At 40.8% G+C, this 59,466-nt stretch overlaps 1 protein-coding gene, 2 long non-coding RNA genes and 1 other non-coding gene across 5 annotated transcripts; 2 read left to right on the top strand and 2 right to left on the bottom strand.

The window, feature by feature from the left end:
• The first annotated feature begins 25,338 nt into the window (after nucleotides 1-25,338).
• Nucleotides 25,339-29,368, top strand: IL6 (interleukin 6). Of its 2 annotated transcripts, XM_026105121.2 has the most exons (5): nucleotides 25,339-25,598; nucleotides 25,690-25,910; nucleotides 26,006-26,119; nucleotides 26,283-26,429; nucleotides 28,781-29,368. In XM_026105121.2, exons 1-5 carry the CDS (start codon nucleotides 25,580-25,582, stop codon nucleotides 28,970-28,972), a joined length of 693 nt encoding a protein of 230 aa, XP_025960906.2. In that variant the 5' UTR covers nucleotides 25,339-25,579; the 3' UTR covers nucleotides 28,973-29,368. The 2 variants fall into 2 exon arrangements, with proteins under 2 accessions (XP_025960906.2, XP_064362393.1); XM_064506323.1 differs by having other exon boundaries at nucleotides 25,690-26,119.
• LOC135327473 (uncharacterized) lies at nucleotides 26,511-27,217 on the bottom strand. The gene is made up of 2 exons (XR_010387636.1): nucleotides 27,139-27,217; nucleotides 26,511-26,825 (listed from the first exon to the last, which is right to left on the bottom strand). It is a non-coding gene; the product is annotated as an uncharacterized LOC135327473 (long non-coding RNA).
• Nucleotides 29,369-31,714: 2,346 nt separating the features above from the next.
• Nucleotides 31,715-39,113, bottom strand: LOC135327472 (uncharacterized). The gene is made up of 2 exons (XR_010387635.1): nucleotides 38,763-39,113; nucleotides 31,715-35,700 (listed from the first exon to the last, which is right to left on the bottom strand). It is a non-coding gene; the product is annotated as an uncharacterized LOC135327472 (long non-coding RNA).
• A 10,802-nt stretch (nucleotides 39,114-49,915) lies between these two features.
• Nucleotides 49,916-50,003, top strand: LOC112986076 (small nucleolar RNA SNORD93). Its single transcript, XR_003259920.1, has one exon. It is a non-coding gene; the product is annotated as a small nucleolar RNA SNORD93 (small nucleolar RNA).
• The last annotated feature ends 9,463 nt before the right edge of the window (nucleotides 50,004-59,466 follow it).

The raw sequence follows: 59,466 nt of genomic DNA, 5'->3' as shown, positions 1-59,466 counted from the left end.
TTCCAGACACGTAATGGACAGGGAAGTGATCAGGAGTAGTCATCATGGATTTATGAAGGGGAAATCGTGCTTAACCAGCCTGACAGCCTTTTATGATGGAATGACTGTCTGGATAGATGAGGGGAGAGTGGTGGATGTTCTCCACTTTGACTTCAGTAAGGCTTTTGACACTGTCTCCCATAGCATCCTCATGGACAAACTGCTGAAGTACAGGCTAGGTAAGTGGACAGTGAGGTGGACTGAAAACTAGGAGAACTGCCCGGCTCAGATGATTGTGATCAGTGGCACAAAGTCCAGCTGGAGGCCAGTCACTAGTGGTGTATCCCAGGGGGCAATACTGGGGCCAGTGCTGTTTAACATCTTCATTAATGACCTTGATGATGACATAGAGTGCACCCTCAGCAAGTTCACAGACAATACCAAACTGAGAGGCGTGGCTGATACACCAGAGGGTTGCACTGCCATTCAGAGGGACCTCAACAGGCTGGAGAAATGGGCAGGGAGGAACCCCATGGAGTTCAACAGCAGGCAGTGCAAAGTCCTGCCCCTGGAGAATAATAACCCCATGCACCAGCACATGCTGGGGCCTAACCAGCTGGAGAGCAGCTTTGCAAAGAAGGCCCTCCCTGGGGATCCTGGTGGGCAACACGAGCCAGCAGTGCGCCCTTATGGCAAAGAAGGCCAAAAGGCCAACAGCCTCCCAGGCTCTGTTAGGCAGGGTGTCTCCAGCAGGTTGAGGGAAGTGATCCTTCCCCTCTGTTCAGCACTGGGGAGGCCACATCTGGAGTGCTATGTCCAGGTCTGGGCTCCCCAGTACAAGAGAGACTTGGACCCACTATTACAAGTGGAGCAAAGAGCCACAAAGATGACGGAGGGATTGGAGCCTCTCTCATACGAGGAGAGGCTGAGAGAGCTGGACCTGGTTAGCCTGGAGAGGAGAAGGCTTGTGGGGATCTTATCAATCTGTGTATATATATCTGATGGGAGGGTATAAAGGAGATGGAGCCAGGCACTTCTCAGTGGTGCCCACTGACAGGACAAGAGTCAATGGGCACAAAATCAAACACAAGGAATTCTGTTTGAACATAAGTTTTATTGTGAGGTGGCTGAGCACTGGAACAGGTTTCCCAGAGTGTTTGTGGAGTCACCATCCTTGGAGATATTCAAAACCCCACTGGGCATGGTCCTGGGCAACCTGCTGTAGGTGACTCTGCTTTGAGCAAGGGGTTTGAACTAGAAGATCTCCATGGTCCCTTCCAACCTCAACTGTTCTGTGATTCTGTGATTCTTCTTGCATGTACCTTTATCAGGCTTGGTATTATATTGACTAGCCACAGCTCTCATGAGGCACTGAACACCTTCAGGTTAACCTTCAGGTCAGTTATTCAGTAAGTTGTCTTACACCTGTGTAAAATTAGATAACAGAGCTTAGAAAATTGGAAAGACAGATAAGGTGATGATGTTCCCTTTTCCCTTCTCACTGGCTTCCCTGGAAATATGGTAAGCACCTCTAGTATTTCAGCCACCTGCAGAGCTTGTGTGTGGCTTTTTCGTTTCATTTTCAGCAGGTACATATGGTTTCTAGTCAAGGAAAGGCACTTTCTATTCTCCTTTTCCTTCAGAATGAAACAAACCATAGACATCTGCGAAGTAAAAAGAACGAAACTACTTCATTCACTTTCAGGCAGACTGAAAGAGGCTTCCTGAAATGTAACAGGATGTGAAAACAGCAGCACTTTGCTCAGTGCTCCACTGAGTGTTTGCTGTGGAGGCATAGCTTGCTGCAATGCCATGCAGCCCAGGGACTTCTGGTCATTCAACATTCCTCTTCTAATGACATCTTACATTAATTCATTGCTTTGATGTTATTGCCTCTGACGTCCAATGTTTGGCAAGGATGGTCTAATCTGAAAAAAAAAATCAAAAAATCAAATACATTTCTTCTTCTGTCCATGTTTAGGATATTTGGGAATTTCACAACAATTGCTAAATATCATTCATATCCACCTCCCCCCACCACCACCTTCCTGGTGAGTTAACTTTACTCAGGACCTCAAGTACAGTAGGTCTGTCCTCATGCCCAGACAACTGCTCATCCTCAAATTCTGTTTGCATAAATGTTGTGACAGCTGTTCAGGACTGGCAGGCTAGAGAGAAAGTGGGCAAATGAAATAAATATAACAAAAGCTGTTGTGACACCAGCTTCGTATGAAGGAAATTAGTGACTGTGTTTCAAGTACAGCTAAATTGTGAGGACTCGCCAATGTTTTTTTTTCAACAGCAGTATCACCTTCTACATGTCCCATTCGGGGGTTTTTTCTAAGTTTTAATCAGTTAATGGCTGCAAATGTCTAATAGAAACTAACTTTGCCTTAGTTTCTGAAGTAAAAAGTGACAACATCTTCCTTCCACAAACACCGACTTCCAGGCTTAAATGTTTGGCTGAGCTGTGGAGCCTTCAGGGGCCGGAAGCAAGCTGACATGCAGCATTAGTTATGTTATCTTATTCTGTGTAATCTCACAGACTTTACAGGATAGGTTTTTTACAGACTTTTAGCAAAAAAAATTTTCTCTTTAAAACATGTGATAAGTAGGAAAAAAATCACTGCCTGATATTGACACCTGGATTATTAAAAGCAGGATTTGAGCCTCGTGGGTTTTTTTGAATCCGAGTTACTTCAGCACTGCTTGATATAGCTGAAAATATGTGCCTCTTGCTTTGTGCTCTAGTAGCTAGGTGTATTCTTCAACGTTCTTGCTCTATAGGTGAAGTAAGGTCAGGTCAGAGACCTCATGAGTCCTAACTGTTCATAATACCAGAGGGAGAAAACCCAAATCAGAACTGTATTCCTGCGGCAGCCCTGTCAGTGCTGGGTTGCAGATTCTGGAAAGCTTATCCGTTGATGTCAAGAGTGATTTAACATGTGACTGTGCGTGGAAACATGCTGTTCAAGCTATTGCAACATACAGTAAGAGCAACGAAAGCAGCAGGAATACTATAAGCACTTTGCCACAACACCAGTTCATGCTGAAGAAAGTCTCCACAGAAAGCACATATTGCTCTTCTCTGGAAGAGAGGAGATGGATAACTGGAGGCTCCCTAAGGCAGCTGTGGCAGTTCCCATATTCCACAGATAATGCTGGGACATGAGCAGAAATCAAGAAGCAGGAGGCGATATAAATTGGAGCAGAATCCATATTTTTTTATGACCTAGGCAGTTTACCCAGGGTAGAAGAGAACAGAAGTCATACGCACACTTGCCATTTCTTCTCTCAGTTAAAAAAGGGATTAATCACAGAGGGAAAACGCCTTGTTGTGACTCAGCAGAAAAATTATTTGCTTGCAAGTAACTGGAGAACACAACTGGGACTCAGCAATGAATCAGGGAAACCTGGAACTTACAATGCTGGCTTCACCCTTTCTTTTAGTCCTCATTTAATGATCAGAGCATATGGTAATAGAGTGGTCACTTATAGAGATAAAGAGGTATCTCCTGTTGTCTTGCGTGGTCAGCATGGACTCAGACTGTGCAGTATAAATAGAAATATAGATGACATCATTGTTCCCCTTTTTTTGAATTGCTTTTTGGCACTGATCATCCTGTGGAAGCTCCTGTGGCATCGTCCCAGAAAAGCAGGACTGAACCATCCTTGGATGGGCCTTGTAGCTCATACAGTAGTATAAATTCATATTAATACAGACCCGGATCACCTGCTTTTCCACAGGAAAAAAAAAAACGTGATCCCATCACAGGATGGGAAAGCCATGAAGCTTTTCTCAAACCTGTTAGATGCCCTAGTGACATAAAGATCCTGGGAGATCCTTCAAGGATTTCCATAAAGACACTCAGCTTTCAGCTCAGTCTGCTTTAGTAGCATAGCATTGACAGGTTTTGGCTACCAGAATCTCCTCTAACAGTCCTATACGGAGGGTATTTTTAGGGGAAGATCTCTCAGAAAAGAGGGTATGTCTTCTGCTAAATCCTGTGTTAACTCTTCTGAGAACCTCCACAAAGGTATTGGAGCAATGAAGAGAGTTTCCAACATGGTCACCTTACTTGACCTTTCATCTCATGGAGTCAAAAGAAGATAGGAATAAGTCTCATCTGCAGGAAAGCCATTGAAAGGGTAGGATCCAAGCCAAAATCTCTCTCCCCTTTGATTCATTTAAGCAATGCTACAGAGTAATTTATGGGATCTCTAAAAACAGCTTTGTTCATGTCACTTAACCAGGTTACTTAAGATTTTTTAGAATAATAATTGAGAACATAACTTATATCACTTTACAGCAGTACTGCTAGGTGTCTGCATAAAGGTCCAGCCCTTTGCGAGAGAGGACCTTGTTTGGTTCCCAGGTCCTCGTTCTTAGACCCTATTCCCAGTTGGCTGGCGCCGGCACTGTTTGGGCGGAAAAATTAGACTTTCAGACTTATAGGCTGTCCTGCTCTCCTTGTAGGAAATGTTACATCTCCCTAAACCCTTCAGATGGGTCTATATAGTGTTTCTCTTGTCATCATTTTATGTCAAAAGTCAGTCTGGAGACCCCAAACAGAATTAAATCTCATGGTAATAGGCAATATATGAATCACATGGAAGCTGACTTTTCACCAGAGATTTTATAATCTGACATACAGACAATTAGCAGCTGGCAAATATAGAGACAAGAGGAAAGGTGATGTAAGGTAACAGTGAAGGCAGATGTGATGAGGTGACCTAGCCACCACAGAGGTCTGGGTAGTTATAAGATGTTTCTAGATGGTTTGCTTGGTAGCCAGCACAAAAAAGTAGGATTTGGAGAAGATAAAATAACATTTCCCTGAATTTTGCCATAGTGCCATATGCAAAACCACAACTCCAGGGTTTTACTACAAATCCATGAAACACGGGCTGGGATCTGCAATGTTATTTTTATCAGTCATATGATTAATAATCACTCTTTCCTTATTACCCTTATGCTAACTCTGTTAAGCCGCATTGCTTAGCACTGTGGCATATTCCAGAAGACTAAAATGAGCAACACTGGTTTTTTTTTTTCCCCTAAATTTCTGCTGACAAATGCTGGCAACGCGGGAGAATACACTATTGGTTCTGGGTGACGGCCAAAGTCTTAGTCAAGAAGCAGGCTGCAGGAAGCATCAGAAGCAGAGCCTTTGCACCAGACCTTACAGCTGGAATTACAGGAGTGAGTTAAATTCCACACTGCAATCGTTCGACATGACTGCATATTCACAGATGCAGCCAGGTCCAGCTGCTGGCTCCAGCACAGATTTCTGTCCTGCCTGAGCAGCATAGTTTCTAACAGAGGCTGCAGGAGGTCATCCAAGGACCAGCATCCAAAGTTTTTTGGTCCAAAGTTACCACATTGCTCCCAATACCTCAAGATGAACTGCAAGAAAATACTGTGGAGACATAACAAAACTTAACATCTCTATGCAGAGTTTCATTTCTTATGAAGCTAAAAAAAAGTAGAAATTCATATCCCTGAAGTAGTTCCTCCCTGCCACCCAGGGACAGTGTATGTAATATATCATTCACAGGCTCACTGATGAAAATAGTTGTTCGTAAACAACATCCGCAGTCCACACTCCCCCGCCGGATGTAATTAAGACCCTTTATAAGAGGCAAGTTACTATAAAGAGCACATGTCAGCAGCCACGTTTAGGGAATCAGAACTGTTGTAGTGCAACATTTCCTCTACTGTTACATGAATCTGAGAAAGCCCCCTCTGCTTAAAAAAAGTTCATGTGCATCACTGAATTTTTGGAGGATATCCAAGCTTGACTAAGGAGAATACGTGCTATTACTCAGGAGAATTCATTATGCTTGGAGTCCATTGACTCCATTGTCAAACCTTTAGGTAAAAGCTGTATTTTTATTTACATAAGAACAGATTACCTGGAGGAAAAGAAAAATACAAGCTATAGGAGCATCTCAAGAGCAGTTTTGGCTCAGGCTATATATGCCTTATTCACTAGCAAGCTTGCTCCACTGTCCTTTCTTTCCTGATAGATCTTCAATTTTTATGAGCTGAGAATTTAATTTCAATTATTGGCACTCACATGGTATGGGTTCTCTGGGGGCTGAGATATACATGTGGGAAAATGATACCCTAGGAATACTAACACTAGTTTTAGTTGTATCTTCTTTCACCTTTCAGGTTTTCAGTGATCAGCAGTGAGGGAATCACTCCGCTTCTCAGGAAAGAGCTCTTTCTGCAGTGTGGCATGCTGAAAAATGTGCCAGGCTGCAGGCTGGAAGAAAAGACTGACAAACCAACCCAGAGGCTGGAAAGGGGAGCCAAAGACCTGAAGTTATACAGGAAGTCCCAACCAGCTCTAGTCATTTATTTCACAATTTAATGTGAAGCTCAGTCCTTTGAGGTCCTTCCTAACCGCAGTGCATGGAGGATGATTTCGTGGCCCAGCAAGGGAAGGCCATAAGCAGATGGAGTAACAGAGCAAAGAAGCAAGCCCTAATGCTCAGGCGTAAGCAGGACAAAGCCTGGTGAGTTTAGCAGTTAGTTTTGTCATGGTAGGGCAGTCTCCATGGCACAGGCCTTTCTTCAAACACACTCCCTGGCATTTAGTGCCCACTCTGCATCAGACAAAGCCCAGAGGGTGGCACCGACTCAGTCCCATGGGAGCCGGCAGTGTGAACCCGCGGGCTAAACCATGCAGAGGAAATACCCGCTGACTTGCCAGGGCAGAGCTCAGCCTGGCCAAAGATGTCTCCCACCTACCTGACATGCCAAAAGTGGCTGACCTTCAAGTCCCTGCACTGCTTGCGGGACACGAGTGCATGCGGGTGGCAGAGCAGGACTGGGCAGGCAGAGCCCGGGGGTGACCTGGCTGGAAAATGCCCTTCTCCAAAGGAGTAGGCTGCAGGGCAGCACCCCTCATGCACCAGCGCTGTGCGGGTGCAGGAGGAGGAGCCAGGGGAGAGCCTGCCCCAGCGTCTCCAGAGCCCTGCAGTCCAGGGCTAGGGCGGTCTGCAGCATGCGGTGGGAGCTGGGCCCTGGCAGCAGAATTGAGGCTGGCGCCGGCAATCCCCTCCACCCTCTATTCCCTCCTTTTCAGCCCGCTGTGTTTCCAGTACTGCAGCTCCTTATGTTCTCATGGTTGACCAGTAAGACTCAGGCCACTGGGTCTTCACTGTTTCTGCCGCAGCTCCTGGTCTCCAGTCTGGGAAAATATAGGGCCCTGGGCACCCCCCGGCCAGCCCTGCGGGGCGGAGGTCGCCCATGATCTCGGGCAAGTCTCTGGTCTCCTGCTGCCTCATCAGTGAGATTTATGAGGTTGTGCCAAGGTAAGCGGCTTAAGGAGACCAGAGCTCTCAGCACCAGCACCGTAAGACCGATCTGGTCAGCCACCCAGAGAAGGGCAAAGGAGGCAACCTGGCTTCTGAAATTCAACCCAGTGCAAACAGAGGAACACAGGCGACATTGCTGAATGAGCTCGTTCTGTGTTTGATCACTTTTTTCTGTCATGTGGTGTATTTAAGTGTGTGTATTCATATGTGCTCATATAAGGAAATCAGATGCAGTTATACATCAGGAGAGTAAAGCCTGTGTTTGGGGAAAAGATACTAACAGCAGTTAAAAAACAAATTGTAAATTGCAGGAAAGGCACTTAAAACTTGTGTTTCTCCCTTCATCTATGCAATGATCGGAAAGATTTTTCATTGTGAAAACTAGATTAAAAGAAGATGTCTATAAAATCTGAAATGGGCAAATCTGTATTTTCTGGGATGTATTTCTTTTAAATAACTTGAAATTTAAAGAAGCTTTTTGCCCAACAGCCCTAAGAGCAGCTGTAACTCCCATGGGAGATGGACCCATCACTGTTATTTATTCTTTTGAAAATCTCTTCCTTCTCATTTACTAATTCCCAAATATACTTGTAACATTAGCAAATGCAGAATCCCAGACCCATCGCACAGCAGAAGACTGTAAATGCAGTTGATAAGCAGAACTATCCTTTCCTTGAGATGATTATAAAATTTCATTAATCTTTACCATGATGAGTATGGCAGAAAGCGAAAAGAAACATCTGAGATTTTATGGAGCAAAAACCCAGTCGTACTAGACCTGAAGTCAGCAAAGATGTTTCTTCAGCGGAAGGGTAACTTGAAGTCCTTATGCTTGCTTGAGAGGTTGTTTAACTGCTATGCCAGTAATTTTCCCTGCATGTTACATGATGAAATAATTTAGCATATTTGGTTGTCTCATACTTTCCTGCTTATGCAATTTACCTTCAGGGAGGATGACTACAGGCATGCTCGTGGCAAACATTTCTTTACAGTTTCACTCAATTTACAGCCTCACGAAATCCCAATACTTCAGTACTGCAGTACAGTTGATACTATCCTCAGAGGACTGAAGATGCACCGGACTTTCACATATAATAATTGTAATTATAATAATAACGCAATTGTCAAGGCCTGTGATGACAGAGAGAAGTTTAAAAAGCAACTAAATATGGCCCTGAAGCTCAACCCAATAAAACAAATGTAGGAAGAAACCAGCATTTATTGTATACTTAGACTCTTGCTGTCTGGGATTCTTGCTTAGTGACTGGTGTGCTAGGCTGGCAGCACGGCTGCTGTATCCCCCGATAGGATTTACACTATGAAACCACCAGCAATACCGACCAAAAGCAGACAAGCAGGATTAACTAAATGAGTTCACTGCTTTCAGGGGCCGGGAAATACACAGAGTAGAAAAAGGCGGCTGGGATCGGACAAGAACACTTGCGTGCAGGGAGAGGGGATAAGACGTGCGGCTCCTCTTCCTCGTCCCATGGGTGCAGAGCCACCGCACTGCAGCCCCGCACGCGGCCCCGCACGGCACCAGGCCCCAGGCTCGTGCAGCAGCTCCCCTCCTCCGCCATGCACCGCCATTTTCTGACGTGGGGTGGAGAGGGTATTTTTATCCCTTTTGGAGAAGCAGTAAAAAGGGTATTTCCTTAGCTGACTGGCACTGCGGCTCCTGTATGTTATTTGCACCACTGTGTCCAAAAGAGAATACAATAAAAGGGGTCATCAAGGTAAGGTCCACTGAATTCACTGTAGGAAGCGGGTCTTTCGGGGGTTGGGGGGTGAAGGTGGAGGAATGTGCTGCTAATAACGCTAAGAAAGTCCAGGAAATGGTTCGTGCAAGCTTGTCTGAAACAAAGCTCAAATGGAAGAAGGATAAAAAGTTTGAAAATGGGAAACTTGTAAAAACTCTAGCTTCTTCACTTGCCAGATTCTTCTCTTCTGAAACTATGTAAGCAGACAACCAAAATGAGCAAAGGGTTTGTTTGAATTCTTTGGAAGTTTTTATCTTTCCTTTAGTTCTATTTTAAAATTATGCATTAACTTATATTTCTAGATAAAGTGGAAAGAAAATAAGCAAAGCTTGTTTTCTAAAAATGCACATGTAAAATACAAGTGACTGGGTTTTTTGCTTTTCTAGGACTGGGGCCTGAAATTGCATTTTCTTTTCTCAGAAGACTTAAAAACTAATTCACATTCCAAAAGCAATTACCAGTTACAGCTTCTACTGTATGAAACTACTACTATATGAAAAATACATTTTTAAAAGGCTGATATTATTCATTAATATTAACCTTCTAATTGCCAAACAAGGCCATATTCTAGTAACACAGTTGTGACATCTGCTAAAACAAAAAGACATCATGGAAAATTAAATATTAGGTGGCTCATTTAGCTTACAGCTGTTCTGCATTCTTTTCAAGGGGTTTTCTATGTCAAAGAATGACAGTTTTAATTTCCTTTGCTGAATGTTCTGTTTAGATCACTTTGACGCAGATTATTGCTTTTACAAGAAGCTAGTCCAGCTGGAGGGCAAACATCTCTCCTAATAATTTTTCTTCAATTTTTTTTTCCTGTTGTTCCTTAACTACATGTAGCAGAGCTGTAAAGTCAAATTTTAAACTTGGGTGTGTAATCCTTCTTTTGCTATTTTAGGCATTCAGGTATAAAATCTGGTCAGGTGTAAAATTACAGGGCTGTAATTCTAGCATAGTCTGCTGAGAATGATTTCATGAGGTAATAAATGAAGTGGTGCCTGGACTAAGCAGATGCCCTACCAACAAGCATCCCTGATCAAGACAACATTTAAAGCATGGATTCAGTTTCAATGGATCTTAGTTATATATTTCAACCTCTATGTACATTTAACTTGTCTTGAATAGAGTTTAACTTAAGCACAAACTTTCCTGAGCTGGAGACAGAAGTCTTTGCTTACAACACAAATAGTTATACTGAAGCTACTGGTGCTTCTTTTATAATGCTTATCATCTACAAATCAATGTCACAGAGTCTGCCCGGGAAGTGGCAACATGCATTCAAGCTTCCACACCTGGCAGCAGATCCCCGACTGGCCATCGTATTCCCTCTCACCAGGGGATTTTGGTAAAGGTATTGTTCTCTATGTGTGCCCCCATGCCAAACCAGGCTCCCTCAAAATGATTCTGGGCAGCCAGTTGCTCTCCAGGTTTCGAGCTTCACACCTTCACCTGCCTGCATGTGCAGGGAAACTGTACTGCTCCCATCCTCACTGGCTGGTCCTCGCTGGAAAGAGAAAAGGGCCAACCTGCCACGGACTGCTGGTGCTTTTCCAGCAATGCTAACGGAGACCCTGGCTCCACAAATGATTCCCTCTCCAATGTAGGCACCAGAGGAGGTGACAGAGGACACATCTGCCACATTAGGTGATGCGACTGGGTCTCTATGGGGTTGCATGAGAAGGAAAGGGCCCAGCGCTGGGCTGCAAACAAGGACTGTGCCTTCAAGTCATGCCCCTAGAATATGAGACCTTGCTACAGAGCATCCTCTGGCTGCTGTGAAATGCCACAGCTGTACTTGGCACACGGCATCAAAGAAAGGGAGAGGGGCTATGGCAGTGCACGGCAAAGGTGGCACGGCCTGGCTCAGGGTGATTACAAAGTAGGAGCCAAGCAAGTAAGTTATCCATCAAAGATCAGCTCAATGATTTCATGCTCAGGCTTTCCCATTTCTTAGGCAGTTTGGCTAGGATTTGTCTAATTTAGGTGCCAGGAGCTTTTTCAAACATCTAACATTATACCTTTGCTAGCAAATTAGGTGCGACTAAAACCATTCCCAGGCACCAAGTCCTACATCCGTATTATTAAACCATCTCACTTTCTGAAACAGGATGTATGGTCACATACTGCCAATGGCTGATTGGTCCTAACCCCCAAACCATGCCTGAAAATTGTTTTGGAGACTGATAATTTGCCTTTGTCTGAAGTAAGGCCGGGTATATTCTGATACTTTAATAACATACAGATCTGAGTCTCTATGCCCAGGAACACCCTCTGGCATCCTCGCTAGAAGAGATGTAGCTTGTCATTGATTCGTTTCATTCATTCTTCTCCTTCACTTAGTATTCACAACAGCTACATTAGTAAGCAACTACATTCAGACATCTTAAGGTCTCTCAGTACATCCACTCTGAAAACTTAGATACTTACTCTACATCAAAGTCCTTTCTGATGTAATTTCTAAATATATGTATTTAAATCCTGCCCTTGATGTCTACAAAGCCATCACTTTTAGTTGCATCCAGATCATCCATCTGTGTGAGCCGCCTGGAGCTTGGCTTGGTCCTGAAGCTGTATCAAAGCTTATCAATATTAAACACTGATCCCACACATGCTGCCGCCATTTCTTGTGTATCATTTATTTCACTGTTTCCCTTGAGGTGCAATTGGACAACATCACCCAGAAAATCATAGCCATCAGCTCCTTTCAATCTGTGGCCAAACAATCACCCAGTATCAAACCAAAGTTGTGGAAACTCTCTGCAAGTACCTCTAGAAATTAATTAATTTCCAGGGGAAAATAGGGGCACATACACTTGCCACCCCTGCACTATTCTTACCAAAGTGTTTGGCTGTAGACAGCACCATCCTGAGCATTTGGCAAGTCTCCTCTTCCTGAAGCAATGCTGGCTTTTTCTGACAGTGAATGTACACCACAAATACAGCTACCATCTGTAGTAATTATCTCTGCTTGTTAGGTATGTATGAAGTTCACGAGATCCATCCACCACGCAGCCCACATGGGTCTAGTGACACTGGTAATGTCTGCCTCCTTATATAGCACTTGGACAAAACCTCCTCCCATCCCTGTAAGCACACTTCTTACCTGATGCCCAGACACCAGCTCCTCTTTGCTGCCTCCGTTCACGCTGGACTCGAGCTAAGCACCCTGCTCTCTTTTTCTCTCCACAGAGGACCATGCTCCAGTCGTGACCCTTACCTCTTGAAATGGCACGAGCCTTTGCAAGGAAGTGGTACAATCAGGTCCAGCACAGGATTCAAGCCCTTAGAGAGGCATCCTTGTCATCCTGAAGTTAGTACAGCTCCACTTGCACTGCTTTTGGGGTGTGCTGCAGCAGCAGCATCTTTGAGATACATTATATCCTCCATTAAAACAGACTTGCCACAGCCAGTGAGCTCGGGAGAGGGAGAAGGACAGCCAGTCCACCTGGGGAAGGTGGAACGGGTAGGTGGCAAAGGTCTTTGGGATCCAAAGCAGGAGATAGATCCAGGGTCCAGACTGATCCACTTGTAACTGAGAGCTCTGAAAGCTGAAAGAAGATATTGAAAGGGGCAGTAGCAAGGACGTATTTAAGAGGTGATCCTCAAAGACCGATGGCTTCAGAAGAGTTTGACAAAGAAAAATTTCAGCCATTCAGAGGCGTATCAATCCCATTACCTAAAACTGTGATGAGAAAGACACCACATTCTGCCAGGAAATATGTGCAATGTAAAGGCATCAGCAGAGTCGAACATCTGCAGGTGCGTGAGGTTATTGCTTAAGAAACAACTACTGTGTTGGCCATAGTGGAAGTGGGAAACAAGCGTGTGATGGAGTTAGAAGAAAGCATTTTAGAATCACTCTCCTGTACTAGCACAGATACTTTCGGGTTTTCACTTGGCCCGTCATCCAGCGCCAGCTGGGGTGCTGCTGTACTTCCCTATTGCTGTGTCCTCTAGTGTCCTCAAGTCCTCAAAAATACCTGTTTTAGAAATGGTCGCTGTCTCGGTCACCTTTTTTCCCACCTTCTTAACTATAGGACGCAGGTTTGCGTTTCTTCAGACATATATTATTGTCCTCACTTGAGAGGTTTGAAACTGAAAATACTTGCTACCCAGGGCTGTGATTCCATGTTCCAATCCCTTCAAAATTCAAAGACATACTTTATCCCAGAATAATCCATGAGTTTTCTGGAAAAGTGCCAGAGTTTCTATATCTTGAACTCTAGGTAGATGGGACAGAAAAAGAGTGACAGATCTGTGATCCAAAATGAGTCACTTGCACATATAATCACCTCAAAAGCGTGCAAGAAAAGACAACCTAGTTGAGTAATAGCCTGCAGTATGTTCATAGCTAACTTCTTTGGGTGTCCCTCTCTGCAAATTGCTATGGGGCAGCCAGAATAACTGATGCTCCACCAATCATTCTGAAGTGGGTGAGAAGCTAAGAGTGCTATCCACACACTATCAGTGTATAGAAATAAGGGCTGGGACTCGCTAGCACAGAGGCAAATGGCTTTCATGGTGGTGATCACCAAACGTATGCCTTTGCCTGCCAGAGCTTGCACCCTCTCCTGCATCACTGTAGCAGGTCAGCAGAAGTGAGCATGTGCCCACACATATGTCACTCCAGTCCCCAGCCTGGCCCAGTGGCACCAGCCACATCCTTGGCAGCTTAGGCTCATCTACTGCCGGTGGGGTAAGCAGACAATTTTTTGGAGGAGGCAGCAATTTTTTACACTGTGCCACAAGTATGTATTGTCAGAGTTCATCTGTTAGGTGCACAAGGACCTAAAATGCCATCATAGCTCTACAGTTTTGTTTATGGAATAACTAACAGGGAAAGCAGTGAGGAGAGGTGAAATCATGGATGAAGAGTTAGCTCTTGTCACTCACGATTTCAATTTCCTTCTAAATCTCTTTCTTTATGGAGAGGTTTCTGTCTGTCTCATTTGGATTTTCTCTTTCAATAAACATTCCTTGCAAAACAGTTACCAGCACTGCAGTTATAGTATCCGTAGCTAAAAAGGTTTTGCAATATGGGGAAAATCAACAAGATGGATTTTATTGGCCTCCTTCCAATCTTCCTGAATTCAGTGGCAAAAATCTTGCCAGTACAAGAAAATCTCTTTTTCTGTAATCTATGAGAAATCTATACAGAGAAGCAGATTTTAAAACCATTTTCAATGAGATACTCCTTATTTAATAAGTTTCGTTTTGTGAGTTCCAAATAGGATTTTTCAATAGAATCTCTGCATCCCAAGCTCAAAGCGTACTGTAAACATCCTACCCCATGCCATGTGGAAATTCTGAGATTTCTTCCTAGCAATTTAAACCAGACCAACTCTTTCATTTGCTCAATCCCTTACAAAACCATCTTGAAAAAAAACCAAATCACAACAGAACAAAAACACACAAACAACAATAACCCTAACCTTCTGTTGTAGCTCAAAAACACACAAACAACAATAACCCTAACCTTCTGTTGTAGCTCAAGGATAAAACACTAAGCTTAAAAACTAAATCGTGAGGGCACTGCTGTTTAGTAAGGAAAAATGGTATGTGGTATGAATTGTTAAAAAAGAGATTTCACAGTACAGTAAGCTAACTGTAATGATTAAAATGCAGAAGACTGGAGAATTAGAAATTGATGGTGAGAAATGACGCAAGCCGTAAGAATGTGAATGCTTATTTGCAATGGGATCAGACTACAGTATTTATGTAAAACGTTTACTATGCTTTAGAATGATTTTTATGCCAGGGTACCACGTCTTTCTCTCCTGGTGCTCTCTAGCTCAGGCTTTTGCAAAGATTTCATTTGTTTTGGGGAAACATTTAACATATTCCTGCCATGTTGCATAAAATTCTGCCTCAGAGGAAGGTATTTACATCTGCCTGTTCAGTGTACGCTGAGAAACTCATGTCAAAACTAAAGGTTTCAGACAACATACCTTTGGTACACGGAGAAAACTTTGTTGTAGCAGAGCCCTTGACCTGCAGACACCCTCATATGTTTCACTGTTAGATGGGCATAGCACCATCAGCATCAACAGGACTACTCAGAAACATGGAGTTAAGCACTTACTTGCAGATACAGTCTTCCACATCGAAGACAGTATTGTGAAAGAAGCTGAGAAATGGAAATCAAATATCTCAAGTTAGCATTTAAAATGTGATCCCTTGGTGCACATTTAAGAACAATTCCCGGCCAGGTGAACTGCCCCCAGGCCCATCACATGGCTTGTAGCAGAGCCAAGACAAAAATTCACATTAGCGACATATCCCTGTACAAGCGTTTTTCCACTACAAAGTGGAGTGTGGTAGTATTCACTCTGTCTCAGGGCGGAGAGAGGAGCTGATCTCTCTCTGTTCTGAATCTGTGAAATGCCACGTGGAGTTTTAGCCACCTTTGCCAGGAGTCAGCTCCAGGGAGCTTGGGCCCGAGAGGGGTGACAAAGACGCCAGGACGGGTAACCAGCTCCCCGTGCACTTCACTCCCGCGGGGATGGCTACTGACACTATCATACTGTGGTTCAAGAAACTATGTTCCTCTTCTGCATCAGGAAGAGGACAGCTACCTCACTGAGGACAGTGCTCAAGGTGACAGGAGCTGTGGTTCAGATAAAGACTGTCGGTGTGGCTCGGTAATTATTTGCTTTGTGGAGGTGCTCAGGGACGAATCAGGCTCTGTGGCATTGTACAGGCAGGCCACATGGGCATTTCTGGCATTTATGGCTGAGGTGTGATATTACCAGCAGAGCATTGCTACCATGTTCCAGAGGGAGGGACATCGTGAGCTGATGGTCCGCTGTAAAGATTGGGTACATGTCGCCCAACACACAAATAAGCTTCTAAACAGGCACCTCTGCAATGGTACTCACTTTGAGCAAAAAACATTCAAGACTGTAGTTTCTAATTCACTTTCTGACTGAAATGAGAGAGCTGAGCAGCTATTGCAGCTGCCCTGCAGGTAATTTGAAGACACCAGGAAGCATCCATGATGTTTTAGAGCATTCCCAGCTGAAGAATAATATTTCCAATTTCATGTAAATTACCTCCGGTTTACAAAGACCATACCAGAACCCTAGAGGGAAGAAAATGAAGGTGACCCAAAACTGTCACCGATATTTCTTTTGCAAGGCTGCCCAGAAGCCTTCCTTACTGTAGTGTAACATAAAGATGCTTTTCATGTGACCTCTTTGTCCCTACTCTTGCTTGACAATAGTCGTTTCGAAGTGCTAAAGCAAGAGGCAAAAGAAAAAAAAAGAAAATAGGAAAGAGCAAGGGTAAAACAACTACCTACACAAGCAGCTCCAAAGAACTTCACTACTCCTTTACGAAGAAAAAAAATTATCTGATGCTGCCCAAGGAAATATCATCTCATGGCCTTTTCTATCCCATTCGAAGTTACGGCTACCTGAAACGGGCTATGCTTTATAGAGCAATGTTGCATTAACACTGGAAGGGAACCTACCGCACGTGCACAGAGAAAAGTCCCAGGCAAAAGATGATCTGGGGGAAAGAGACACAGGTTGCCTAAAAAGAACCCAAGTGCAGAGGTTTTTTTGAGGATACAGAAACTATATATATCGGCAGGGAATTAACAGCAAACTTCAAGACTACCAAGAGAATTTCAACTGTGGAATCACAGACCCTTTTTCAACAATTAGTTTTTAATCAAAAAAATCACCTATGTCAAAATCAAATTGTTTTGCAAAAATGTATTGCTTCTCACAAATTTCCACAGAAAGTTTATTTCAAAACAAAAAGCTCATCACTCCAGAACACCTGGGATTTCATTTTGGAATTAGGAAATGTCAAGCTCCCATTGCATAGTTTGTGGGTTTTTGTGATTACATTCTTCTTGTTGTTAGTCCAGGTCATGTCAAGATTATTAGTGCATAACAGGCAAATTGAAAGGAAGAGGTGGCAGAACAGGCAGACGGACTTTGTCCTCTGGCAATGAAGTATTCAGTGTCATCGGCAAGCAAAGGATTTCAAGCAGATGTCAGAGACCAGTAGTTTCGCCTTTTCTGATATCTGATTGGTTTTCTTCCTTGCAATAGCCCAGCGAATGATACACGTTTCTTATTGTGCTAGCCTTTGTTCTAATGGCACTACTTTTAGAAGAGTTTTCTAAAAAGCGTAATGAGAGGCTAAGAAGAGAATGAACAAATTGTACTGAAAGGAGACGGGTGGTAGAAGCTACTTTACCCACACTTCTGTCACTCCTTTCACGTACAAGACACAGTCAGGTTCATAACGAATTCAACAGGAATGTTTCCACTCAGTTCAGAGGGAACAAAAATCCATACATTTAGAGTAATTTTACCACATACTGACGAGGTTTAAAAGCAGCTTTCCCTCTGTGTGACACTGATCTTTCACCTTTGCAAAAAAACAAATAAATAAAACAATTATTTAATTATCCCAGTGTCTGGCTCCCTAAAACAATGCACAGAATTTGCTCAATATGTACGTCATAAGAAAGCTATGAAACATGAAACAAAAAGCAAAGGAGTTCTAGAGAAGTTAAATGACCCTCCCACATGTTTATTCTCAGGGTAAGAAGCCAGAAAACATCAACTTTGTTCTGCCAGTTCTTTAAAGGCTTTCGCTTCTGGAGAGGCTTTTGGTAGACCAAAGAGTATTGAAGTTTTAGAGATATATCCATATGCCAAAGCCCATTTCTAAAGCTCTGACTTCCAGAAGATAGGATTCAATCTGGTGAAATTTGCAGTCTAAGGGGCCTTGCAACCCCATCAAATTGTTGAATATAAAAAATTGTCAGCTGTGGACTTACCTACTCAATGTTTCTCTTCCACAGGCATCAGGCAAGGGGAGCCCTGTCAAAACCAGTGGAGTTACAACAATATAAGACATGTAATGGCTTTCTGTGGGCGAGTGGGAAACACCGGCCCAAAAAGGAATAGCATTCAGAGAACAGCAGTTTTGTCCATAAAACAACTGCGAGCTGAAAACAGGTAGCGAGCTGAAAGTCCTCACAAATTCAAGTTGAATTTAGATAATAATTTTGTCTGTTAAAAAAAAGTTTTAAGAAGTTGAAGTGTTACTCACTTTTCATATCTGGTGTCAAGAGTATGTGCTACTTTGGAGCTGCATATGAGATGTGAGAGTTGAATGTTATTTTGAGATGGGGTAAAACCTTTCTTATGTTCCACGCCAAGGCCCACTCTTTCGTGTTGTTTGTTATTTGTGCAGTCTGGGGAGTCAGGCCTTCCATCGTCTCCATCGTACTGACACAAGCACTTGGGCAGACATGCAGTGAGCCAGATCATGGAACAAATCTTGCTGAAAAATGTTTTTATTAGGTTTTTTTTGGATGGGTTAGTTTCCAACTAGATCCTCTCTCCAGTCTGACACAGTTGCTCGAATGCCAGCACTGACACATGGGAGGTGGCGAGAACAAGCAGCTGGTGGCAGAAGTCAGACTACAGGCTGGCAGCGTCATTCCTTTTGGTAGCATCTTTCCCACTTTGATACCAGCTCACAACAGTCGTGAAACCACATGCTAAATGTCACACAGAAAGCAGCAGCTTTCACTAAATATACACATGAGACCCCAGCTAAATGGCACACATGGATAGCACATAGAAGATAACTACATAGCAGTCTCCAAGGAATGTCCTCTATAGACTAAAAAAAAGTCTTAAAAAATTTAATTGAAATTACAATTTTAGAAAGTAGCAATTTTACAAAAAGTATAAAACATGCAATTTCACACCAGAAGTTTTGCAAAAGATATTGCAAACACCAAATGAAAATATGGTGGAACCAAACACAAAAGTTTAATTTATCCTTTCTCAGAAGTGTCTACAATTCTGACCAAAGTCTTTGCTCTCTGTTCATTTTGTCAATGTTTATTGTATTTACATAGAACAAAGAGAATCTGCTGCTTTGCTGTCAAACATTTAAAAAATCTGAACACTTCATTCTGACAAGTCCGGACAAGCAGCACTGATGTGATACCGGAAAAAAAATAGACCACAGAAATCCCAAGATTTGAAAAATCAAACAATGAAGAAGATCAAAGCCAGAGCAGGAGGGATGTGATGCTTGATGCTGTACCACTGCATTACAAACGCAGGGAGATACCCAATATATTCCCACTTCACACCAGAATTGCCATTGTCGTATGTAGCTTCAGGCGTAGGGGAAAGTTGGGGTTTTTCGGATTAGAGGGTTTTTTCCTTTTCTGGTTCCGTTTTTTTTTTTTTTTCTTTCTTTCTTTTGGTTTCATATGTATTTTTAAAATCAGTGGGCAAATCAGAGAAGATCCTGCATCTGGCACCAGAGATGCATGGGGAACTTCACATCGAGCAGCACCTAATTCAGAGCAGGCAGAGCCGCTGCCCCCAGGGACGTTTCTGCGTTCACTTCACAAGGCGAGGGCAGACCCGTGCCGAGAAAGGGGATACAGAAGAGCCGGGAGGTCGACTGAGGAACCCCGGTGGTGTGAGCCCCACAGAGGAGCACGCCCGACGCTGCTGCCCCCTTGGGAAAGCAGGCATCTGCCCCGGGTGGCCGGAGGTGTCTCTCTCCCGGGAGGATCCAGGCTCGACCTCTCCTGGGTTTTGGTGTAGATATGGGCTCTTCCTCCCAAAACACAGCCTGCAGAGGAAGTAAGGTTGATCCTGGAGGCCTTCAGCCCGCCCCAGCCTTACCCAACAGCTCTGAGGTCAGCACGTGCCCTGGGAATCACTTTCTATTTCTGTCCAAGCGCCTAATTTCTTATAGTAACTGTTTGGCCAAACACAGCCTATAATCCAGATCTCTCCACCGATTCAGCACATGTCCTAACCTCTAGGCTAAAGAGTGAGGAGTCCTGATTTCTCTTTCTGATGAAAGATGGTTCACTTTAAGAAGGGGGATTGGAAAACCTCTTGGCCCAGGTTATATTAGGAGCTGGGGGACTTTTCTGTAAAGTAGTAAATGTGGGTTCATAATCCCTTTCAATAGTGAAGGGCTATGATTGAATGTCTCCCACGTCCTGGTTGAGTAATCTAAATTTAAAGCACCAGGCCATCTAATTGGCTGACTGAAGGAAATGCCTAGCTGAACCTAGACCACCACAGTGCTCTGGTGATGGGGTCAAAGTCCTTAAAGCTTGCCCTGGCCTCCCATGATACTTTTGCTCCAAGAATAGCAATGCAGGAAGAGTGAAGATTACGGATCCAGTAAAAGTTATTAATCCCTACGATTATATTTGGAGGTGTGACCATGAAGGGCTTCCGCTGTAGCGAGTAGGTTCTCTTTACCAAGTTCAGGTCAGAGCAATAAAGGAGCTTGCTAGAACCCGCCAAGAAGGGAAGGAAGACTGAAACACCCCAACACTTATGACATAGTCTCTGAGCGGTGACTCAGGTTTCTCAACAAAACTGTAAGGCCAAATGTATGACAATGATGGCAAATCCCACAGTAGCTCCTTTACTGCTGCATCACTACAGGATCCTTGAATGATAAGGCCATTATGGAACTGCATAAAAGCCATTGCAGGTGCATAGTGTCTTTTGTTTTTCTGGTTGTCTGTCTCCTAAGAAAAAATTCCAATCTATGTATGCTGCTAGTGAAGTATTATCTCCCAAAAGTAATGTGCTGAAGGCTTGCATCTGACTGGCAATGGAGCTAGAGGACTGACCCCTGTGACTCGTTACTGCTGTTCTGTAAAGCAGCACTACCACTTCATAGCATATGTAAAAGATAATCCTCCAGGCAAAGAGTCTGTGTGTCTCACTGTACTCAAATGGGATTTAAATTACACCTACCTGCACTCCAGCCATCTTTCCATAGTCTAAGCTCTGACAGAGAAATAAAGGTTTCAGAAGCATAAGAAATCATCTCTCTTGCATTATTTTGGGTACAGCAGTGAAAAAAAACCACTGATACAATACAGCTTCTGTTGTTAGTGCAGAGAGAAACTTCTGCTTTCCAGGAAAAAACACAAAACAAGAATTAAATGTCTTGGGTGATGCGTTGGTAATTTACAACATTGCAGAAAGGCAGTGACTAGCAAAAGCAGAAGGAGGAGGCATGGCCAGAGGTGACACTACACGAGAGAATAGGCCGATAAAAAGATTACCCACATTCATGGGTAACCACATTTAGAGCCACAGGTGTCTCATTAAGTAACACACAAAACTTTTGCTGAACTTCTACTTTTTACCTTTAGTGAAATGGATTCTATGGTTATCCCACTACAACAGACTTGGTATGCATTCAGAAGCGTGATTATTTTGTAGAAAGAGACACACAAACAGCCTGTTCTTTTCCTCCGGCTTTGAGTAACCTCCTCAGGCAGAACACTTGTCTTTTCGAATGTTTTGTAAAATGCAATTTACCTCTAATGTACTATATAAAAAATAACAAACAGTAAAAATAGCAAACAAATTATACCACTCTGTACCTCCCACATACTCGAACTGCTCCATGTGTTCTCCTTTCAGTTTCACCATCTTCCCCAATTACTGAAAAAAAAAAATCTCCCTCTTCTCCTTTGTCATACAACTTCTTCAGAAGTTTGATCTTTCATGCTTAGAGGAGCTGAGAGGGAACCAGCAGTTCCTTAAACACAAGTGGAATTTACAGAGACTATATTTTTAAAAGGGCCCAGAGACTTTCTTAGAAACTCAGCCCAACAACAATTTAAAGTGCAAAACTCATGAAGTGGGGTCTCTGTCGAAACTGTGGGTTGACTGAGGGAGTGACGACCACAAAGAAGCCAAATGCGATTAGTATGCAGGTTTCATGCTTGTGAAAGTTGGAAGACCACCAGGGTATTTTTAATTTGATCAGTCCGCTGAAGTGGTGCACGAAGCAGCCCTGCATCTTGGAGAGGGTGCCCAGCGCCAGGCCTGCTACATCGGCACGAAGGGGAAGCGAGAGCTGCTTCGCTGCCGCCAGAAAGGCCCGTCACCGCGTCCCAGGTGCTGCCCACCTGATGTCCATGGCAAGGGTTAAGTTATTCCCATTCCAGACCTAAAATGACTGATTGAAAACACTTTGCATCAAAAAGGTGTATGAGAGGGTGTCTGCCCATGATCGTTTGATTTGACAGGAACATGCCTATTTAGAGCGAGCTATGGCATTCGGATATTCCCAAGAACAATTATCTCCAGGGCATCTTTCACCTAGCCTGGAAGCTGACCAGAAAAGATCATAGCATGATCTTGCTTCTCAAGATTAAGCAGATAAAGCTGAAAACCAGAAGAACATAGCTGAAAGCCAACTACAGGTTTTTCCTCTAAACCTCTAATGTAGTCTAAGGCAGGGAAATTCGCAGTATTTGCATATGATATGCTCAAGGAGAAAGTTAAAGTCTATTACTACGTATCTTAGTCTTACTTACAAATGATGCAAGTCTGCCTTTAGGGAAGAAAAATGAGCAATCCCCAGTGCATTTCTCACAAAAATCCCCAAATACCTCTGCAGTTCCCTGCTGGCAAACAACCATCAGGGAACCAAAGAGCCTGCAATGCAGCCAAAGTCGAGGGCTGACAGTCAAGTGCAGAAGTGCTCTTTGGTATCATGTGCAGAGTCTCAAAAAAATGTTTTATTATGAGAAATATGAATACAGAGCCTGTTCACTTTAAATACTGTACAGGGCACCTTGGTCTAATACCTTGGTCTAATATTGTTTCAAACTCTTAGCAGAACCAGTGGAGAATATTCACTTGGAAACACACAGGTCAAAAAAACTTTCCAATTTTTGAAGCGTGGGTTTTTTGATGGCAGCTATTCAAGGTGATACTATTAATGCCTTGTACCATGGAAATAAAAGAAACAGTGCAGAACGTAGCCATCTGTTTTACAGTATAAATGTCAACAGAAAAAGGATTTTACCTACACAGTAACATGCAGAACAACAGCAATAAAAGGCTACAAGAACAGTGAGCTGCAGTATTGCAAAGCTACTGTATATAAACAAACAAATGCATCTGTGTCTACAAATTGTGCCTTATAATCTTAATAAAATTACTTACACATTCAAAGTACCAACAGCCAGGTCTCATGACTTGTAACAACCAACTGGTTGTCAAGTGTTGTTATTTCATGGCTTATTACTTTCTGAACAGTGTGACTACTCATGAAACAGTGCAGCTATGTGTAGCATAATACAGGCTAACTAACCTCCTTTAAAACCTCCCCAACCTTTTAACATTATTATAGACAGATCAGTGCAAATAATTCTTTTCATCTGCAGCACCAGTTAAAAAAGTGGTTTGCCCTAAGAAATTGCATAAAATAATAGCAAAAATTCAAGTTTGTCTTTCCCTTGAATGTTAGGCTTTGTTCTGGATTATCAAACTGAGTTATAAGGCATTAATGAGCAACTTCCACTGCAGCATAAGTGTACTTTATACTTTCAAAGAGTCACACAGACACTTATATTAAAAGAATAAACAACAAATGAAAAGGTAAAAGGAGACAAGTATGACCAAAGGCTTAGAAGCTTTTAGATGATGCACAATAAATGAAATTTGTCTTTATTTCATTTTGAAGACATAAATACATACGTCAGCAAGAATGACCTCTATAAAGTAGTGATCAGCACAAAAAGGGTTCTTTGGAAACTGCTAGGAAGCAAACATTTCCACAACACAAGGAGAAAAGGCCAGCTCACAAAACATTACAAAATTAGACATCACAGAGCTCCAAACAAGACTACCTACCTTATGGAATGCCTGTGAAAAAGATATTATGAAGGAAATGTAGTGTTATAAAGTTTACGGAATTACGGGAATAGTCAGAGTATCTTCAGTTCTGTCAAGTAAAGGAGAACAAAAGGAAAAGTTCAGCTGTCATGCAGTGACCAACATGAATTGTCTGAATTAGAAGGAAATACCCCTTAGACATGTACATCTATGTGCTCTCGTGAGCGTAAAGAGTGCGAGGTTAGAGTTCGTCGCTGCAGTATCTGACCCTGATGATTTGCCCAAAAGGCAAATACCAGACTTGTCTGGACCATTGAGCTGATCTGCTCCGGTTGTTTTAATCCTTTGGTAGCTTGCAATCAGATCACTGAATTTGATACTAGTCAAACATATAGTTAGTTGTATGCTTTATTCTTATGGCTAGGACTGTACAAACTTGGTATGAGAGAGCAACTGTTACAGAAGGTTATTGCTGCAGCTTCCCTCTGCTAAGCTCAGGAGAAGTGGCTGAGATGGACTGCTGCTGTCGGAAATCACTCTGTCATACCTGCATTTTAGTGCTAGCATCTCTCCACACCGGGCATAATTACTACAGTCACCTCTCCACTGCAACAGAGGCTCTCTTCCTGAGGCTCTCTATCCAGGCTATTCTTAGAAAATTCATTAGCTGGATCTGATTTTTTAAAAAAGTAGAGTCCAAATGAAGATAGGCAAGTTCAGTCACCATATCATCTCACTTATGCCCCATCTCTCTGCTCCCTCTCCTGCCATCCAGGATTAGAGTCAGCTCTTTCTCCAGTCCTGCCGACATGAGAAAATGGCACCAATCTCGTAAAAAGCAAGCCAATTTTGCTCCAATCAGTTCAAGGCTTTTCAGAATTTAAGGAACAGCATGCCTTAAGCGGTTTGACTCAACGCGTGCTCTGTGTGATTTAGTTAAATGGGCACACTTGCCCTGGGTGAAGAATCCCGATGTGTAACGTTAAAATTCCCACCACACCTTCCGCCTCGGCAGTGACAGATAACGCACCTGTGTGGCATTTCCTGCAGCCATCAGCTCTGCTGAACTGCCGGGGCCGAGTTTTGTCCGTTCCCTGTACGTATAACACGTACGAATACGACAGAATACATGATGTCCTACTCCTTTACGTAACTCACGGAGAGGTGCATTGTGTTGAGAAAATCCTAAGACGTGATGAACGGGCTGTTGAAACCTGCGACAACTTACACAGATGTAGCGCGTCTGAACATGCCTCTCTCTATATATACATATATGTGTGTGTGTGTGTGTATATATACATATATGTATGCCCATATCCATATATATATGTGTGTGTGTGTGTGTATGGATATCATAAATGTGTATGCGTGTGCATACGTCTGCAGGCGTGCACGTATGCATGCGGGTGTGCATGCCCCCACAGACCGGCTCGCCGGTGGGTGCCCGGGCCGGGCGGGGGGCTCCGGGGAGCTCCGGCGGGGCCAGGTGAGCGGGCGGCGGCGGCGGGCGCCGGCCCGCAGGGGGTTACGGCGGAGGAAAATGACTTCATGCTTCTGCTCGGGCTCGGCCCGGCTCGCCCCCCCGCCCCGTTTCACAATCGCGCGGCTCTGCGAAGGGGCGAGCACGGCACCACAAGCCCGGCCAGCCCGCACACACACGCACAGCCCCCCCGGCCCCCCGGCCCCCGTGTTCTCATGCTGGATTTTCCCAGGCCATGAATAATCTCGAAGCCCCCTCGATAAAAACACGTCCAGGGATGCCCGGAGCTCACTCAACCCGCCAGCCTCGCCGACGACAAACGGGCACGGGCCGGAGCCGAGGAGCCGCGCCGCCGCACCATGAAGTTTTTGGGGGGCTGTAAGTGGGCCGGACCGGGCCGGGGCCGGGGCCGGGGCCGGGGCCGGGGCCGGGCCGCCGCTCCGCTCACGCCGCGTCTCTCTCCCCGCAGGCTGGGGCCGCGCCGCGGCCGCCCTGACGCCGCCGCTGCTGCTGCTGCTGCTGCTGCTGCCGCTGCTGCCGCCGCCGGCCGCCGCCGCGGCGCTGCCCGGCGACTCGTCCGGGGAGGCCGAGCTGGAGGAGGCGCCGGCGGCGGCGCGGCGGGCGGCGCTGCCCGACTGCGAGGCGCTGGCCTGGCTGCTGCACACCCGGGCGGCGCGGCTCCAGGAGGAGGTGGGTACGGGCCGGGGCCCGGGGCGCGCACCGACACACGGGCAGGCACGCACGGCCGGCAAGGTGCGCTGAAACCTCCCGCCGTCTCTCCCCAGATGTGCGAGAAGTTTACCGTCTGCGAGAACAGCATGGAAATGCTCGTCCAGAACAACCTCAACCTCCCCAAGGTGACGGAGGAAGATGGGTGTCTCCTCTCCGGCTTCAACGAGGCAAGGGCTCAGCACCCCCTCCCCGGCCGCTCGCTCCCCGACGAGCCCCAGCGGCAGGTTACGGCCGCAGCCAGAACCGCACGAGGCGGCGGAAAGACGCGCGGCGGCTCCGTGCGGGCCCGGGGGCGCCGAGGGTGACGCTCTCCCCCTTCTCTCGTTTTAGGAGAGGTGCTTGAGGAAGCTCTCCAGCGGGCTTTTCACGTTTCAGACCTACCTTGAGTACGTGCAAGAAACTTTTACTAGTGAAAGGCAAAAAGTTGAATCGCTCTGCTATAGCACGAAGCATCTGGCAACTACCATAAGACAGATGGTGAGTTTTTTTCTTCCTGATTTACTCAGATAACTCTTACAACTTAGCATTGCTATATAGTCAGAGAAATAGCATGCTATGTAAAGTTGAACACTTCCCGCTTTTATTTCTTTCAGTAGGAACGGGTTGATGTCTGCATAACTCCTTATGCTCAAATATTTACCTTTATGACTAATTTATGGATTTTACAAGCTTTTTTAAAGAAATTATTCTTCTTCCTACTTTCTATTGTTATTTCTAATTTGCAAACCAACTCCGACAATTAAATGCATCATATTGTTTTAAGAACAAATACACCAATGCTGCCTGGCTGATAAAAAGAAGAAAGATTTCTCCTAAGTTTGTTCATAATTGCAGAAATGCAGTTCAGTCCTAATCTTCTAAAGTTGCAAACACCTAAAAAGTAAAAATAAGTATTTTTTAAAACAAATAATAACAAATACAATTTTAAATAATTATTAATCTTTAAAACTCTCAAAAACTAACTTTAAGCCGAAGCTATATGTTATGTTGAAACATCAATAGCTTAAAAAACAATGAAAGCAGTTACATTCAGAATTAGGTTAATAAATTGACTAAGTAAGAGGTGCTGCATATTGAAAAAGCATATTTCTTGCTTGCAATCATCATAGAAAAAAATCTTACTGCTTTACAAACACCTGGTTCTTTTTTGGTTCTTTTTTGGTTCAGTAAACTAAATGATACTTACTTCTGATAGTTGTTTTCTATGTTTTGGAGTGCTTTGAAAATTCACTTCATTCCTTGAGTGCTTACTCATGCAAATAGTTTCACTGATGAAAAAGACAGTATTTGTGTTAAGGGTTATTAACATGAAGGAGAACCACCCAGGTGAGTAAGGACTGCAGAATTAAGAAAGGCGGAAATTTGCTACAAGGTGTTTTTCAGCATTTGAAAAGCCCATTGTGTGTTTATAATACCTTTTCTAACATATGTACCTTCACCATTGTTTAAGTGAAAGGGAGCTGAACAGCTTTTTCACACTTTAATAGCTTAGAATAATAGTCTTGTCATCAGAAGACAACTGACTGACTTCAAACATATATAAGTTTCTAGAAAGTTTGTTTTATAACTGAGCGGGACTAGCCTCTTTGAAAATAATAAAAAAAGATTGATTAGTTAGAACAAGCAAAATTAAACGTAATGAATCTAATGAAAAGCTCAATAGCAAAACTTAGATTTGTAGAAACTATAGAGATTTTAACAAGTAGAAAAGTCTTGATTTCCAGGTTGGAAATAAGACATTACAACAATAAAAGAAGTTTGTCTGCTCTTTAAGGCAAGGAGAAGCTAGTGGACAGACCCTGTCACTTACCTGCCATTAATTTGTGGTCAGGTAGGCCCATTAGCAAGGTGTCTGTCTGGATATCGAGCAGACACACTTTTCCAGCATGTAGCAAGGAGTCAGAACCACCAGTGACTGAATGTGTGATCAGAACACTTCTTCAGGTAGTTTGAACATAAAAAGTGTGCATATTTTATTTAATTTCCACAAGAAATATGTCTGAGAAGGAGGTACACATGCTTTTGTCATTTGTTAAAGGATAGTGGAGATCCTACAAACAGGATGAAGCAGCTACTTTGTTCATTGTTAGACTTCTAGAACTCAAATTAGATTGTCTAAAACAGCTCAGCAATTTTGGGGAGTAATTGCTATTTTCAAAGGTCATGTGGACACTTCATAGGAGAGGTTCTTAAAAGGCATTTGGGCATCCAGCTGCTGCCACTGTCAGTCAGAATTAGGTACCCGATTCGTTTTACACATCTTGCTGTTAGGATCCCACACATCAGTGAAAGTTGGTAAGACTTAGTTATTCTTTCCAGGCATTTAGGCTCTCAGGAGACTAAGCAGCTAAACCTGCTTGGCATCTTTGGAAACTGTAATCTGCTACAAAATGTGAGAGAAGGGGAACATCATCCAAATAATTTATGATTCAAGACGTAGTAGCCATTACAGACTGGGACAAACTGCGTTCAGCATCATCCCAACTAATCATGCTGTTAGCAGGTACCAAGAAAAGATGCATCAACCTATTCAGTGCAGTGTATTTGCCAGAAATGCAAGAAGTTATGTTCAAAACGGAATGTATTTTATAGATAAAAGAACATCCTTTGATTCTTCAGCAGCAGTGACACCAGATATAAACGTACCTCAAATCACATAGCGGAAGTGGGGCTATACACAAGCGCATGTCCCACGGAGGTCCATCAGAACCAGTAGGGACAGGGTGCATATTCAGCTGGTTGGACACATGTTCTACACAAACTGATGCTTTCTGACAAGACCGATTATAATGTTCTAACAATTACACCTTTATTGTCTTTTTTTGTAGGTGATAAATCCTGATGAAGTGATCATCCCAGACTCAGCTACCCAGAAGTCCCTTCTTGCAAAGCTGAAGTCAGATAAGACCTGGATAGAGAAGATCACCACACACCTTATCCTCCGAGACTTTACTTCGTTTATGGAGAAAACTGTGAGGGCTGTTCGCTATTTGAAAAACACCAGGAGTATCAGTGTTTGAATGTTTTAATTCAGGCACAATCCTTTGTTACAAATTTGTCATGTGGCAGATGACAGTGTTGTTCTGTTTTAAGAACCAGAAATAGTAACAATGATTTGCATTTATATATATTCTCATTTCCTTCTAGGAACCTATTTATTATATTTAAAATATTTATTCATTTCTAATGTTGCCTATTTATATTTTCAATATTTAGTAAATAACTTAAACAGAAGACATTTTATTTCATTTCTAACAGTATATTCATAATATCAAATGATTTAATACATATTAAACAAAAAATTAATTTTGAAAGTTAAAAATATTGTTGTATAACTTATGCTTTTGAAGTATTTGAGAGATTGTATTTATGATCTATTTATATTTTTAGAAGAAATAAAAGCTGATTAAAAAACTGTATAACCTGTCTGAATTTTAAATAAGACCAAGGAACTCCGATGTACCCGATTTTAATACTTACAATTATCAAATAACCATTTTCAAGAATTTTTAAATTCTATCTGCATCACAGATAAACAGTTCTCTGCATACAGTATCTCCCTCTCTCTCATATGTATATATATATGTACACACACACACAAACTAGATCAATATGAAATTACTAAAATGGCATATAAAGGAAACAGATGAACTGAACACAGGTAGCCCTTCAGAATAAACATGATCAGGATAAAATATCATTGCTCTTGAGAAACAAATTGAGAATGAGTCCCCACTATTTCACACAGACCACTCTATAAAATTGTGATCGTTTTTAAGTAGATAGTTACAAATTATGCAATCTATTCTAAACAGTAACAAAAAAAATGGCCAGATACCAAATTAACAGAGTTGATACTGAACCATTGCCTGATTATTGCTGTCATCCAAACAAATTTTCCAAGCTTCATTAGACATCCTTCCTTCCTTCCTCCCTCAGGAAGTGGAGAAAATATCAGGCCTTTTCCTTAGGTGGTATAAATCAATGGATCTTTGCTAAGATGTTGACAACCTAATCCATTTGTCTTTTATCATTTATAGTCCATGGAGCAGTCGCATAACAAATTGAATGTAAATTGCTGAGCACTGTATAGAAAAAAGTCGTTAGCTTGAATACCAAATCACTGATACGTTACTTAGCTGTATCATCTGTTTCCTTGTGGCTGTGCACATATCTCATACCCAGGCTCAGAGGGACTTTAGCTCCTAGCATATACAAAAGGAGTTCCTAGCGCTTCCTCCCTACAGCGTAAGTGGTGGACCATTAACTACCACCTCTCCCAGGCACAGTACTGCAGAGGAGAAGAAAGGGATGTCATGGAACGGGGAAAAGGACGTCGCTAAATTCTGCTTTTCCCCTGAGCGATTGTCTGCAAACACCCTGCTCCTGAGGATGCCAGAACAGTGACCAGCCTGCTGTGCTGCTGATCCAAGTGGTCATTTTAAAGATATCTGTGGTGAATGGTTTTTCTTGCCAACACAGAAGATACTGCTTTAGCTCTTCTGGCATGTGCTCTGGGAGACACAGGAAAATCCGCTTTGGCTTTTTCAGAGCTTACTGTTACAGAGATTTTCTCAGCGACCATTTGGTTAGAAAACCATTCTGGCCCTTGGTATGTCTATAACAGCTGTGGGGGAGCCATGAGGATTACCTAAATCATTTTGTCCTGTCAAGTAAAATGCAATAATCCATTATACATCCACTGGGTCTCTGCCTTGTATGGATGCAGCTTTGAGAAGGAAATAAGGTACATCAATCTATTGGTCTGGATGAAACTCCAGAACACCTACCATAAGAATTCAGTATGAACTCTTAAAAAAAACTGTCTGACTGAGACCATGTATTACCATTGACATTTGTATCTCCTCCATTCTCTCACTTGAGATAGCAGGTATCAAAAATACATCCTCTGCTGACAAGAAAAGTATGGATCATACTGTATGTGCTTCAAACAGGAGACCCAAACGACCTAAAAGAAATTAGTCCTCACAGCAGGATCAAATTTTTTTCCCCATGTCGATCCAAAGTTGGACCCTTTAAGAACTTTCTTACTCTGTGACAAGAAACTTAACCAGCTCCTGGCCTCACCTCTCCCAGTATCAGGTGTTTGGCTGAGGTCACCATCTGCCACTACATACACTTCAGCTAACTGAAGTTGTGCTGAGCTCCTCCTTGTGTCCCAGAAGGCAATATAGGACACCAGGGCTGGAGTCTCACACAGGAGCTGGATCCATGTCTCCACTTCCCACTGGTATCTCAGGCCCTTCAGCTGGTGGCCACCCCAGTTTGCTGCCATTCTAGTAATGACGCACATGTTACCATATGTCAGGATGAGCAACGATCACTGTTTGCTGGAGCATGGGGGGAAACTTGCTAAGGAGGTGGTAGAGGTCACCTTCAAGTCCTTCATGGAGCAAAGGGCATCACTGACCTTGCACCGAGCTACTGTCACGGTCACTGCAGCCACCTGCCATGCTCAGGGGAAGCTGGGCACCTAAATGCAGCAGTTGCCTCGTTTACCACAGTTCTGCTGTCATCATGTCAACTTCAGGAAATATGTCCCCAGGGTAAGTACTGTTTGCCAAAACTTACACAAATTGGTTTCTGTGGCACAGGAACACTCACAGTGAAGCACTCATATGGAAATCCGAGGAGAATTAAACACTGTTGAGCATGTTATGGAACCTCTCGCTGACTCACTTAATTTCCTTTTTTTCCAATTTGCTGAGTATATCACTACATAAAGTACTTACAATAAGCAATGAACGTACACAGACATTTATTAGTTGTCAGACCAGTGCGAACACATACAGAACTAGAACAGTAAAAATGAGCGTTCCAAACTCTAACAATCAATCCCTGAAAAATAACTATACTATTTTTAGCAACAAATACCTTAACATTTCTATTAAATAGAGCTTCTCACAACTGACAGCTAACTCATTAATACCAAGCAAAGCAAAAAAGAAAAAAAAAAACAAAAAACAAAAAAAACCCCACACAATTGCTAATAATTGCCTATGAAAACCAGGAAACTAAACTGCCCAGTACTGTCTCTTTTGGCTGCTGATGTACAGGACTAGCATCTTCATGACATATTCTGAATCCAGCTAGCATTCCTCTCTGTTTGCACTGAATCTCTTCTGCTCATTAACTTTACACAGAATTTTTCAAATGCTCCACAGATTACAGATTCCCTTTATCTTGAATTAGCTTTCCCAATGCAGGAAGACGGTAGGGAAAGGTAAGTTAAAAAGCATGTGTAAAATCCACAGTATGCGACAAAAAGCCCATAGGACTGAGACAGTGTCAAAGGAGCAAGAGAGAGAAAACATGCCCCAATGCTGTGAACACACCACTAAATGTTCGGGGCGGGGTGGAAACCTTTGAAAGGACAAAATACAACCTAATACTTGGGTATATAAAAAAAAAAGTAAGAAAAAATACCAGTCCTGATCTACTTCCCAGTCTGCAGTATCATTCCCTGCCCAGTTAGCCTACATACTGATGTAAAGATCTAATTTTGGCAGAAAGAACAAGAGACACTTGAAAAAAACTCTCCATTTTTGGCACCTTCACTGATTTCAGTAATGATCAATGGTTACTGAGATTAGCAAGACAGACCTGATGCTACAGAGAGGGAAGACTTACACCATGTGCAAAGCAAGGGAAGCAGGATCACTTCTCTCAGCAGTAGTGTGCCGTCAGATTGGCTTAGTTATATTGTGCAACATCACCCCAAAGTTTGCAACTGTTACTTGTGACTAATATTTGTTCAGTATCCAATTTAAAAGATAAAACAGAGCAAAGGTAAATATACAACAGCATATACCAAAGTCAGATCCTAATGATCTAAAAGTGTTGCCAAACATGTATTGTTATAAGCCTGTGATATTTGGTGGGGAATTTTCTTAAAAATCTAGCTTCTGAGGTCAAATGATCAGATAACAATTTCAGATTCTGAGTGAATTTCTGTCTTCTTCCTGGTAATAAGGGGAAAAATGCAAACTTCGCAGGCTCCAACTCCAATCATCTCCCCCCAGCTCTTAACCAAATTAGTGAATTTCTGTAGTCTCTTTGTATTTAACCAAATCTCAGTTTACTGTCAACACTAACTTTTAAACTTTTGGGGTCATCACATAACACAGTATGGAAATTTTGCAATCGGAACTTCTGGTAAGTGACCAGAACCTAAGAAGATTCAATCTTTCATTAGAAAACCTATATGCAAAAAACATCAAACATTAATCTTTGAAGTCAGAAAACCTAAAGATTGGATTTGCCCTACCATAGGTTTTACTATCAGACAGTGCTTACCTAACACAGAAGTTACAAAATTTTACTTTGTTTCTACTGTACTCAATGCCAAATTCTAACCAGTTTCAATAAGAGCAACTATGCATGATTATTTATTTCTTTATCTCTTCAAAGCATGCATTAATAAATAAGGTTTGAAATTCTGCACCATACAAAGAGGCACAATACAACATATAGGCAAATTATATTAACATTTTATTACCTGAAAATCACTTAGAGCTGTTACACATACACAAAAGTAAAATCACCTAAGGGAAACTGGAAGTCCAGTCCTCAGCTCACTGCTGCCTAGCAACGGTCCTTGCCTCCTCTTCCACTTCTAGCAATAATTTCTGAAGAGACACAGAGGGAGGAGGGACCATATCTTGACTACACCTGTGAATCCCACATTAGCACGTGTTAACAAATATAATGAAGTTCAAAGATGCTCCCCAGATTGCAAGAGCTATACCCCTCCTAACCAGAGGGCTCAGTGCCCTGGGGTAGGGCTGTAAAAAAGGAAATTGTTCGAAGAAAGACCATTTAGGAAAAAGGGAGATGTATAGGCAATCTTCCAATCTTGCTATAAAGGGGACTGCTTTCCAGTTGCACAGTTATTAATTGCACCATTTGGGGGTCTCTACAAGAATAAAGTGGATCCTGAGAAAGAAAATTAGAACTTAAATGAAAATTTCCATTTATCTCATCTTCCAAGTTGATGACTGCTACTTGAACTTCTTAATTTATTTTTAATAAAAATACAGAATTGATTTCTTAATCAGAAAAAATATAAATTTCCTTTTTCCCTAGATAAGCATCCCCTTTGGCTTATCCATCTCCTAATCCTGAACTAACATAAGTATAAGCAAGAAACAATGCATGTAACTCACAAGCTGAATCAAGAAGTTGTTTTTGTATCGCACATCATCATGGAAAAGTATTTAGAAATTGCAATTAGCTAGTCACTTGTAAAAATTAAATTAGTCATATGACATTTAACCAGGATGTGGTGTTTACTCCTGTGGTAAGAAAAGATGTAATGAGCTTTATTTCCAAAATTTATCATGAGTGTCATCATAGCTTAAATTCCAAGTCTGTAACGAGATATTCCCCAAAATATCTAGGGCATGCAGTTTCTGTTTCAGGAATTTTTCCTGTTAAAAAGCAATGTATTAGAGCTCTGTTTCAATTAAACCATGATGCAATAAAAATACATTTTAAGAAACACTTTATCACCTACAGCCATTTCATAAGACAGCTGTACAAAGATAAGATGCACTGGTTTTATACATGCCAATACAGGGACCTGCTGTAAGAAAATGATGAACATCATTTGGGTTTGCAAAGTTTTTGACATGTGCAAAAGCCATAGGTTTTAGGTTAATGTGACTTTTGCTGATCAATTATTTCAAGACAAAAACATGTACCTTTTTTTGTAACTGTAATGACATACATTACAGTGACTTTATGCTGACTACATCCACTCCAGGAATTTGTAGCAGAACCAAGTATTTGTTCCAAATTCCAAATCCCTACTTCATGATTTGCCAATCCTTGAAGAGGTTTTGGAGTAAAATGTTAGGTTCCACTGTAGATTAAACTGTTTACATTGAAAGCCAAATATCTTGCTTTATTCTCTCCTACTAGTGACTATGACAACACACAGCACAAGTCTCTTCACACCATACTACCACGCACCAAGACCACAAAACCCACCCAACTCACAAGACTCCCTCAGCATCACACACTAAATATCACAGCAGCACAGCAGTCTGCCGCTCCTTGCCTGATGCGCACGTCTTTTTCTTACTTCTAACTTTTTCTTACTTCTTTTCACTTCTAAAACCTTGGCTGCTTTTCCTACTCCTTAGCCTTCTTCTGACCAAACCTCCCTTTATTCTCTGCTTTCAAGGACTGTCCTAGGGTGTGAGGGAGAAAGATAAATTTGTCAGAGATGGAGCCTGCAAGAGATGCTATGCTGAACTGGCTGTCACAACCGCAGGCTGAAGAGTTACTGCCCAGCAGGATTATCCAGTCATACCAGGTTGTAACTCACCTTCTAACTCTGGCTGGACACAATGAATGGCAAAGCAATTTAAAAAAGAATGCAGGAACTATGCCTCAAAGGTAAAAGCACTACCAATTCTTGTGGTCAGTACGACAGAGTGAGTGAGGTACGCACAAGGCAAGACACCATATAGCTCCTAGCCCATCCTAACCTCCTGATGCTTTGCTAGTAATCCACGTAAGCCAGGCTGGAGAGAGGAGAAACAGTACTCCAGCCCATCTCTTCAGTCCTGCGGTGAGGACAATCCCTTCTTCACAGACACCCTCCTCAGACACGACACAAGCCAGTCTGGTGTCACTCCCACACGATGAGGCCAACGAAGATGCTGGCACTTTGGACAAGAACTCTGGTCTTCCACATGCGATAGGACCCTGGGCATGGTCACTGCAAGATGGAGAAGCAAGAACAGGGCATTTGCCTCACTTAACATCTTCAAGATGCAAGTACCTTTACTTCTGACAACAAGCACAGTAAGCTAGGAGCCACTACAACCTTTGGTGTCCCTAAGACTGGTCTAGGTGGAAACGTTCCCCAAGCCTCACACAACTGTTCAGCATCAGGTCTGAGAGGCTCCAGTGACAACCTACCGATCGGGGCATTTCACCTGATGCTAAGTTCACTGCATACACAGTCTACCTCCACTTTCGAGGCAGAAGACCTGCAGCTGAACTGTCCCTATGTCCAGGTGAGGCCTGATAAAGATACATCATAGTGGGTATATTCTTCATGTGAACACATGTGAAATAAAATAATCACTAATACATCTCAGACTGTAATCAAAGTGTAAACTTGAGCTCAGCTGTGGAAGTCAGTGCTTGATTTTCAGTAAGCAACATTCATCTATTAGTCCAATATTAGAGTTTATATGTAGTCTTAAAGGACAGAGTCAAAGTCCACTACAGAAAATAATCCATATTTCAGTAGAAAAAACACTGTTTCACTTGAAAAAGATATTTTGATCAATACAGTCAAGCAGGGAAGCTCATGTTTATCTTTTTTAAAAGCCACCCATTCCAGTGAAATAAAACTTTTTGAAGTTCTACTGGAAGAAATGGGAAAAGCAAAAATTAGACATTAAGACACTCAGAACAATACTTAGTTTCAAGTCCGTAGCCTGCAGTGTTCCACAGCTCTGACACACATTTGAGTCACTTCACTTTACCCCAGAGACCTGTCCTCTCCCCCCAGCACCACAAAAAAAGAAAAAAAGTTTTGATAAAACTGGTATATTCCCCTAAGTTATTTTACAGAATTAAGATTTCTTCATAGGAATCCATTTAACATATTCTTTCAAAGGACAATGACCAGTTCTTAAAAGCACATCTGAACTTTGTAAAAATGACAGTAACTACAAATAATTCAGATAAATTCAGATGGCTACAGCCAAAGGCTCCTTCATTAAACTTTGAAAACAAAGTTTCTCTGACTCTGTTTTTGCTACTTATGATTAGTCACCAAGATTCATGGTTAATGTTTACTCTATTTTTCCAGAGTAAAAGGAGTTTATTTAAGGTGTTTCACTCATCTTTTAGTTACAGAGAGAGCTGTATTGAATGAAACATCGCTTGGTTGTGTAAACATAAGAATTTTTATCCTACTTACTGGCATTCAATTTCATTTGGCTTATGTGTACTATACAGGGCACTCTTCTTGAATTTAAAAACTCAAAGGTTCTATGCTAATGACTTTCTGATTTTTTTTTTTTTAAAGAAAACAGTAATTGCATTTATTCCCACAATAGCAGCAAATTACTAAAACTTTGCTATCCTACGTGTTTAAAATGAAATGTTAAAAGTAAGAATTGCACAAGCAATATTTATAATTTTAGGTCTTAAAGAATTGAACTACAACTACTTTTAAGGGAAATTTTTAACACATTGAAGTTACAGAATCTGGCCCCATGCTTGATATATCTATGCTTATGTACATACTTTTAACACAAGAGACAAGAACACTTCCCTATTTCTCTACCTCTTACTATTATTCCTGGAAGGCAGCCAGCGAAACCATGTGGTGGTTAAGACCCACAAACCACATCCCCAAATATCTGACAGACGATGGGGCATATGAAATACACTTTTGCAGGTGTTTGGGTCTGTCCACCCACTGTTGCAGTTTGGTCATTGTACAACTCTTGTAAAATGCAAAATCTGGCTTCGAGAAATCTGAGTTACTTTACATCAAGTACTCTTACGATATTCCATTAGATTCAATGGAAGAAAAGATATTCCTGATTATGATTAAAACCACTATCAAGTACCAACAGATTTCATTATTGCAATGAGGATCAGTCAAGAACAGAGATCAGAATCTGAACTCCTTTTGTAACTTAAGACATATGAGCAATTACATTAAACTCAAGTTACCATTAGAGAAAAACGCACTAGAAAAGCTACAATATCAACAGCACGTGGGGCATAACAAGAATGTTCTGCATTCACTCCCTGCTCCGTCCCCCAGTCGGTGGTCTATTATCATCAGCTATTTCACTTATTTTCATGACATATGATTTAATTACCGTGATTAATGGGATTTTAAGAAACATGCTGTTCTGCAGTAGGTTTTATGAATGTTTTCCACTCCTCCTTTGTTTTTTAGCTCGTCTCTCAATATAATTTTTCCCTTTGCTCGTTTCTCTTTTTCTTTTTATTCCTGTTTTCCCTTAAACATAGTAACATTTTGCTAAAAATTTTGACAGATGAGAAACTGAGGAATATCCTGTTCCTTAAATGTTTAATTAATATAAAAGCTGTCTGAAAATCTATGGGGTAAAAAGAAAAAAAAAAAAAAAGGCAATCAGTTGCCATGTCAGTGCTTGAATTTCAGTGTTAAAAGGAAGAACAGAAGCTGAAATAAAAACAACAATATTCTGAAGAATAAGAGTTTGGAATACAAATTAAGTGTATACCCTACTTAACATACTTATTTTCATTCCTCACTTGCACATCAGTAACTTCCTCTTACAGTATGAACATGATATATCACCGTTTGTCACATCCATTCCTAAACAGGTCCTGCCATCATTCTTATCCTAAAGCACGTAGATATGAGGCAGCTTTTTCCCCAACTTCTCCCCAAATTATGGTAAATTTAAATACTGGGGTATTTTTTATACCTGAAGAGGTCTGAACCAACACTCCTAAAGTAGCAAACTGATTTTGTTCAACTGTGAAACTCACAAATAAAGTAAATTTGGCAGAAGACTGTACATTGGATTTTTAACTATGTGATTATGCTAGAGGAAAAAAAAAAAACATATACAGCTCACATCTTTAAGGTATCTGGAGATGAACAAATCCAGAAGAGGAAGATAAAAGAACAGGTCTGCATAGACTGAACAGCTGCAGAGGCTTACCAACATTCAGGCAAAAAATACTGGAAGAATATTAAAATATTTAAAGCATTAGCTCAGTTTTCTCATTATTCTGAAGATAAAGAACCTTTACCTGAAAAATCATCATAATGAGGATAAATAAGGAGGTTAAACTTCACCAAATTTAGAGAAAAGAAACTCGTTATCCTTTCTGCAATAAAAGAAATACTAAATTATACATATGTAAAGACTTTAAAACAATACATATTGATTCAAACTGTATTTATTCCATTACACTGTAACGCAAATAAGTTAGGTCCATATAAACTCCATTTTGTTGTATGTACAATCTATGTCTTTAACAAGCTATTTGAGCCAGCTGGTGTAATCTAAGTGTCCACTTCATCCTCTGGAATGTACACATCTTCAGACATTTTCTCTGTCCATCAGCTGCTTCCAGAACAGGACAGCCACAGCCTTCACCCCCAAAGTAGACTGAAAGCAGAGGGAAGAGGAAATGAAAGTCAGATTTGCAGTATGTGTTTGCTTTTAAATGGATATTTCTAAAATACAAGTCAGAGCAGGAACAGCCCTAACATAAATGTACAGAATAAATGCTATCCCCACAAATACTGAAATAAAGCTATTTATAAAATTTAATTTAACCTCACTGACAGCTTGATCATGTGCCCAGAAAATCAGTATCTGTAACCTTTGGACTAGACCCAAACACATGCTTCTAGGTATTTGCAGATTTGATTTTTACAATAGCTAGATTGAGGTTGTCACAGAAGGAGATAATAGACTTTTTCATGTTGGGCACAAATACGTAATTTATATTGTGTAGACATGCTCACTGGACCAAGAAAAACAGTCTCAAACTGCTAGGGAAGCTAAACATACAAACATTATCAGCAAAAAAATAACTCCAGCAGATTAGCTCTTAAGACAAAAGGAGATTTCACTGAAATTTTAACGTGATCTTGAAACATTTTTCTCATATTTTCTGTTAAAAAAGAAAAAAAAAAGCTCCCTTACATCACTGAGTCCTGAAAATGGGATTTCTGTAAGTTTTATCTGAGAAAGGTTAAAACAGGAAACACATGACTTGGCAAACAATTCAGACCATCGACCACTTATGCTAGCAATACCTGCTTCTGCACAGTGATCATAAAGTTATTTTAAGAACAAGGAATCACACTTTCTTCAAAACTTTAATCTTGGAAGTTTGACTCATGAAAATTCTCCAGTAAAACTCAAAACCACAAGAATTCAAGTATTATTACTACTGGGACATTGCAGCACTAACAAATAATCCTTCAAGAAAGAGGCAGTATGTGCAAATGCACTTTTCTGAACTCATGACAATGACTAATAATGAAGGATATATCCTGAGGCTTATTAAATGCCTTGATAACATATTACTTGAGCTGTAACCCTTTATTTCATGCAGTTGCTATGCAGCATTACTAAAATATTTGCAAAGGCAGAAGGCGACTGGGTTTTCTTTTAAACTTATGCTAGAAAGCTAAATAGTTATTCCTAGGTGCAGAAGGAAACTTGCATAAAATAGCTGTACAACAGATCAGAAGGGCACCTTCCACTCGGAAGGTACAGATGTTAGAATCCACACAAGATTAAGAGGAAAATACTAAAGCCCTCCTAAAAACTTTTTTGGTGTCTTTGTCTAGTTTGGATTTCTAAAGAAACAGGAACTGTGACCAGGTGTGCTATCACTAAGCAATTAAAAACAACAAATGAAGGCAACCTTCATAACTGTTGCTGTCCAGTGTGAACAACCAGAGACAACACCTAGATCTGTGACTATCTACATAGATTTTGCATGCACATTAGGAACCAATACATACCTCAAAATAGTTGGCTCAGGCATTCCAGGGTCTGCACCTCTCCTAAAACCTGAAGTGAAACATACATTACATACATATATATGTACACACAAACTGCTACACAGTTAAAGCAAGAACTAGTTATTCCATCCCACTAAATTGCATTAAAAAAGAAAACCAACTGAACAGAGAACTGGGATTCATCAAGTTGTATGCCAATCTGAATAAAAATTATACATTATTGTCAGTGCAGGGCACAGAGAGAATAAACACAGAGATACTGACTTAAAAAGAAAAGAATATTTACCTGTATCTTTATCTGACCTAAAATTCAGGGACAACTATATGAAATGAAAGAAATTTACCCCAGAGACCAACCCCCCCCCCACCCACACACACCCACCCACCCACACACACACACACACACACACACAGAGGCAACGTCCTGTAATGACACCTGATGTAGAACTTAAAGTAATATTTCAAGACATTTAGGATGATTTAGGAAGAGAGAATTCTAAATGTTATTCAAATCAGGAAAACAAGAGCAACAGAATGACACACCTAAAATCTTTCATTCTTCCTGGCACTTCTTGAAAAGCTATCTAGCACCAGAAGTTTGCAAATAAACAAGATGCTTGACAACTCACTAGTGTCAAGGGAAAAAAAAAAGTTAATTTCAAAGAGTTCATTCCCACTTCATGGCTCAAATACTAGATTCACTAAAGCGAGTGTACATGAGGCAAGTGATTCTAGGTTCAGTGTATCAAATGTCTTCGCCTGCTTGACTAGTGTATAACTATCTTTGCCTGCTGGACTGTAAATTAAAGTCCTGAAGCAGAATTATGCAAGACATGCACTATTCAACACACACCCTTGTACTTGCCCTATAGAAAAGAATGGTATATGTACAATTTATTATTTCTCTAGTTCTTAGGAAATAAATAATCAATGACAGCTTGCCTGAAACACAGGCCATGAAGGTTAATGGAAAAACTTCTATCAACTTCACGGGCACTGGGTTAGCCCTTGGAAGATAACCCTGTGTGATTTGAGACTATTAAAAAAATTCTGACCCGTTATCTATGGTTGCCATACTTTCCAGCAAAATTGCTTAAAAATTCATTAACTTGTATTAAAAGTAGTATTATGTGCATGTGAAATATATTTAGACAATGCTTCTGGCTATTTTTTTTACTAGTACTTTCTAATCAGCAAGCCATGTTAAAAAAAAAAAATCTGTGCTGATCTAATTTACCTATGTAAATATGGAACAGCACACTTATTTTTAGAGGTACAAGGTTAAACCACTACAGCTTAGTTTCTTACCATCACGTAACAGAAATACACTGGGCACTCTGATATTGGTACAGTTGTAAGCACAATAAGATGGCTTTATATGACCTGAAGTAGCTCATTTAACTTCCTCTATTGTCCCTTCAGAACAAAGAACAGCTTTCTCAGATTCTCAGATATTGTCGTAAAATAAATAGAGCAACTTCAGCAAGGGCAAAAATAGGTCACAAAACACTGCCGAAATTCCCACCCAAAAATGATCAGTTCAAAATAATCAATAAACTAAAACCAGAAATGTAATTAAGATTTAAAACTAGCACTGCCAATTAGCTTTATCCGTAATGCTTCAAGTGACCTCTTTTACTTGTAGTTGTTAAAGTAGGTACATAACTGTTTCCAGTTTGTTATCTATTAATTGAACTAGCAAAGGCCTTTTAACTGGGTTTATACACTGCATTCTCCTCAATTAATTAAAACAATCTGTCAGTTTTGACTGCTAACACATCAAGCCTCCATCACTTTCATGTTCGCACGGAAGGCAGAGTACCTGCCCCTGCTCTGCTTCTGGATACCTTTCCCTAGAGGCCCAACAGAGTTACAGCAGAAAGTAAGCCAGATAAGCCATAGGCATTAGTTTTCCTGGGACCTCTTTTCATAAAAGCAGTGAACAGAAGTGGCAGGCGTATTACACATATGTATATATGAAGTAGGTCAAGCTCTTTAATGAGGAGAGCTGATGGCATACAGCCCAGGCACAGCAGTATATGACAACGGGGTTTGCTGTCTGGGCTCGGCTACCACGTGGCAGGAGTGAGCAAGATTTATCCTGGGTGACAGACATCTTCAGAATGATGCACAGCAGAGTGGGGGAACAGGAGCCATGGCATTTCAGGAGAGACTGTAACCTGTGCCTACTTAGAAATTCAACCTCAGCCAGAGGCTGCAATCCCCCTGCACCCACAAGGCTAAGCTCCAAGCCGCAGACCACCACCTCCTAGCACACTGTCCCCCGGCTGCAAGAAACACACAGGCTAAACGTACTAAGGTTGTCAGGTGCTGATGTAAGATTAAATTTGCTGCCTCGTTTATTTTTAAGACTTACTCTGCTACATGCTCATCCCACTCCTGAAAGGGGGCGAGGATCTCCAAGACTCCCGCCTACAACCAGCACCCATGGCCCTTCCCTCACGGGGAACGCAGGCTCAGCCAAAAGGAAACAAGAGGGGCAGAAAGACCCTTCTTAAATAAATAAATAAAACCTCACGCAGTCGCTGTCAAGAGCCAGACCCTCTCACGCCCCCCGCCCCGGGTGTGCTGGCCACACGCCGCCACAGCCGTTCACTCATCCCCCCTCCCCTCTCCCCCCGCGCGCATGCGCGGTAACGGCCACCGAGCCCGGACCGGGAGGGGCCGCGCGGCGGGGACGCCCTCCCCCACCCTCGCCGGGCGCGTGCTGCCTCGCGAGCGCTAACGGCCGCCAGGGGAAGGGAGGGCAGCGCGCGTCCCGGCCTCGGCCTCCCCAAGGGCCGGCGGGCGCCTTCCCCCCTCCCCCCCCTGCGAGCGCGCTCGGGCTGTTGGAGCGCCAGGCGGCCGAGGCCGCCGCAGGCCCCCGGGTCGGTGTCCGCGCCCGCTGCTCACCTAGGTAGAGCACGACGGGGATGAAGCCCCAACGGATGGCGAACTGGCCGCCCTTGAAGAGCTGCTGCAGCCGCTGCTTGGCCTCCTTGCTGAGCTTCGGCATTCCGGCGGCGAGGGAGAGAGGAGGGGCCCCACTGGCGTTGCAGCCCTGCACCAGCAGCTGTGGGCGGGCGCCCAACCCGCGGCGGTCGGGAGGAGGAGACAGCCCCATGGAGGCGGGCGAGGAAATGGCGGCGGCAGGCGGAGAGGGCCGGGCCCGCGGCCCGCCGGGCATGCGCGGCTCGCCTGTTCTTTCGCGCCGCGCAGGTGCCCACAGCCCGGTGAGGACTGTCCCGCGCGTTGCTGATAGTCCCCCGCCCCAAAGGTGATGGACTAATGCCACCCGCCGGAGTTGTGGCATTGGCCCAAGGATGGTGGGGTTACAGGACACGGTAAAAACTGGGGGGGTTTCTTGTTTGCCTTGTAGGACTTTTTTTTTTATTATTTATTTCTTCTCAGGAGGTCTCAAGGTGTGCTCAAGCTTTGCTCACCGCCTCTGAAAGCTGGGAAGTGTCTTTTGGTAAGTGAAAGGTAGAGCCTCTGTAGCTCTCTGGCGTAAGGAGATGGTGTGCAAGAAAAAAGTCTTCTAAGTTTCACAGAACAATGGGAAACCTTTCGCTGCCTTTGGTCCTCGACTGGGTGGTGTGCGCAGTGCGCACGAGCGGTTGCTGGCACTGGAAGTTCCCCCAGAAAGGTCAGGAAGGGGGCGTTTTAGTTTTAGACCGAATATCTAAAAATGCCAATACAGCAGTCAGGGCTTGTTGTCTTTCCAAACTCAGAGCCTGGTTACATACTGAGGCAGTTTATTTTCTAGCTTCTGAATGAGTGTGTCTGGGCTCTGCAAGAAGCCTTTCCACTGCTTTAGCTGCCAATCTGTTGTCTGACACCACTACTTACAGGACATCTTACCAGGTGGTGTCTGTGCCATTGACTGAACTGGTTATTTCATGTCTGCACTATGTTTCCATTCTGTCTTTTGTAGTCCATTGCCCTTTGCCATAATGCCAGATCCAGATCTTTGGGTTCTTAATATTACTAAAGTGGCTGCACCGTTACTTGACATTAGCAGTCGATATCAAGTCTGCTAACTCCGTATCAAACTTCTGTCATTATAGTTTGGAGGGGATTTAATTGCATATAGAAACTCTGAACAAAGTTTTTTCTACCAGGGAAATCACTTGTGATGACAGTGCAGAAATCCACTCAGTTTTGCTCATAACCATGTTTTACTGATCAGACACACTTAAAAGTTTTGTATATCATGTATCAGTTTGTTTAAGCCAATTACTTATAGTTCTGTAGCCCTTTTGTAATATTAACAAAAGCTTTTTGGCTTTTAGAGCCAAAAAATCCTGGGGGCATAATAAATAAATATTTTTTCCTCACTTTCTAGTGGATGCCCATTTTGCCATTCAGATAAGATCTACATATGAGCTTATAGCTTGTTCTTTGCTTTCCAGGTGGAAACAGGTAGCAAGCTGCAAGCCATGTGAATGATTCTGGTGGCCCACAGCTTGCTTTTGACACCCATTTTGTTGCATAATACAAATGTGGAGGAGAAGAGGGTATTTTGGTGATGTGGTGGCACAAACATGCCGTCATGTTACAGAGTGCACAGTCTTTTCTCCTGTAAGCCAGTATGTATGCACTGTGCTTTCATATGCATTAGGCTCAGGATGGGACTTATCAGTATTCTAGTCATGTGACTGACACACATCTAATGATATCCGATAGATAGAGCTGAGGCTTAGAGTCCATCATTGGCTTCATAATAAACTAAGTAGCTTATCCCTGAAGAAAGCTTAGATACCAATGCTCTAGTTCATCAGTAGATGAACATCAGTATGAAGCTTGAACTATGAGGCTACGTCTTCCCTGAAAATAATATGCCTTTATAACAGATCACATATGATATGTATCATAACTCATGTTCTCTCTACACGTTCTCAGCCATTACGGGCCAACAAAATACACTCCAGATAATGCCACTCATGGAAGCACACATTGTGTTGATTGACTTAGCAAGGCTTAGTTGTGCTTGATGCAGTTTTCCAGTGGTCAGTTTCAGCTTATTCTATTTTTTCCATAGCAGGTAAGCCTCTGGGATAGATGCAAAAATTCTGGCTAGATTTCTTGTTTCTGCTATAGCAAGCAAGGTATTCCCGTTATCATCTTGCAGTCAGGGCTTTTGGCAGTCCATTGTTTAGCAGTCAAGATTTAGGTAGCTCGAAATAGTGCCACTGTATTAATGGAATACTTTCAGGAACAAATCTAGAATTTATGAAACATAAACAAAATTTTCTCTGACAGTGTTAGGTAATTAATAATATAAATAAGTCACCAATAAAAGACAGCTGTCTCTTAAGTGCTGGTTATCTATTGCTTCTTTCTGGTTGATATCAAATGTGAACTAGTACTTACCAATGTAGTCACACATTTCTACTCTGTCATATCTAGCTTAGTACTTGTAGGTCATTGGATTGCTATGTCTGCACTCCTGAAATTGCATACCATTTAATTAGGCATAGATTTTTTTCAGAGATAGTCTTTTATTAAAGCTGAAAATTCTAAGTTAAAGTTAGCATAACAAGTATTTCTAGCCATAGGTTTTCATTAACTTTCAGTATTCATGAGTAGAACTGTGCAAACATTAAAAATGTCAAAAATACAAAGAGCAAATCTTATCTTGTCTCAGTAGAATTTAACTATATTATTGACTATAGACACTGTGGAGTTTTCCTACCAAATTTAAGCATAATGCAGAGAATTTATAAATCAAAGTAAATCTACATTGGGTTTGGTAGTTTATTCATATTCCTATTTTCTTGTCCTTCTGAACTACCATAGTGTACGAGACATATTCATTTGCAAGTAATGGCATGTCATCTTAAGCGTAAAAGTGGCATCTCCCATCCTAGGGAGAACAACTTTCTAAAATATTCTTTAAAGATCATGAATTATATAGTATAATGCCATGTGTCAGTTCTTTTGCACATCCCAAATGCATTGCCACTTAATAGCTTGAACAATTTAGATCTTTCTACTCCTTGCTTGTCAGAACTGCAGAGTCACCTTTTGTGGGCTTTTATGGTAGGTTCTGGTTTTAATACAGAATTTTGCAATAGTTTTTGGTTCAGATATTTTATTTTCTGTGCTTGTCTAACAGTTATGTCATGATTGTTTCCTTAAGAATTAATATAGACAGCCCTGCTAGTCCCTGCATAGAAAATTATTTCTGTTGAATGATATACACAATTTCCCCCTAAGCCGATGTCATTGCCCTACACCTCTACCTGTTTAGTAATGTTTAACGACAGAATTGAGCTTCCAGGTGGATGAACAGAATGGTTTTCTTTAAGTACTGTTTACATGCAGCCCTGTCTGTGAATTACTGAAAATATTCAACAGATGAAAAATTTTCGTATAGATATAAAGGGTCAGTTAGTTTGTTGGGAAATAACTTAGTAGCTGGTTGATGGCTGGGATATTTTGGCTAGAAGCTTCAGATAGTTATGATCTTCTAACCAAATCCTGAAGCTTTCTATGAAGAAAGGGTTCTTATCTGCTACTAAGCAGGCAGCTTGGGGATTTAGTGGGGGGAAACAAAAGCAAAAAATACTAAAGAAACTAAACCAACATACTTTGCAGGTTTCTTTTCTGCCCTTTGTGAAGGATGAGTGGTGGTTGCTACAGGAATCTATTTCTGAGCTGTTTGTACTGAATAGTACTTAGGTAGGTGAGACCAAATCATACCTGTTTCCACAATGTAGTTAGTTACTGTGCAGTTTATTCTCTCTAAATAGGCAAAAACAACTGTTCGTTGCAGTGCACTGCTTGTGATCAGTCTCTTACGGAATATCATGATAAAATGTGACCCAAATATAATATGTATTTTCCTAAGACTTGATGCAAATTTAGCACAAGTAAAATTCAGAAGGTTAAATGTACTAAAAAACTGATCCAAATGGTTAAACAGCTATGTCTCCTTTGAGTTGAAATTGGTTTAACAGTGTCACAAATGATACAATATACTCTTATTGTGGATGTTCTTGAGAAAGGGCATTCACAGAAGTGTGCCATGTGTACCAGCTCCTTCCCCTCTCTTTTCCTTCACATCAAGACAAGGAATACTTTTCTGAGCACAGAAACTTTCCTTGACAGATCTCATTTCTCATGTCTCCTAATTTTAATGTTTGGCTGAAAGGAGTTTTTGCTTTATTTAACCATCAAATCCAGGAAACTAATAGCATGAAAATTCATTTTCTTTGCAAGAGAAGTGTGGCAAAGAAATGTTAATGCTCTAGCTTGGAAGTGCATGGATCAGGCATTTTATATGGAAATAAAACAAAATCCATTCTGATAAGGGATGCTACAAGGGCCACTGCCTCTGGCAGGCTCTGGGATTCAGGGATTCTTCCTGGCTGGCTGCTGGAGCCCAGCCCAGTGGGCCCAGAGACCTGGGGAGAGGGGTCTCCCTGTCCCACTGCTTTCCCATTTTCAGGTTCAACCAGTAGTGTGACCGAGTGTGTAACTCACACACACACATACAGAGCCAGCTACGCAGGCTGCTAAAAACAAGGTGCTATCTTCAGCAACGCCCACATGTAATGCCACCAGAACTCTCATAAAACATAAATACAGATAGCCAAGTCCCCTTGTTCCTCTCCAGCTGATCAGAATTGAAGTTCAGTAGTGAAAGCACACATCCTCAGTCTCTAAATTCACATTCTAGATGCACATACACAGATATGTCAAATATTAGTATGGCCTCTCTGTCCATCTAATATCCCTGCCCAGATCCTGGGCTCTCTTACCTGCTATGTGGATCTCCCTGCTGGCTGGTCCAGCTTGATGCTTGTGAGGAAACAGATACACACACTCGTCCACTTGTCTCACAGGCACCCACACGCTCTCAGATACCGTGAATATCGGCACACACCCTCTACCCATTTAATAGCCCTGGGCTTCCTACTCACCGGCTAGTCCAGCTTGAAGTTTGCTGGTGATTCACGCACACGTACACCTACGTGTATTAGGTTAGGTGAAAACATAAACATTATGGAGCACCCTACCCCCTCTGCTGTAGCTGGCACCCAAGCACATGGGCCCTATGATCTGTAGTTGCTGCTCCAGCTGCTGACACTGAGCTCCTCACTTCACTTGTCTCTGTCTCTCTGCAGTAGCTGGCACTGTAAACTCTACATGGGAAATGCGTTGATACTTCATTATCTGCTTACCACTCTTGCTTTTGAGATTTCTCCTTTAATTTACTGTCAAGAAATTGCATTACATTCATCTCCTTTGAAACAGAGTTTGAGTTTGACCCTGTGTAGGAGGACCTTATATTTTAAAGATATTATAGTAGATACTTCATACTCGAGGATTAACTTTAAATCACTATAAACAATGGAAGAACATAAGGAAGCAAGAAGTGTTTAACAGACTTATATTACAGGCTGAAACTATACAATGACAGTAAAAACTGGTAGTATATTATGACTAAACTTTCTGTTTTACTTTATTATTATGACAAAACTTCCTGGTTTTATTGTACTCTAGTAATGATGGCCCTTTTTTCCATTCCAATCAAGTATTTCCATTCATTTAGTCCAATAAATTCCAACTATTCTGAAGTACCACTGATCTGGAAAATGTTCCTTGTCAATTTGTAGAGACCACATTTCGCAAAGAGACAAAAAGAAAGGGAAAGCACTACAGTCAACATAAAAAAGACGAAGGTTAAGGTGCTGTTTGGGAAATGTTTGAATTCTGCAATGTCTCCTTCTTGATTTTTGTAAGAGCTACATTACTTGGGGATGAACATGTGTGAGTTTTTGCACATACTGTAATTTCAAAAGATTCAGGGACTACAGAACAGTGATGCATATAAAAGCTTTCTGTCCAGATTAGTATCTTTTTCTGTGTGATAGCTGTTTGGTGTTCATTGGATGTACATGGGCCATGGTCCCATGTTGGATATTTCTGGGGAAAATGATATTGCCAAAATGCCTATTTAGAAAATTAATAAATAATCAATGAGGAGCAGAAACAAAAACCAGCAAAGTGAGTAATTTTGTATATTTAATACAATAAGAATAAGAATTATTTAACAATACAATGAAAATGAGTATTTAATATGAAGTTGAGTACAAAGACAATGCATAATTTCATTATTTTTTATTACAGTTTCTGAGGCCAATGAAAGAGAAATACCTCTGATGAGGTAAGATGACATTCAACAAAACCTCATCATATGTTTTCAGACACCTTTGAGAAGAGCCACTGTTGTGTGTAAAAATTTAATATTATCTGCAGCACAATTTTAATCTCATTTTAAACTTGACTTTCCCTTTCTCCCCATCTTTGCTGAATAATGAAAATAAAGTGTTAAAGATACTGCTACACTGTAAGTAATTACTCTAAAAATGTTACATTTTTAGATGCACGTGTTTGTGATTGGGATATTTGGCCAAGGATGAAAACAATAATCTGATTGCTTGCATACTTACAGTGATATGCACAAGTCTGATGGATTAAAGGATTTTCTGAGGCCAGAACTAATATCCATATTTAGTCACTCTTTGTTTTTAAGTTGAGCTTTGTTTTTAGCATCCAAGCAGTGAAGATTTCAATAGCTTTATAAAGACTTTAAAGCTGTTTAAATGTACATTTTTTGATTGTCAGCAAATCTAGAAGACTAGATTTCTGATACTAAAGAATACATTACTGTAACAGCACACATCTACAAAGATTTCACAGGACCTAAAGGACATGTTTTAGACAAATTTTTTCTGTAATAGAAATAAGATCAGGAAAATAGTGAATATATTCTGATTCCCAAAACAGTCTTTGCTCTCAGTGTACTTGTTTTTATACCACTTTCAACCTTTGTATATTTTATTAAGTTTATGCAACCTTAAAAAAACCTCAGAATATAACTCTTTGCAATCAGTTGATAGCATTGCATCTGAAAATAAGGTATTTCTCTTTGCTATTATGAAACGTGGAATTGAAGCATTTGAAAAACAAGAATTGTAATTAAAATCCACATTCAGCTTCCTTTCTTCAGTGAACTGTTCTTGTAACAGTCTTTCCTTATTATCTGCAAAAAATAAGCATGATGCTAAAAAGAACTTTTTCTGACAGTGAAGTATTTGAAAATCATAACTGATTGTTGCACAGCAGTAGCTTCACTGATCTAGGATGATGCTTTTAAATGCACTCTTTTAGTCTCTACACAAGAAATGCATACAATAACAAATGAATGAAACATACTACTAATTATCTCCTGGTAATAAACAAAGAAAAAGCAAATAGTAAAGCGAAGAGAAGGACCTCAGAGCTGAAATGTTCTAAATGGATTTGGAACAGGTTTGGGTAGGCTTTCTGCTGTAGGCTGAATTTGTTTTGTTTTTTATCTTGAGTCATTGTTAAAAAAAATTGAACATTTTCGATTAGTGTGTGTATCCCTAAGTATCCATCCATTTCCTTTGGCTCCAAAAACAGGAAGGATATTAATTTAAATGAGGATTAAAAAAAAATAACTGAATATTGTTTATGAGCATAGCTTTAATTCTTATTTCAGAGAAAGTCTGTTAGTGCTGTCATTTTAATGGTTTCTGACAACTCATTTTGTGCAGATTACAGGATTTAGTTGCAGAAGAGTCCGGAGCACCACAGGAAAAATAAAAATTATATATTTTTAGAGCTTGAATAGGATTACCCAGTTAACAAAGTAAATGTGTCAGATATGCATGTAACTAAATCTCTCATAGTATATCTACATGCTGAGCAAATGAATTATTTAAGGCTTACTTTAAAATATATTTAGATATATTTAAATATTTAGATTTATGATAAAATATTTTATTATTAGAAGAAATTCACTTTGGGTGAATTGACTTCGAGAATTTAAGGACAAACCTTTTGTCATATTCCTAATTCAGCATGGCTGAAAAATTACCTCCAAGGAGAGGAACAGTATCCTCTTAGGCATTACCTAAGCTTCCCACTAAGGATGGCATTCCAGAACTGTCTTTCAGAACTTGAAGTGGAACCAGTATTAACAAAAGTATTGAACATTTATGTACTGTCTTTATTTTTCACCTTTCAGTAGTTCAGATTTCAGTGTAAAAATTCTTTTGGTTCTTCAGCACAGGGAAGATTAGAATCAGTAATTTGGTATGGTAATAAGGAGTAATTACGATTTCTTATGGATATGAGAAGATGATCAAGGAAATCCTTTTTCTTCCTTTGCAAGTCATGTTTAGTGCTGTCAGGATTAAATGAAGCACAACTCTTGGCTGATGAAATTTTCACTGTTGTACTAAAATAAAGCAATTTCTTAAAATGCTGTCCTTTTTGCCTTTCATACATAATTTTTTTCTGGCCATTGTTTATTTTAGCATAATCATACGCCATATTTAGCCCAGACACATTTTTAGATGTTAATAATTTTAAACTATTGCCAACTAGTCAAGAGTATAGCTTTTCTCTTTATTAAGCATTTGTTGCACATATCTGTAAGCTTGTCTTAGACTGTTTCCACTAATGCATAGAACACAATGACCTTTCAGGAGACTATCCCTCAGTGTTTCAATGTGGGCATGCTGCTGCTTTTCAGTTAGGATTATTAAAAAACTTAACCAGTTAATCTCCTAGAAGGGCAGTCATTTTAGATGCTACTTTTTTGGAGATGAGCTTAAGAGGGTGATTTGTAAGAAAACATACTATATTGGTTAATCAGATTTCAATAGATTTTTGCATATCTTCCTACCTAAAGGAAATAACAACAGTAAGGACCAATGAGTTGTGTGCTTTTCACTGCCTCCTGTGAAATGTTATATTGATTCCTAAAGATTTTATTTTGCATAATAGCCATTTTAGCAAGAATTTTAGCAGATAGCAAATGCAGAGGACATTCAAGAACCTTCTGAAAGTTCCTTATGTTCTGCTTTATAAAGTCTGTTAGGCAGACTTGGCACAAACTCTAAATCTGATCCTGATTTTCAGGCATTTGAAAGGCCCCCCAGAATGACATATCTCTAGCACTTTTATCCTTTCCTTTCCTTTCTTTTTTTCTAGTGTATATTAAGTACACTTCAGAAGAAACCACATTTTTATCTTTCATAATAGGTTTAGGTAGCAGTTGCAAGAGATTACATGCTGTTATGTGTAATGAAGTGTGAAGATGACAAGATAGATAAACCAGAGATTTTTCAGCTCGATCACATCTTCCACTGCGTGATGTTACAGATTTTGTACTCCAGACAGAAGTGTTACCTTGGGGTTGAAGTTATACTAGACAAATCTACATGAGTAAGTATAACTGAGATAGCTTTTTTCAGTTAGCTTCCTACTTCAAATATAGAAAGGAAAATGAGTCTTCATGAGTTAAGAGAGGAGTTAATTGCATATGGAATTTGGGATGGAAAGTTCTCCCTAAAATAAACACAGTAATACAAGTTTATCTTTTTTCCTTTCATATGTTTGGTGGAAGGACTGCTTCTGGTGACAGAATATTAGACTAGATTAATACTGATTGCTTTTAGGATTTTATTACTTGACTGGTATATGTAGCGCCATATATTGGAATTGTCAGTCGTATCATAACAAAATATTTTCTTGTAACTTCCTTCTATTAAATGGCTTTAAAACCACATGTAGAATGGTTACTTCCCATGCTGTGTATTAGTTTTAAGAATTGTGATATGAATGATAAGCTGATGGGCTTTTGAAAACCTGAAGAACAAGAATCTGCCGGAGAGGCTAGAAGAGACTAACCAAAAATTTACAGGTTACATTTCTACTATAAAAAATAAACAAGAGATGTTAGCTTCTGTTAATTTAGTTTCTCTTCTCCATTGCAAAAACACAGCATTGATCCAAAACCTATTAGCAATGTTTCATTAAAGCCAGTGGAGGGCAGACTTGAACTGGAAGCTATTTTAGTTACTCTTAATTACCTGAATTTAAAGTGCCAGATAATGCACCGAGCTCAAAGCTGATGGCAATCTCACCAGTCCTCTACTATTCTAATTACTCTTGTGCTGTATAAAAGCTTCTTTGCAATTGCTGCTTTGAGAAAATGAGTGTTTTGCTATGTCACAGTAAGAACAGAGAATGTTTAAATAAAGAGGCTAATATGGAAGTGAATGAGTCAGTGCATTAACAGCTGTGTGTTATTCAAAGGAGAGGATCCACACTGCTTAACAATTTATCATGTATATCTTAAAACAGTTTTTAAAAGCTAGTGAATATCGTTATGCCCATTTTATAGATGAAGAAACTGAAGAGTAGAGAGGTAGACTGGCAAGTTATCTATCTTGATGACCTGCAGAGGCAAGAACAAAATCCAGATTTCTGAGATGCAGGCCAATATTCAAGCATATCTTTTGCATAGATAACCTATGACAGGCCTGACTGTTGCAAATGTTATGGAAATGATCACTGGCAGCCCAAATTGCTGCGGCTGAGGAGCTTACACTAATGAAATAGATGAGGTCTCTCAAGTAGGCCGTAGAGCTCAGGAAACCATTGGTTAGGCCTGTTGTGAAATGAGAATATTCTCCTCAAGAAGTTGTGTGACAATCAGATGAGATGACTAAGGATCTTCATTAAAATAGTATTTTGTTATTAAAACAAGTACGCTGCATTGTGTGTATATTTGTCATTCTTTAAGTTAAGTGACACTCTCTTCAAGGAATGAAAAGCCTGTCTTTGTAGACCTTTAAAACTGTTCCAATCACAGTACTAGGAAGTGTACAGTTAAAAAAAATCAGTTTGCATACAGATGAAGGATTAAGATGCCCGTAATAGACTGTTCTCCTTTCCCTTCATGTTTAATTACTAGGATTTCAAATTACAAGAAGAACATTAGGCTTCTTGTAAATGGAAATGCACCAAGGCCACTGTATTTACTGTACTTATTGTCAGTAGCATTCATGGGATTCATGTGACTCATCATTAAATACCCGCCTTCATTTACACTAAGTTGAATAGCTAAATATAGCTACTGTAATTCTATTTTATAAATATATCTATTCTGTTTTCTTTCTATACTGCTTATGAAGTCAGTACCCATTCAAACAGCTTTTTAAATGATAAAAATACACTAATTTTTATGTATAAGCTCTAGTCTAAATTGTTCTTTCTTTTTCTAGGAAAGACTGGAGGCATATTGTTATGAAGCCTTCCATGCCTAAGACTTCTATAAGGTATACCACAGAATGGTGGTACATATTGGTGTTACATATTAAAAACTCCATTTGTAGAATGAGTGAGCACATTGCACAATGCATTTTGTGCTTTTTTCTTATTGCTGATTTGCAGTGGACATCGTGATTGACAGTGTGAATTAGTCATTGATGCATATGACTCCAAGGAAAAGGACAACATTTAAAACCATAAGTTAAAATATGAATGAGTGGGCACTTACAATTTGGACTCAAAAATACTGCATAACCTGTTACTGTGTTATTCATTTTTGGTGTATTTCTAGATAAATCATGTGAAAATAGGAGTCAGAAATATCTGTCAGTGATTTAAAGTAAATTCAAGCAATGTGGCAGTTAGCCCAAAACTTATTACTGTAAACTCAAGAAATTCATTTAAGATTAACCTTCAATGAAATCCAGAGACAGGTTTGCAAGGAGGACATTCAGACAAGCTTTACTATGGCCTGTCTTTGACTCTTCAACTTTATTTATATTTAAAATTTCCTAAGTATTGTGAGAAGGTATGTAAGAATAAGTTACAAAGGGTATGTTTCAAATTGCTTTAAGATTTTTGATGGCTTCTTCTTGTATTTCTTTATAATTTTACATCTCAGTCATCACAAATATTGGCATATTCCAAATATTCATCACATTCCATAGTTGTCCGAGGCCTGAAGATGCAATTATCTCAAAAGGGAAGAAAGATTCATTTAACTTTCTGCATTAGGTCTCCTCTTCTCAAAATGACCACTAGTTGAAGACATTTGTTCGTGATTGTAGTAAACCGCTGTATCTCTTTGCTCAAGAAGCACGGAAGATAACCATTTCATTAACTAAAACTGATGCTTGAAAAAGTGTGACTCCCAGTGTCAGACTTCTTTAATTAATTCCTAACTATAAATTACTATCTGAAAATTTCCAAAAAATTATTTCATACTCCCAGGATAAATGATATAAGTTTGGGGAGGATGCATGTTATATACCATATTTTAAGTCTAAAACTTAACCTTAATTTCAGAATAGCACCAATGTCTTTCATTCTGTATTTTCTAGATTTGTTGTATTTCACTGTAAGGAGGCTTTAGCTCTTTTGTTTAATTCCATCTCTCAGTCCCTTGCAGCAATACTAACATTCTCCTCCTTCTCATTGCAGTAGTACAATGTATTGGAAGAACTAGCACATTCAACAGCAAGAGGACAACATCCATCTCCCCACCAGGTAAATCCAAACCCATCTTCTCAGCTTACAGGTGGCTTTTTTTACCTTTTGCTCCATGATAAAAAATGACAAACTCTCCTTATTACAATTCTCTGTATGTCAAAATGATAGATAAATCCATTCTGCACTTCTGAATTAAAGTTTTCTTAACTTGTAAGCTATAAACATGTTTTTGTATTATGCACAAATAAAAAACCGTGTTGGTAAAGCAATTATGTGAAATAAGGTGTGTATAAAAATTAATGTTAAAAATGTCCTGAATATGGGGAAAAAATGAGTGAATGGTTCTACTGCACCACTTTCATCTGTTCAGTACACTGAGTGAAAGGAGAATTTTCCTTTGTAATTGTTACCTGATTATGTCTTTCAATTAAAACAGTTAACAGTTATTTAGTGTTTATGAACTGTTAGATTAGTGCAGGTTTGTTCACTTTAAGGTATTGCATTATGCATTTGCCATTTTTTTCTCCCTCGGGCAGCTGGGGTTTTCAGCATATCCTGTTCATCTGCATCTCTGTCTTGTCAGCAACATAAGAAAAACTTCTAAGCCTCAATATCACAAATGAATCCAGTTACAGGAGGAAGAACAAGATTGCTAAAAGAACATATTTCAAGATTCCACTTCCAATACTGAATAGCTAAAATAGATCTAAGAGCCAGGAATTTACAGGCTCCTACATGTCAGTTTTTGCATAATCAGCATTTTTTATAACAACTACCCCCTGATGACTAATTAGTCACTTTACTGTGCTATCCTGTATTTCAAAGTGTCTGATACTGCCAAGTAGTAGTATGTTCTAATACTGGCTGCTAAATGCAGACTCATCCTTCTTGGCTCCATACCCACTGATTAGCACTAGCAAATCTCAGCTTCAGGATTTAAGGTAAAGTCAGGATCTAGTCTCCTGTCATTGTGTAAATTCCATTATTGGGCACAACCATATGCAGTAAGACAAGAACTGACCTCAGGAAAACCAGTAAAACATGAAAGTGGTGAGTGGATATATAGTGTCCTCTTACATACACTTGTAGGAATAAAAATGTCAGCGAATGCATGTATGAGGCTGCTCTTCCTTGACTTTCACAGTCTAGCAGCCCCCCCCCCCCATCCTAATGGTGAATTAGGTATACCAAATAAAGATTCATTTAATCTTTAAAACTACTCAAAAAGATGTTAAACAATGTTGCCTTTTCTCCCACTTAAAATAAATTTAGAGTAGCAGCTTCCACTAATGCTGGTGGTAGTGGTGTGTTCAAATCTTCCAGCACACGTCTTAGGAAATATATAGTGTCAGTTTTCCGTTTGTTTTTCTGGTAGTTGTAATTTTGTTATTTTTCTAGCTGTTTATATGAGCCACCTCATGGTTTTAGTTTATATGTACTTCATCATTTTAATAAGTCTATGTTTCAACAAACATGGTGGGGTGGAGCCCCCAAAATTTTAATTTTCTTTCACTAAGTGTAATATTTATCTTGACATTGACAAGCTTCAGTTACATTTCAACAGAGTATTCTTCTGAGTGCTATCAAAGACTTTACAGCTGCGTGGCATTAAATGCAATATTCTAGAGAGAATATAACTCCTAATAAAAGGGGATCAAGAATCCAAGAATGATTCTACAGTTGTAGAGATTTGTAAGAGAAATATCAAGTCTGGTATGAGTAAAGTATGAATGGAGATGTGTCTAAGCACCAGAAGAAACAGCAGAACAGTGGGTTGAAAGAGTGGCCTGTATTGGTGACAAGGGAGACCATTCCCAGCAATAAAATTGAGGAACTGTTCTGTTTTTGTCAAGACCAACAGATGTGTGCTGTGAAAAGGTCACGACACAGATGACCTGTCAGCAAAAGACTCTGCATCAAAGGATGGCAAAAAGGTTGCAGCATGTCAGATATGCCTTTCCTTTCCTGTTGGCCAATCACAAAAACACATGTTGAAAATGAGGGAAAACAGACAATGGGTGTGAGTGAATGAATTCTATGGGAAAGAGTGTGAGCAAGTAAAATCAACTTGCTTAAATAAAGATTTTGCAGTTACGTATTACCTTCCTCTTCTGGCAGTGAACTTTGTCACACTGGTTTCTGTACATGTTACAGTAATGTCCCATTGTTATACTATTGAACAGCCACTCATATTGAGGTCTGTATCAAAACTGCCCCACAGAGGGGCAGAGATTTTCATGACTTGATCCATTCATCTAACTGTTGTATTAATTCCTAGTTGTGGTGTGATAGTAAAACTGTATGGAAGTCTGTAAGCAAGTGTACAGATGATCATTTCCTTGTCTCCCAAAATTTTTCTAATTGCCTTTTTTGCTCTGCAAACAGGGACTTTGTACAGCATCTCATTCAGTAGGGTTAAAGCTTCCCTGAGGACCCACATGTACTACTGTAGTAAAATAATCATAAAATCATCCTTTAGTAGTTATTGCTAAAGAACAGTAATTTCATGGAAAAACACATGGAAAAACAAAGGGTTGGTGGGAAAAGGGAAGGATAAAGGATTTTAAAATGTGGTTTAATTCCTTAAATATTATGTGAAAATGAGGAAATAAAGTTCGGGCCTGACACAAGTATGGTATAGAATTGGCACAAATTGCAGTACAACTCCAAGTTGGTAAAACCTTTGAATATTGGCTTCCAGCAATGCACACCAATCCAGATCTACAGCACTAGAGAAAGAGACTGCTGGAAAGGTTCGGTTACAATGAGACTGTGCTGTAGCCTGCAGACGTGGAAATCTGGATGTGTCATTTCCTTCGTGATCTTCGCTAGGATTCATATCAAATCCTCTAAATGACATAGATAAGGCAACAAACTACACTGCCTTTTGAGCTCCCCAGTAAAAAAAAATCTGGCAGAAAAAAAGTATCATTGTCTTTGGCTCTCATCGCAGTAATGTTAAAAGAAGCTATATAATATATATCTTGTTCTCTTGAACTGGTCTCCCAGAAGCCAGTGAGGCTTACAACCTCGTAGTGTCTAAGTACTACAAAAGCCATCCTCTGAGAGGACTAAACATTAGGTGTTACTTAGGAGCCAGCTTTGTTTGGTCTTAGACACTAATCACAGAAAGAGCTTAGAAGTTTGCTCCTGCACAATTATGTATTCTTTCAAATTTAGTTTGGGTTTTTGCAGAAAGTGGAAAGACTGTTGGTAGCTCACCAGCCAGTTGGCCTCCGCTGTCCCCAGAGACTACCATGCTCTCTTAAGCATTTATTGGCAGCACTGCACCTAGAAGGCTTGCTACGACTAGTAACGTGATTACTGCTACATACAGACTGCCTTATAGCAAATGAAGGAAAAGAGGGCAGATGCTGAGGAATCAATGCTACTTAGAAATTGATGTCAGGCAGTATTAACCAAAGGCCTGATAAATGTGAAAGCTTTCACATGCAAATTAAGTTCGGGGCTAAGCAGTCAAATGCTTTGCCATTGACATCAAAATCTGAATTCTCCACCCAAGTGAGATGTCTTAAATCCAGAACAATCTCAAAATTTTCTTCTCTGGAGTTCCTGTAGATTTACAGAGATAAAAGGAACAGCAGAATTTCACTCCATGTTTGTTCCTTTTCAGTCAGT

Source organism: Dromaius novaehollandiae, chromosome 2 (genome assembly GCF_036370855.1).
Source record: "Dromaius novaehollandiae isolate bDroNov1 chromosome 2, bDroNov1.hap1, whole genome shotgun sequence".
Classification (NCBI taxonomy): Eukaryota; Metazoa; Chordata; class Aves; order Casuariiformes; family Dromaiidae; genus Dromaius; species Dromaius novaehollandiae.
The sequence above is the reverse complement of the archived record's forward strand: the minus strand, read 5'-3'. Positions and strand labels throughout refer to the sequence as shown.

Bases quoted from the DNA above. Each gene is read 5' to 3' on its own strand.
- IL6 (XM_064506323.1), top strand. From the start codon at position 25,456: ATGAATAATCTCGAAGCCCCCTCGATAAAAACACGTCCAGGGATGCCC. The intron at 25,599-25,689 runs GTAAGTGGGCCG...CTCTCCCCGCAG, and splicing joins CATGAAGTTTTTGGGGGGCT to GCTGGGGCCGCGCCGCGGCC. The intron at 26,120-26,282 runs GCAAGGGCTCAG...CTCTCGTTTTAG, and splicing joins TCCTCTCCGGCTTCAACGAG to GAGAGGTGCTTGAGGAAGCT.